The sequence below is a fragment of the Piliocolobus tephrosceles genome, chromosome 19 (genome assembly GCF_002776525.5).
Source record: "Piliocolobus tephrosceles isolate RC106 chromosome 19, ASM277652v3, whole genome shotgun sequence".
NCBI lineage: Eukaryota > Metazoa > Chordata > Mammalia > Primates > Cercopithecidae > Piliocolobus > Piliocolobus tephrosceles.
The window spans coordinates 43105761-43169768 of record NC_045452.1 but is presented as its reverse complement, the minus strand read 5'-3'; the positions used below and the strand labels follow the sequence as shown (position 1 = coordinate 43169768).

General features: G+C 44.4%; 1 long non-coding RNA gene across 1 annotated transcript; it reads right to left on the bottom strand.

The window, feature by feature from the left end:
• Window positions 1–8383: 8383 nt before the first annotated feature.
• LOC111524646 lies at window positions 8384–39888 on the bottom strand. The gene is made up of 4 exons (XR_002725837.2): window positions 39627–39888; window positions 36858–37023; window positions 24173–24265; window positions 8384–8532 (listed from the first exon to the last, which is right to left on the bottom strand). It is a non-coding gene; the product is annotated as an uncharacterized LOC111524646 (long non-coding RNA).
• Between the last annotated feature and the right edge of the window lie 24120 nt (window positions 39889–64008).

Genomic DNA, 64008 nt, shown 5'->3' with positions numbered 1-64008 from the left:
CAGAGGCTAGACAGTGGGCAGAGGCTGGACAGTGGGCAGAGGCTGGATAGTGGGCAGAGACAGGGAGCTCAATGCCCCCAGGCAAGACCAGCAGAACCCCACCCTTGGCATCAGAGGGTCCACATGCTCTGAGCGGAGGCCCGATGTTGTTCATCAGCAGAGCAGCCACTGCAGACCCAGGGTGAGTGGCCTAAACTCCCAACTTCCCACAGAGGAAGGGCCAAGCCACACAGCTCAGCAAACATCCATGTCCTTTCTCCTCCCTCCCACCTGACTTGCTGACTGAGGAGACCCTGAGAGACTCCCCACTCTCCAACTGGGGTCCCCTGCCCATTGAAGCCAAGAAAAGTCCCATCCAGCTCAGCTCCCCTGGCCAGCCCTGCCCAGGCAAGAAAGCCCCTTGCTCTAGCACTCCTATTTCAAACCCCTGCCCTCCTGAGGTTTACAATCATCACCACTGATGCCTATTTTATTAAAACCTGGGACAGGGGTATGTTCCCCTCCACAGGTTCCCTTTCACCTAGATTAACCCTTTGCCTAATTGGCAGAGGTGTAGCAAATGAACACAGTTGAACCTGAGGGTGCTACCCTGAAAAAGCAGAAGTCCTTCCCTGTATATTCTTTTATTATTATCTTTAAACACAGGGTCTCACTGTGTTGCCCAGGCTGGTCTTGAATTCCTAGCCTCAAGAGATGCTCCTGTCTCAGCCTCCCAAGTAGCTGGGATACAGGTGTAAGCCACCACGCCCCGCCTTCCTTGTATACTCTTCTCTTTGTCCTTGACCTCACGTCTTCCCTAGCAAGTAACTATAGGCCTATGTACCCCAAACCTCTGTGCGACTTCTGGTCACTTACCTAGGAACACTCCACTCTGCCCCCTTAAATTTCTTTCCTCTATATGCTCAGTGATTGCCAATCTGGAGCTGGTGCCCTGGAAAGAAAGGATATAAATGAGTATCAGGATGATTTGCACTCTGTAAAATATTGCATTTGTATTCAGCACCAGCTTGAATTAAACCCTCCAGATTTGTAGGAATTACCTTTCTTACTGAGGTTTAATTACTTCTATGATTTTGATCTACCAGGAGAAAAAAGAAAATGTACAAGACATAAATTTTAAAAACAGAAAAGGGAGCACCAGACAGCTGACAATATTTTTCTTAACACAGAGCTTATAGATCCTAATTGCCCTCAAACAGCTATCACCCCGTGGATGAAATAGAGATATCTTTATTTTTAATAAACAACAAGAAAAGAATCTTTTATGCAGTGTTCGCGTGGAAGCACCAAATATCTTGCCATGCCAAGGATCAAATAATTTTATTAATTGACCAATCAAAGCCTTAACCATTTCTACTGTAGTCCAAGAATATTCAGTAACATGGGAGAAATATTTGTACAACAATGTTAAGGGGTAAACGGTAGAATTCAGAATTAAATATTACATAATATATGTATAATCACACACAATGATTCTGTACAGGCACACAAAAAAAATGAAATACTTTAAATAATGGTCATTATAGCTGAGTGATGAGTTCCAGGTGATTCCAGCACGTTTCTGTATTTTCCCAATTTATTAAAATAAGCTTACATTACTTTTTTAATCGGAGAAAAATGTTACGTTATATCTTAACCATTTAACAATTATATATTTACTTTATAAGTATATGAATATCTAATTAATTTTACATACCAGGCTGCTAGCCCATTAGGTAAAATTTTATAACTAACCCCAAAAGTTATTACAAACTGTGTACTGGAACCCATAGAAGCTCAAGATATATAACTGCAAACAAAAATTAAATAAAATATATGAGGTGTTATCACTTCAGCAAGGCTAGTTTTTGGTAACTGATTCTGTTTTAGTGTGCCACTAGAAATATATCCTCTTCGTTTATGCCCTCTCTTGCTTTCTCTGAGCATATAAAATGACAGCTTATGTGGAAATCAAGTCGAGGTCAAATTACCAATATTCTGTAAGTGGCTGGAGGTCAGAATTACCTTCTAAAGAGCCCTGAGCCCCGGAGTGAGTTTCTATTTATTCAGCATTCTACTTCCCAATCTCAGCTAACCAAAAAAAAAAAAAAAAAAAGGAGAAAGGGGGAAAATGGGTCCCAAGCTCAGGGTTCAGCCTGTGTTTTCAAATAACCAAGGAAAAGACAGGCAGGCATATGCAGGCACAACCAGAGAGAGTACAGGGTCAAAGTCCCTTGTATTTGTAAAGGCAAGTGTTTGATTAGTTCCATTCAGCTTGAATAATTCCAGTTGCGTGATATAAGAAAAAGAAAAAAAAATTGTACCCTGGCAAACAGCTAAAAAATCCTTAATGGGCTTTGAGGGCTCCCTATAGTCATCATATTTTTAATGTAATGGGCAGCCACCATGTGCCATGCCTACTGCTAGAAACGTAAGATGCCATGATGGGTGAATGTGGCCCTAGATCCTTGGAAGAGTGGGGCCACTTCTTTCCCAATTGTTGAATCTTTTTATGTCTATTTTTGGTTTTAATACATGTTATGGAAGCATAATCGTCCTTCCAAAAATACTTGGTAAGCAACATTGGTTTAATTGTGTATAAAATTTATTTTAGCTTTAACAAGGCATCTGGATCACAGATTCCGATAAAGGTTGCAAAGTCAGGCCCCGAGTGATACAGTCCATGGGACACTGCCTTTCCCATCCCTATCCATTCCTCCTGCTCCTACTCCCAGCTGCCTTGTGTGAAAAGGTCAGTTGTACTGGTTTACCCAGGATAATGAAATGTCACTTTGAATGAGCTGCTATAATACTATTTTTACTGCTTTTGCATGTTCCTTTCTATTTTTATCTCATCTTTGAAAGATGCTTCACGACATCTTTGCAAGATGAATGGAAAAGGCAACAGGGCATGAGTTGAAATGCGGACTATGCTAAGGCTTTACAACTCAAGACCAAATTCCACACTGATACTTCCTATTCACTTCCATAGTCTGCTTGCTGCTTTCCCTGCCTCCTCCACCCTATCCCACCCCAACCCATTCACATGGACTTCAAAAATTGAAGTCTGGCAGGGCATGGTAGTTTATACCAGTAATCCCAATGCTTTCAGAGGCCAAGTCAAGAGATTACTTGAGGTCAGGAGTTCCAGACCAGCCCAGGCAACACAGTAAGACCCTGTCTCTACAAAAAATATAAATAAATAAAAATTTTAAATTAACTGAGCATGGTGGTGGGTGCCTGCAGTCCCAGCTACTCGGGAGGCTGAGGCAAGAGGATTACTTGAGCCCAGGAATTTGAGGTTATAATGAGCTACGACTGCACCACTGCACTCCAGCCTGGGCAACAGAGTGAGACCCTATCTCTAAAATAAGTGAATAAATGAATGAATGAATGAATGAATGGATTAATTTTAAAAACAGTCAAATCTGATAATGATATTACCCAGCCTAATCCTTTCCAATGGTTCCATGTCACTTACCAAAGACAGTCAGAACTGCTCATGCGTATTCCAGGCCTTTCTGGTCATTCCTGCTGGCTCCTTCCCCACTCCTGCAGCCAATGTGACAGCCCCACACCTGCGCGCATGCATTCCCCAAACCCACTCCACCCTCATCCCACCTCATCACCAGAAGAGCAACTCCTATCTGCACAAGCATCCCATCCTCCGTGAAACATGTTTCTCAGGAAAATGTTTAATTAGGAAAGAAATTCAAATCAATATCTTCTTTGAAGAATATGGGAGGGATGGGCTTGGCCCTGGAGAGAAAGTTACACTCAACCTTAGACAATCTTACCTCTGCTTTTTCTTTTATTCAGTACCCAGTAACTACTGATGAGGTGGACTCTGTACCACACATTGATGTCACTACTAAAGCCCCAGGAGAACAGACAAGTTCTGGAACCAATCCGGGCTGGCAAGATTTCATGGGAAAATGTGCATAGAAGTAAAACATGCAAACACGTATTTTGAGTCCTTGTGAAATACACTTCTGCAGAAGTATATCTTCCACTTTTATCACATCACTGTCCCCAAGAACATTTGGGGAATAAGGTGGCCACTTGGATAGTTAAGCTGCAAAACCATCAGACAATACGTATAAATGGCAGGTTTAAGAGAAAGAATAGCTCCCAGTCCAGCAATCCTCCCATGGGGATGGATTACCATGTCTAAAGATAAAATGTGCTCCTTGTAAACTAGAGTGGCCAGCCATGGAAGCTGCCCAGCCTGTGCGCAAATGTTGGCAGGCCCCATAGAAACACGGTGCAGGGAAGGGGCTGGCCCAAGGCCTCCAGCTGCCTGGCCCAGGGGCAGCTCTATCTAAATGAAAGAGTGTATTAATTTCCTAGAGCCGCCATAACAAACTAGCACGAACTGAGTGGTTAAAAACAACACAACTGTATGGTTTCACGGTTTTGGAGGCCAGAAATCTAAAATCAAATGTCATCAGGGTTGGCTCCTTCTATAGGCTCTGAGGGACAAGGCATTCCATGCCTCTTTCTAGCTTCTGGGGGCTGTCAGGAATCCTTGACACTCCTTGGCTTGTAGCTTCCTAACTCCAACCTCTTCCTCTGTCTTTACATGGCCTTCTTCTCTTCTAAGGGCATAGAATTTGTAAATTGTCATTGGATTTAGGGATCACCTAATCCAGGATGATTTCATCTTAAAATCCGTAACATAATTACATCTGCAAAGACGCTTTTTCCAAATAGGGTCACATTTATAGGGTTCGGGTGGACACACCTTTTGAGTGGCTCACCACTCAACCCACTGCAGAAAGCATCCATTATTCTGATTGAGCCTCACCACTGACACCCCCAGTTCTGAATCCAAGCTGATCACCCTTCTTTCTGATTGTGATTTCATTCCCCAGGTAGTTAGACCTGCCTGGCATTCTTGAGAATCCAGGCTCTCTGCAGTTATATTTCTTATGAAAAATCAATGGATTGGAGATCTGGTTTTACACTTGAGTCTCATGAGAGAAGCGTGTGTCTGTGCTAGAGAGAGAGAGAAAAAAAAAAACCATCTCTTAATGTGATGACCCAATCCTCTCTGAGCCTGCCAGCCTGGGGCCAAACCCAAGCCTGGCAAATTCTCCAAGGTAAGCCATCCTGAGAGGCCCCTGGAGACACCGCCTGTCTGCAAAAGACCCTCTGCTATGCGTGGCCAAGTGAGGACGAAGAATCAGAGCAAACTAGAGCTCCTCAATGAGCCAGTAGTCACCCCAGATCCTTCCACCCTATGTCTGTGCTGACCAGTGGGGTACACAGTAGTGTGCCCTAAGGATGTGATCCCTTGGATTATTCTTCTGGAAGATGAAGAGTGGAGTCGGTCAAAAGGCAGAAGAAGAGATAAAGAAGAACCTTAAAGACCATTCTGACTCCTCATGAACTGTCTCAGATTGAGTGATGCCCACCGTTCAAACACAAGTGTGACCAACCTGTGGCCAGGTAGCTGCTGCCTGAGAAGTAAGGACCGTCTGCCCTGGAATTTCACGTGGAGCCTCTCCTCCCCAAATACACCCTGCCATGTGTCATTGAAGCTGAAATTGTACTTTCCAAGCCTCTCTCAGCTACTGTCAAAAAAGCCAATAGAAATAGATCTACATTAAGACTTTTAATCCATTTTGTGTTGCTAGTTTTGTAATTGCTGTTGGTGTTTTTGCATGATTTCCAAAAGATCTGGCTTCCTGGAGAAGCTAGCAGTTTTCCAGTGATTAAAACTATTCTCTGTAATAAGAAAATGATTGGCCGGGTGTGGTGGCTCACACTTGTAATCCCAGAACTTTGGAAGGCCAAGGCAGATGGATCACTTGAGGTCAGGAGCCTGAGACCAGCCTGGCCAACATGGTGAAACCCCCGTCTCTACTAAAAAACACAAAAACTAGCCAGGTGAGGTGGCACATGCCTGTAATCCCAGCTACTCAGGAAGCTGAGGCAGGAGAATCACTTGAACTCAGGAGGTAGAGGTTGCAGTGAGCCGAGATTATGCTACTGCACTCTAGCCTGGGCAAAAGAACGAGACCCTGTCCAAAAAAAAAGGATTAGGAAGTAAGATTAAAGATCACAATGACACTATATGTGTGTCCTCAGGAAGACATTTTAGCGAAGAAATAAAAGCTTTCAGGTGCTTTCATCTGTGAGCTTCCAATAAACCTGTGAGCCTCCGGCAGTTGTAGAAATTCTCAGACGAGATATGAACTCATTTCCAGACCCAAGGACATTGAAACAGGGAGGAAGGAGCTACAGTGAAAGGACAGAGGTAAGGGACGGTTTGTAGCACTAGAGCCAACAACTGGGAACCTCATAGCTCCAACTGAGTCATCCTGGCTCATGCTTCTGAAGTTAATTTAACTTACAGAAATACTTTTTCTTTATGGATGAAGTGCATGGGTCCGTGCTGCGTGTCCTGCCCAGCTTCCCTTCATTTTCTGTGCCAAAATCAGCCGAAATGCTGTGTCTGCCCATTACTTTTGGCCAATAAAGTAGAAATACAGGGGCTAGAAGCTCCAGGACATTCCTGTCCCATTTCCTCCCTGTCCCCTATGATACCAACATCAGCAGGAGATTGTCCAAAACTGGCAGTGGTTTCTGGAGGGAAGGAAATGGCTTCCTAGCGGGAAGGATCAGGGCAAGGGCTACTCACGCTTCTGCGTTTCATGTCAGACCTAACGCCTCTGTGCCACTGCCTGAAAGAAAAGAAAGATTCTGGAGGATGTAAGTGCTGGAATCATCACATGAACACCTTCAGGGACAATGTTCTAGAGGCCCACCCCTATGGCCCTTTGGATGGGTAATAGCAATATCATTTCAGGAAACATCAATGAATAACTTAACATTTCCTGTAAAGAGAAAACGGAAAGAATGACACGTTCAGCTGGCAAAAACCTTGGTGTTTAACATATGCCAACTCTTCCTTCTCTAAAGGCTTCAAAAGTCAAGGCCCATGTGAATACAAACATCACTGATTGAGATGACCGTGGTTATTCAATATACTTCTGCCACAATGATACTTCCAAATGCTATCTAAGAGTTTTTCTGCAAGGAGTTTGGAATCGCTCATGTAAACCCATTGATATTTTTGTTACATTGCAAGGATTTTCCCCTAAAGTAAGGATCAGACAAGAGCCTTAAATGATAACTTTTTAAAACCTGCCTGCCTTTTTTTTAATGGAAGTTTTCTTTTTCAAAGGTAAAGGATGTTGTTCTTCATGAAAGCTTTGTTGCCACCAACAGAAATTCAAAGAAGAGAGCTAGAGGTGAATCAGGTAGGATTACCTACGTTGCTGTTCTTGGAACGCAGCTCCACTTATGGGATAATTGTCAACTATTTTAATATTCTATTTTCCACGAAAACATAGTCCATGTTCAACAGAAGCCCAGTAAATTCCAAAGCGTACAATCAACAAAGCAGCCTCTGTCACCAGGCAAGATATGACTACATCTGGGTCAACAACATGAAGAAATACGTTATCACTGTGTAAATATGAACAGTTCCAGGAAACAGATCTTTGCATTCCTGCCTTTTGTTTCACTGAAACTGGGACATGGAGCTCATGCTTCCAGACAAACGTCGAGTCTACTTTGACCCTGGCTTTCCCCAAGTACACGAACACTCCAGGGAGGCAGAGAGTTGCCTGGCTGAAACCAAAGAATCTTCTGGCCACCCCCAAACCTGCCCCTGGCAGTGGCCTATACAAAGTAAGTCTGAGAAATGTAATACATCTTAGGAATGCACCTGGAAAACAGCAATATTATATCCACCCAGGGAAAAGTCTTCCTGGGGATTAGAGTGGGCTCTGAAATTTGAGGCTTCTGAAGCTTTCATAATTGTTATCCCAATTAATGTAACTGCAGACACCATTCTTATATTCCCAGGTACAATAATGTCCCATGCCTTTGAAGCTCATCAAGCCATTTGCTTCAACACTTGAGGAGGCAAGCCCCCCAAGGTTAACAGCCCTCCACGTGAGCCTATCATCTGCTTGCTGTACAAACGCATTTTCTTTGCATTTCAGTCATGCCCTGACCTTGGAGAGGATGATGTAAAGGGGAACGCCTGATTAACTTTCCATTTATAAACCAATTATTTTACTATTGGCATCTTCATTCTGCAATCACTGACATAAAATCTTTTACAAAACAAAATGTAATAAATGAGAAATCGATTGGACTTTTTTAAAGTTTGCTTTGAAGTCAGCCATTAATAAGAAATGTCCTTTAATAAGAGAGCTCTATCTGTAGTTCTTCGACATCAGAGCCCAGCTGTGTGGCTGCTGGAAGAGATGAAGCCACATTCAGTCAAGGCTTAGGAACTCTTCCTTGTTCATCTTTAACTGCAAGGACAGAGGCATACTATTTTTCTTTATTATTATTATTATTCTTATTTTTATTATTATTATTATTTTTGGTAGAGAGGGGGTCTACCTAGGTTGCCCAGGCTGGTCTCAAACTCCTGGACTCAAGTGATTCTCCTGTCTTAGCCTCCCAAAGTGCTGAGATTACACGTGTGAGCCACCACACCCAGCCAGTACCAGAAGTACTGCTTTTCTACTTAAAAGAGGGAAAGAATGTTTTCATGTAGATCTTCGCATGCTAAAATCACACCAAAACCTCATGCAAGGTCAATGAAGAACAAAGTTATCTACTCTCACCACAGAATCTTGGCATTGACGATCACTGTCCCGGACACTCTTTCCTAGAGGTCAGCATGGACCCCTCCTTTATCTTCTTCAGTTCGTCATCAAGTGTCACCTTTTGGTGAGACCTTCCCTCACCTCCCTACTGACAATTATGAACCAGCAGCCCCGACCCCCGCATCCCTTCTCCACCCTGCTTTCCTCCATAGCACTCCCAGGCTTGACATTCCTTACATTGTGTCCACTCCTCCCCACCATGAGAATGTAAACTCCATGAGGACAGAAAGATCCCAGCAACACCTAGAACAGAAGCCAACATAGAGCCAGCACTCAATAAATATAAGGAGACATATACATAAAGTATTTACAATGGAAAGTCAAAATACCACTGCCCGTCATGAACAAGTCATTCCCCTTCTCTCCACAAAGATAGACAGTGTGGCGAAGCCACTGCCCAGGTGAGCCAAGAACAAAGAAGAGAGAGAAAAACTGCTCCTGTTCTCCCACATCAGATAAAAAGCACCGTGCCTTCCATGTCACCTGGGAGCCCAGACTCAGGCAACTACCACGATCCCTGCCCACACCTCCACCTGAAACTCCAGAGGGAAGAGGGGTAATGTTCTCTCTGGCTTCTAGCTTGCTTGTGGCTTGCTGGTGAGTTGTATCCAGGGCCAGCTCCACGGGAACTGCTGTAGTCACACCCAGGGTCCCACACTCAGAAGAGTCCCAAGCTTGGTTTCATGCTCTGCTGTGGCCATCTGGAAATTCTTGCCAATTTTACCTTTGAACTTGGGACAGTGGAGCATGCACGTGACCAGAAGAGATTCGTAAAAGAAAAACTTTATATTTTAGTATCTTTAGCAGCATTTTTTCTCTGCTTTTTCAACAAGCAGATCCACATTTTCTTTTTGCACTGAGCCCTAAAAATTATGTAGTTGGTCCTGGATGCATTCATGTTCTTTGTAGAGGGAAAACTTTCTAAGGTGGAGAAAATCTACTCTGTCTAATGGTTCTGTCTTCCCAACTTGAAAGAAGCGCGGTCATCTCTTTTTGGCTAACAACAGCAACAACAAAGCTTAGATTCTACTAAATCCCAAATCAAGGAGAATAATTGAGCTGACGAGTTGCTTTGAAGGCAAGAAATAATAGAGAAAAAACTTTTATAAAAATAATTACTGGAAATGCTAGTAAGAGTAGCTGGGAAACTACTTTTGTTGTTGGGAAGCTATTTTTGTTGTTTGGGAACTTCAGAAGGCTATTTATTGAAGTCATATGACAACTTATACCCATGTGTACCATGTACCAAAAGGGAATTATTTAGTCCACCTCTTCCCAAGGGAAGAGTCAGGATTAGTGGACATAAAACCCAAGGCTTTACAAATACTGAAGAGAACTTGGCTATTCAACAATTATGCATATTAATAAATGGCAAAATGCATCATTAATTCTATAACTTTCTAATTTTGAGAAAACTCCATAGACTCACAGGTTAAATTAAAATAGAAAAAAATTAAATGTATTGCTAAAATTTAAAAGTTAGATGGGTCATTCACATACTGAATGATAACGATACCCCAATTTGATAAATTTCAACAGATCAAAAACTTCAACTTCATCTAACTTGTGATGGTTAATACTGAGTGTCAACTCGATTGGATTGAAGGATACAAAGTATTGACCCTGGGTGTGTCTGTGAGGGTGTTGCCAAAGGAGATTAACATTTGAGTCAGTGGGCTGGGAAAGGCAGACCCACGCTTAATCTGGAGGACATAATCTAATCAGCTGCCAGCAAACATAAAGCAGGCAGAAAAATGTGAAAGGAGAGACTGGCCTAGCCTCTCAGTCTACATCTTTCTCCCATGCCGGATGCTTCCTGCCCTCAAACATCAGACTCCAAGTTCTTCAGTTTTGGGACTCAGACTACACATACACACACACACACACACACACACACACACACACGCATATACATATATATATATATTTTCTATTAGTTCTATTCCTCTAGAGAACCCTGACTAATACACCGAGTCATATTTTCCTAATTTGTCAATCCTTCCCTATTTCTCTATCTCTACTATTCTATGAAAGATAATACAAGACCTAGGAAATAAAATCAAACACCTACCGAAGTCAGACATGTAACGTAAACATGTGAACCAGGCTGACAAGATAGAAGGGGTAAGACAGTGGGACTGCATGTGTACCTTCTAAAACTTGCTTGAGGCAGAATATTCTTTTGTTACCCAAGCTGGAGCACAGTGGCACAATCTCAGCTCACTGCAACCTCCACCTCCTGGATTCAAGCAATTCTGCCTCAGCCTCCCAAGTAGCTGGGATTACAGGTGTGCACCACCACACCCAGCTAAGCTTTGTATTTTTAGTAGAGACATGATTTCACCATGTTGGCCAGGCTGGTCTCAAACTCCTGACCTCAAGTGACCCGCCCGCCTCGGCCTCCCAAAGTGCTGGAATTTTACAGGTGTCAGCCACCATGCCCGGCCACTTTTTAAAATCAAGGGATCTTCTGAATCTTTAATCAAGTCAGGATCTTCTGAAAAGCAGAAACCAGGGCAAGATTCAATGCACAAGTAATTTATTAAGAGAAGTGCCTATGAGTCTCTTATTCAGACTGCTATAACAAAATATCATAGACTAGGTGACTTATAAACAGCTGAACATGATTTCTCACAGTGCCAGAGGCTGCAGGTTGAACATCAGGATGCCAGCAGCAGGGTTAGGTTCTGGGGAGGGCTCTCTTCTGGGTTGCAGGCAGCTGACTTCTTGTTACATCTTCATATGGCAAGATAGGACAAAAGAACTCTCTGAGTATTTTTAAAGGGCACTAATACCATTCATGAGGCTCCACCCTCATGAGCTAATCACCTCCCAAAGGCCATCACATTGAGATTAGAGTTTCAACATATGAATCTGGGGGGCAAAGACATTCAGTCTACAACAGAGAGAACATGAGGAGCAGACTACCAGAGATGTTAGACCATCATGTAGGTCTGACCTCCTTGAAGGAGAGAGGGAAGGAAGCAAGGTGAATTAGATGCTTCCTCAACTACAGTGCATTTCTCCAGGAAGTTCTGCAAGGCCAGTTGGGAGGCCTTAAGCCACAGTCAGAGGCATCTCACCTCTCCCAGAAACAGGCCTGTCTGGGTATCCCACCTTGCTCAGGCATGAAAAGCAAGGTCTCAGGCCAATGAGTGATAGATTTCAGAGCACAGCAGCTGGGGCTGTTAGTCAATGATGCCACCTGCTGTCATAGATCTGAGGCCATTCTCATATCCTCCATAGTGCCCAATAGAATACACCTGAAGGTCAGCAATCTGAGCTCGCCCAGGCCCTTGTTAAACTCTCATGCTTCGTCCTCTCACCAACTGTCATCTCTCCACGCCTATACCTCACTACCAACCAAATGAAAGTTTAGCTATCCATTCCATTCAGAAACATGAAAAGAATTCATTCCTTGAAAAACGGACCTTGCAGGACCTGTGCTAGCAGCAGACACAACTTCAAAACAAGCTGTCCTTACAGACCTGTTGGAAGTCAGTCACTGGAGTTGCCTCCAGGTCAGAAAGCTTGCATCAGGTGTTCAGGTTGCTCTGTTTCCCCACAGAGGTCACAATGCCCTTGACTGGATGTGGCTCCATGGTTGGATAAGTTATGCAGGAATAAACCACAATTTAAAAATCATAATAATAACAAATGTTTATGCCAGCTTTTGAATCATAAAGCAATTTCCCACCCTTTCCTTTCCATATAGAAAAGTGTTCCCCTTAGGAAACTTCCAGTGATTCCACTGCTTCTTCAATGGATGCAAAAAACAGTACTAGTGTTGTGTTTTCAAAGTTGAGAAGGGAAAAAAAACAGCACTACCAAACTGAGGACCTGTGAAAATATCAGTAGCAGTGTTGCCACACAGAGAGACTGAAAATATAATGGCTGCATTCCCCAAGGTAGTTTCAAGTTACCAAAATCATTCTGTGGAAGGCCAAGAGAAAATAAAGAAAAAAGATCCCTGTAAATACGGAAGCAGTGAAGAGAGCAGCAATAGAAGGGCAGTCTTTTAAAAACACAAAGGAATTATGAAACATGAAGGAAGATTAACAGCTAAAGCTTCACAGGAACCAGAAGAAAACAGGCAACTGTCAGAAAGCCCAGGAACCCTCATACTCAACGTGTTCCCCAGAAAACACACTGCCCTAATGTGTGGTTTTTTTTTTTTTTTTCCAGGAAATGGAAACCCCATTTCTTCCACTGTACTCATCAGAAACCTGGCCATGTTTGACAACTTCTCTCCTTCACTCCTATACAACACATCACCCAGTCTTCTTGGTTTCATTTTCTCTTGAATCCATCTACTTCTCTCAACCCTAACGTCCACCCTGGTCCAAGTGAAGGTCACATTTTGCCTACTTTTTAACGATGGACCATCCAACTGGTCTCCTTCAGTCAACTCTTGCTACATGCCCCCATCATTCTCTAAAGAGTCCTCAGTGGTCCTCTTAAAACATAAATGTAATCCCAGCACTTTGGGAGGCCGAGGTGGGTGGATCACCTGAGATCAGGAGTTTGAGACCAGCCTGCCCAATATGGTGAAACCCGTCTCTAATAAAAATACAAAAAATTAGCTGGGTGTGGTGGTGTGTGCCTGTAATCCCAGCTACTCTGGAGGCTGAGGCAGGAGAAGCGCTTGAACCCAGGAGGCAGAGGTTTGCGGTGAGCCAAGATTATGCCACTGCACACCAGCCTGGGCAACACAGTGAGATGCCTCTCAAATAAATAAATAATTGGGATCATATTGTTCCACTGTAGTCTAAACCTCTCCAGTGGGTTCCAATCCAGTTGTCATCACAAAAACCCTCATGCTTGACAAGATCCTGCATGTTTGTAACCCCTCCCTTTCTAATATATCCGCCCCATCTCCTCAGTCCCTACACAGCAACTGCACAGGCCTTCTTTGGGTTCGTCAAATATCGCGCTCCATCTTACCTCAGAGCCTTTGCAAATACTGTTCCCTCCACCTTTCCTCCCTCTCTTTGCCTATTACTTCCTGCATTTCCTGAAGCGCAGACGCCAGTTCCTCAGGAAAACCTTTCCTAACATGCCCTGCCTACCCCATCCCAGAACAATTGATTGTATATATATAATATATATATACACACACACACACACATATATATATACAACTCATATACATATATATATATATATATATATATATATATATAACACTTTTTGCAGCATGGTTGACATTTTTAGCATATTTGTAGGGTGGTTTGATTAATCTCTGTTTTTCTATCTAGACTTAATGCAGAAACTATGCCTGCCTTTAATTTTCTCAATCATTCCACCTGTGGCTAGCCCAGCATCTGGCGTATGAATGAATAATTGGATGGATGGATGGATGGATGGATGGATGGATGGATGGATGGATGGTCAATCAATCCATTGATTGACTGATTGCTAAGTACCGGAATATTGTAAAGCCATAAGCCAGAAATATTATAAATCCATAAGCCATCTTTCCAGAGGCAGAAATAAATATCAAATGTAGATAGAGGCTAATGGGTAAATATACCATTTTTTTAATGTTTTAATTGCTGAATAGGTACCATATTCACATACTTCAAATCTAAAAGGTGTCCACTGAGAAGATTTGCTCCTGTTCTGTGTCCTTCTACTCCATTTTTCACTGCGTTTATAAGTAACTCATTCAATAAGTATCTTATATTCGTTGTGTTTCTTTGCACAGATACAAGTAAATGTTATTTTCACTTTCTTACACAAAACAGAGCACAGTATACACAGTGTTTTGACACACTGGATGTTGTCGTTGCTTTTGTTTAAACTAACAACATAATCCAAAGCTCTCTGATTCATTCCCTAAGAGATTTCTTACTCTTTGTACAGCTCCGTGGCAGTCCATTGTATGGATGCACCATCCTTTATTTAACACTTCCCATCCTGCTGCTTAGTCTTTTGCTATTTGAAACAAGGCGGCAATGGGTAACATTGGGCATATGTCATTTTGTACCTGTCTGGGTCAGACCATAGGTCACTTCCTACAGAAGTGGGATAGCTGGGTCAGCTTGTAAATGCACTGGTGGTTTTGATAAATTGCTATCCACAGAATCTTTTTTTAAGACAAGTTCTCACTCTGTCATCCAGGCTGGAATGCAGTGGCATGATCTCGATTCACTGCATCCTCCACCTCCTGGATTCAAGCAATTCTCCTGCCTCAGTTTCCCAAGTAGCTGGGATTACAGGCACATGCCACTGTGCCCGGCTAATTTTTGTGTTTTCAGTAGAGATGGGGTTTCACCATGTTGGCTAGGCTGGTCTTGACCTCCTAACCTCAAGTAATCCACCCACCTCAGCCTCCCAAAGTGCTGGGACTACAGGCATGAGTCACTGCGACCCATAGCATTTTAAAGTAAAGGTTCATAAAAGTTGAATAAAGGTAAGTTAGGAGGTGGTGGAGTAAGCCTTAAAGGCAGAAATGTCTGGGTTTGAATATGAGTTCTATCCATTATCAGCTTTGTCTACTTGAGTTAGATAAACTCTCTGAGCCTCAGTTTCCTCATCTATAAAATGGAGACAATATTCCTCTCCACACGGCTGAGGATGAAACAGAATAACACACATGAAGCATTTAGCTTCTTCTCTTGCATGCTCTCATGCAATCCATCACTTCAAACATCACCCATCAGAGGAAGGTTCCCGAGTCTCCTTCTTCAGCTGAAACCTACCCTGTTTTTCCAGGTACCCGCTGGATTCTTCCTCTTGTATGTTTTGTATGCCCCCAATCTTTGTTTTGTTTTGTTTGAGACAGAGTCTCACTCTGTCACCCAGGCTGGAGTATAATGGTACAATCTGGGCTCACTGCAACCTCCGCCTCCTGGGTTCAAGTGATTCTCCTGCCTCAGCCTCCCGAGTAGCTGGGCTTACAGGCGCACACCATCACGCCCAGCCAAGTTTTTGTATTTTTAATAGAGACGGGGCTTCACCATGTTGGCCAGACTGGTGGCCTCAAGTGATCCGCCCACCTCAGCCTCCAAAAGTGCTGAGATTACAGGTGTGAGCCACTGTGCCCGGCCCCAAATCTTTAAATTACAAAATATCCAGAACAAAACCTTCTCAAAAATGCCATTTAAAACTGTATTATTTTCCTGCATTCCCCATTTACCCAAAGACCAAGATAATGACAGTTTTCTTCTTCCCCCCTTCTCCCTTCACCCACACTCTCAGTTCAGTCACCAATTCCTGATAATTTTTTCTCTCCAAATCTTCTGGAATCTGTTTCTTCCATTTATTTCCATTCTGACCCAGAACAGGTGTCCAAGGTTTCCCAACCAGACTATTGCGAAAAAAGGGGGCCAGACTAGTCTGACTGAGTCTGGTCTCATAACCTTTCAGGACAACCTCTCTAACCAGTCCTAAAGTGATCTTTCTAGAATACAAACCAGGCCTTGTTTCTCACTTGTTTGCCCTCCACCTTCTGTGGGCGGTGTCTAAAGGAATAGCATGTAAACCGTATAAACCACAGCCTTCTCCCAGGCCGCACCTCCAGGCCCTCTCCTGGCCTCTGGCCATAGTAAACTTCTGCCTTCTTCTGGGAAACTCTCTCCCTCTCTCAAGCCTCCTTCTCTTTGCACAGGGGACTTTTCTATAAGCTGTTCATTTGCTCATTCATTCAGCAAATATTTTTAAGAGCCTGTTATATGCCAATTATCCTTTAACTTTAAAAAGGATGGTCTGGCATGCCCCAGACTACTGAACTCCTAGAAACTTCACTGATGTAACAGACCCCTGAATTTCCATAGAGTTGACCTCCCACCACAGGTGTCTTCTAGGACAATGTTTCCCAACCTTGACACTATCGGCATTTGGGGAGAGATAATTCTTTGTTGGGGTTGGGGGCTATCCTTTGTGTTGTAGGGTGTGCAGAAGCATCCCTGAACTCTATCCACTAGATGCCAGTTGCTCACATCAACCAATTATAACAACCAAAATATCTGCAGATGCTCCCAAATATCCCCTGGGGCTTAAAATCATCCCAGGTTGATGCTCTGTATTAGGGCATCTATGATACTTGCAACTCCCACATCAGTAAGTCCAATTAGCATGATGTCACTAATAGGTGAGCCAGAGCAATGTTCAGCAGAATGTCAGTATGATCAAGATCCCTGCAGACATGCAGATAGTGAATGTATACTGCTGTCCTTGCCACAGAAAGGCCAACCACTGCAGAGTCCCCCTAGTGATGGAGGTTGAGAAGAAATCATTTGCCAGATCAATAGTCACATATGAAGTCTGAGAATGTGTGTTGCTCTTCATCAGTAAATATAGCAAACCCAGCACCACAGCTTCAAGGGGGCTATCAACTAATAGCATGTGCCATAATTTATCTGGTTTCTACAGGGACACAGTGGGTAAACTGAATGGAGATATTATGGGGACCACCACCTTGCAGCTTTGATGTTCATGATGACAGCAATCATATCTGCACTCCCTCCTAGAATGCCTTGTTATTCCTGATTACCGTCTTGAATAATGGGGAAAGAACAGTTGCAGATATTTCACTTGGCCCTTCCACCATGTTCCTTACTTCACAAGTGGGAGTTCTGCCAACCACTAAATATATCTATCCCAATTATATATTTGGGGACCTGATAAATAACCACAGGGTAGTTTTTGGATCCAGTGGTCCAAATGGACCCATTGTGAAAAAGACTTGGGGTACAACTCTATTTATCACCTGACTTCCTAAAACTGCCAGTCTCACAGGGGACAGGGCAGGTGGGGAGGGACAGCATAAGGCATTTAAGATCTCTTGGTATTGAAGCGGCTACATTGTCTGGGGTCAATACCTGGGGTTCGTCATCTCACACGGTGAAAGTTTAGGACATGGACACACATGAGGCATTTAGGAGCAGAAGTTTAATAGGCAAAAGAAAGAGAAAGGAAAACAACTCTTTCTCTAGTGAGAGACAGGGAACTTCTGAGAGGAAAAGGCCTGCTGGGGGCGGATGTGCCAGATTTTATAGCCAGGCTAGAGGAGGCGGTGTCTGATTTACATAGTGCCCACAGATTGGTTCGAGGCGGTGCCTGATTTACACAGGGCTCACAGATTGGTTCAATCAGGTATGATGTTATATACCACTGGGGAAGGCTGGCCACCCCACCCTAGTCTTATTATGCAAATGAACTTTCCCCTTGGCTGGGTCATCTTGTCTGCTCCTTACCTAGACCCATCCTGAATATGATTGGTACAGCTACTAGCATCTACGTCTGCAGTTTGATTTTTTTTTTGAGATGGAGTCTTGCTCTATCACCCAAGCAGGAGTGCAGTGGCGCCATCTTGGTTTACTGCAAGCTCCGCCTCCCAGGTTCAGGCCATTCTCCTGCCTCAGCCTCCTGAGTAGCTGGGACTACAGGCGCCGGCCACCACGCCCGGCTGATTTTTTGTATTTTTTTTTTAGTAGAGACGGGGTTTCACTGTGTGCAGCTTGATTTTACAGGCTTCTCTTTGTTAGAAAATGATTTGGGGCTGCTTTTCATTAAAGGAAAAACCTTACTGAGGGCATCCGTATCCTCACTATCTGCCTAAGTAATTTCTTCTTAACTCCTGTGTCAGTATCAGCTCAAACCTTGTGTATTACTAATCCTCAAAAAGTCTGAATTGTCCCCATTCTCCGGCACTAGTGACTTGGGGAAATGGCTACAAATTCCTTAAATGGGAAGATTAGAAGAACAAATTTTCATGTATATTGTGGAAAATAGCAGGGTCCTTCTTCAAGGAGGCCTAAGTCTTCCCCTCAATCCACACATCAGTCATTGCAATAAAAAATTGGGGACTCTCGGCCGGGCGCAGTGGCTCAAGCCTGTAATCCCAGCACTTTGGGAGGCCAAGACGGACGGATCACGAGGTCAGGAGATCGAGACCATCCTGGCTAACACGGTGAAACCCCGTCTCTACTAAAAATACAAAAAAAAAAAAAAACTAGCCGGGTGAGGTGGCGGGCACCTGTAGTCCCAGCTACTCCGGAGGCTGAGGCAGGAGAATGGCGTGAACCCGGGAGGCGGAGCTTGCAGTGAGCTGAGATCCGGCCACTGCACTCCAGCCCAGACGACAGAGCAAGACTCCATCTCAAAAAAAAAAAAAAAATTGGGGACTCTCATTCAGTTTTCAGATGTATTTGGTTGGTGCAAAAATAATTGCGATTCTGCTATTAAAAGTCATGACCAAAACCACGGTTACCTTTGCATCAACCTAGTAAGTCAGTTTGAAAACTTTACTTTAAGCTAGTTTTCAAGCTGGCTTACATTTGAAAACTGAGACTGGTGTCAACCTTCTATTCTCCAGCTTTCTTTCTTACTATACAATCTTAATAACACCCTAGTTAGCTGTCCTTCTGTCTCATGTCTAGGAACACCATGATCTCTTAACCAATGCTACAAATCTCTGAAGGCTGAGGCATCCTAAGTACTATTCTGCAGTGCTTCCAATTATCATCATTATGGCCAGCTTGCCTCTGGTGGTTATGAGCTGTCATCCAGTTTTATAATTCTGGAATCTCATCATCCCCATTGACATAAAGAAGTTCAGTTCCAGCCGGGTGCAGTGGCTCACGCCTGTAATCCCAGCACTTAGGGAGGCTGAGGCAGGAGGACTGCTTGAGGTCAGTAGGTCAAGACCAGCCTGGCCAACATGATGAAACCCCATCTGTACTAAAAATACATAAATTAGGTGGCCATGGTGGTGGGTGCCTGTAATCTCAGCTAAGGCAGGAGAATTGCTTGAACCCGGGAGGTGCAGGTTGCAGTAAGCCCGGATTGCACCAATGCACTCCAGCCTGGGCGACAGAGTGAGATTCCTATTTAAAAAAAGAAGAAGTTCAGTTCCATGGAAGTGTCTGTACCCATTACGCCTGCCTACAGAAGACAGACACTAAGCTTCTCAAAGATATTAGTGAGCCCTTCACTTGCGTACTCCTGCTGCATTCATAGCAAAAGTGTCTCCCAGTCTTTTTCAGGAAACACAGTGATGTGGCAGGTTCTCAGGATTTACATAGTAAATTCATTCTAACATTCCCAACTCCTTGAGTCTTAGCCCCTTTCTCGAAATAATGCCAGATATGCTCCAGCATCTCCACCTTATCAATTGCAGCCATCATCCTATCTAAATGTCATGGAGCTGTCTCAAAAGATTATTAGGACCAGCTCCAGGTAATCATAATGATCTAACACCCTCAAGATACGCTACTACAAGGTGTTTGCTAATTCATGCTTGCCAGCTACTGTAAGCCTTCGACACATAGACTGTTTTCTCCTGGAGCAGGGATTGTACTTCCTCATTGAAGCTGTGCTCAGGCCTGACTCTGGTTGTTATCCAGGAAATAATGAGAGATAGTGGGGACAGATCTGGAGAAAAACAATGGTCAACGTGTAGAGCACCTCCAGGTGAGGTCATAGTCTAATGCCCTGGGAAGAGGAGGCTATTCTCTCCTCAAGTTGTTGGGAACAGCTTCTGCCAGCCAGGAAGCTTCAGGGAATTGAGGACTACAATATTCTCAGCCTTGGCCATGCAAACATCACCATCCAAGGTCTTGGTGGTCTACTCTCCCATCAGGTCTTTACTTTGACACTGAGGAGCTGTTAAGGCTGTGCATCTTGCTTCTTTTGCATTTCTGCCACCCTTATAATCAGACCCTGGGTTTAAGAACCTTCTGTCCTGCGGGTTTTAGAGATGAGAACCTCCACTAAAGTGACTTCAGAAATACTCTGGCTTTCAGACAGGGCCTCAAGGTGGCAATTAGCTGCCCTACACTTGTTATTTTCTTTTTGCAAGTCTTCCAATGCCTTCAAAAGTTACTGCCCACATCCAAGTCCTTAGGGTTATTATTGCTCCAAAATGCATCAGGTGTCTCAGTGTCTTGTAAAGTCAGTACTTTGGCTTCCTCCTCTACCTCATCCTAATTAGCTTCAGATAAAAACTTTTGTAATTGTGATGCTGCAGAATGTCAAAGATTGTCACCATCCACTTGCTACTACCAAAACCCATCAGAAGCTCTGCTTTCTAGGGCCACGTTTCCCTGGACAGTAGAGCCTGGGGCACACGTTTATGTACTAAGACTTCACTGACAAGTGCAATCCTGGGGAAGCAGGAGTATGAGGGAGACCAGTGAGGCAAGGAAGAGGAAGACCAAACACAAGGGCGTGGGTTACTGAGCTGCTATGTTTTTTTTTTTTTCTTTTTCTTTTTTTTTTTTGAGACGGAGTTTTGCTCTTGTTGCCCAGGTTGGAGTGCAGTGGCGTAACCTCAGCTCACTGCAACCTCCACCTCCCAGGTTCAAGTGGTTCTCCTGCTTCAGCCTCCCAAGTAGCTGGGATTCCAGGCACGGACCACCACACCCAGCTAATTTTTGTATTTTTGGTAGAGACAGGGTTTCACCATGTTGGCCAGGATGGTCTCGAACTCCTGACCTCGGTGATCTACCTGCCTCGGCCTCCCAAAGTGCCGGAATTACAGGCGTGAGCTACCATGCCCAGCCTACTGAGCTGCTTTATAATAGCCTGGATGATGGCTTGATCTCATATAATGTCCTCAGGAAGGTCACATGGATGCTTGCATCTCAGAACTGTATGTGGGGCAGGGCATGAGGTGGAGAAAGGAAAATAACTAATTAGCCAGTCCCTTCCTATCCACCACCTACTGCTAGGCAAAGTTGGCAACAGGGGGGTTTAGTTTCTCCATGCTTTCTAGATGCATGCCCCAGCCTCTTCAGGTGAATCTTCTTCTAGCCAATTTAGTACTGCATAGACAGCAACTTGGCCTATACTACAGGCAGCAACAATGGCAGCAATGAACTGACTTTGTGACTGCAGGAGCAGCATAAGACACGGCTGGGGCCAAGTCAGCCAGTGGGCAAGAGAGGTAGGCAGCTCTTTGGTGGTACAGAAACTGAGTCAGAGACAAGCCCTAAACTCAGGCCTCACACTTGAATATAAATAAGCTCATTTCAGCACAGGCACAAAATGCAGAGACTGGCAAAGTCATGTGAAGTCCTATCTGATCCTTTGCAAACTCATGCCCTTAGTTTTTGGGGTTTGGGTGGGTTGTTTTTTTGTTGTTGTTTGTTTGTTTTTGTATTTTGCTATGTTTGTTTTTGTTGTTAGAGACAAGGTCTCTGTCACCCAGGCTGGAGTGCAGTGGCACAATCACAGCTCACTGCAGCCTCGAGCTCCTGGGTTCCAGTGATCCTCCCACCTCAGCCTCCAAGTAGTTGAGACTATAGGCACGTGTCGCCACACCCAGCTTATTTTATTCTCTTTTTTTTTTTTTTTTTTTGTAGAGACAGTATTTTGCTATGTTGCCCAGCTGATCTCAAACTTCTAGCCTCAAGCAATCCTCCTGCCTTGGCCTTCCAAAGCACTGGGAGATTTTGTTTTTTAGGCTGGGTGTGGTGGCTCACACCTGTAATCCCAGCACTTTGGGAGGCTGAGGTGGGCTAATCATGTAAGGTCAGGAGTTTGAGACCAGCTTGGCCAACATGGTGAAATCCCATCTCTACTAAAAAAAAAAAAAAAAAAGCAGTGGTGGCTCACACTTGTAATCCCAGCACTTTGGGAGGCCAAGGCCGGTGCATAACTTGAGGTCAGGAAATCAAGACCAGCCAGGCCAACATGATGAAACCCCGTCTCTACTAAAAATAACAAAAATTAGCCAGGTGTGGTGGCATGCACCTGTAATCCCAGCTACTCAGTTGGCTGAAGCAGGAGAATCACTTGAACCTGGGAGGTGCAGGTTGCAGTAAGCTCAGATCATGCCACTGCTCTCCAGCCTGGGTGACAAAGTGAGTGAGGCTCCATCTCAAAACAATAAAAATAAAAATAAGAAACAAAGCTACATAACAGCTAAAATGTTGACATTTCCTTACTGCATTAATTGAACCTGAGACATTAACCACAGATTTTCATGGAATTATGCCTGTTCAACCAGTAAAGCTGATGTAGGAAACCAGAATTGGTTTAAATGATGAATTGTATCCCATTGGGCACATTCTTTCAGCTCACTATTGCTATTCTGTCTTGTGGATTTTTGCTTAATTAGCTAGACAAATTGCATAAATTCTGCAATTCTGTTTTTACTTTAAGTATGGCCAGAGCTCCTTTTCAGTTTCTCATAGCTTTCTACCCTTTGGCTGCTAGAGATCCCCCATTATAAGGCAACTCAAAGTGTGTGCAAGGGACAGAAGTTTGTATATCTTAAACTACAATTTGGTAAAACACAAGACAAAGGGAGGGAAGGATGGGGTGAAAGAGAAAGAGAGAGAGAGAGGAATAAAAGTCCTATTTGTACTTACCTTGAATTTGGGGGACTTGAAATATTTTAATTGTAAAATGTACTATATCGGGCTTCATCACAGATTTTGCTCTTAAAGGTACATTGACATTGACCATATTATATTTTATCTAAATTAGGAAAATTCTCTTTAAAGACCCTGCATTGAATCTTTTTCATGCTAAGTATCATTTTGTGATATGAATAATTGCAGCTGATTTTTATCTGTTGTGTATATTCACATTTATCCAGAAATCTTTCAGGAGGCTAGCCCTGTATTTTACATGTTTGGTTTAGGACTTAGTATCCAGAACGTGCTTTGCTCTTATATTAAATGAATAATACAGTGCAATACAAGCCAATACAGACCAAAAACAGGAGCAACAACAGAAACGCATTCAATGGTATGACAGTAACTTTGTCATACCAACAAGGTCCTCCTTGTACCTCCTGTGTACTCATTTGTCTTGGGTACAAAGTACACAAGACAGTGCACAGGCATTATATTTTTCTGGTTTTGCATTCAGTAAACCAATATTCATGTGGCATTTGAATACCAAGACAGGGCAAAGTTTAGACAGTCACCTTCCATTTTCATCTTTCATTATAATGAGACTTGACATAACCAGCTGCCTTTGAAGTGCACGGCATGAACATGCCCATTTAACTCCCTGCTCTGCCAAAGGCCTATGGAGGAACAAGACTGGTTGTCTTGATGGACAGAGAGCCAGCACAGTGTTCATCTATAATACGACTATGGAGAGGGGAGAACTTTTCATAAAAATATCCTGTATTTCAACATGAATCTTTCAGACTGGAGGAGAAAGGATTTCTTAGACACCCAAGCTATTAACACTTGGTGGCCAGTCACGGAGCACACTGCCAGGCACACAAAAGCCTCCCTCAAAACCATGCATTTGCTTTAGGTCCTTAACTATTTCCAATTTATTCATTTTCTGCAATACGGTAGGAAAGAAACTTGCACAGATGAGAATCACATAGGAAAACACGCTAGGGATATGACTTTATTTTTTAATTTTTTAACTTAAATCTTATTTAAGTTTTTTTTAATTATTAAATTACTGATTTTTTAAATTTTACAAATAACAGCCAATTCCATAAAAATAATTTATTCAATAATTCATTTTTTCTCCACTGATTTAAAATGCCTCCTTTGGCTGGGCACAATGGCACATACCTGTAATCCCAGCACTTTGGGAGGCCGAGATAAGTGGATCGCTTGAGTCTAGGAGTTCAAGACCAGCCTGGGCAACAAGGTGAAACCCCATCTCTACAAAAAAAATACAAAAATTAGTGGAGCATGGTGGCACATGCTGATGGTCCCAACTATTCAGGAGGCTGAGGTGGGAGGATGGCTTGGCCCTGGAGGTCGAGGGTGTAGGCAGCCATGATTGTGCCACTGCATTCCAGCCTGGGTGACAGAGTGAGACTCTGTCTCAAAATAAAATAAAATGCCTCCTTTATCGCATGCCAATTTCCCATGTATAATCCTCATACAGTTGAACATCTTAAGAGCAAAGACTGAGATTTCCCAAAGATGCAGCAATTCTGCCTCAAGACTGCAATACAGAAACTCTGCCCGACTTTCCAGCCTGCCTGGCCCAGCCTACAGAATTCAGAATCAAGACTGCAATGTCAACTCTTTATTTTATTCTATCTGTCTCTCGGTCTATTCCTACACCAGCATCTCTCTCTTTTAATTACTGAATCTCCATAGTTCATCTTCACCTCGAGGAATGTGAAAATCTCTCCATTATTCTTTTTCAAAAGTGTCTTGCCTTTTCTACTGCCTTTGCTTTTTAACTTTAGCATAACATCTGCAACAGTATCATCATCTCCATTCAGCCTCAAAGGAAGTTCCTTCCCTTCTTCCTATATCCAAGGTATACTAATTAAGCATCTACTGTGTGAGGGCCACTGTGCCCAGGGGCTGCTCTCACAATGATCCCAAGTGTCACAGAGCCACAGTCTAATAGACTACAGACTAGTTAATAGTGACTTTCCGGCCAGGCTTGCTGGTTCATGCCTGTAATCCCAGCACTTTGGGAGGCCAAGGTGGGTGGATCACTTGAAGTCAGGGGTTCAAGACCAGCCTGGTCAACATGTTGAAACCCTGTCTTTACCAAAAATACAAAAATTAGCCAGGCGTGGTGGCATGCACCTGTAGTCCCAGCTACTTGGAAGGCTGAGGCAGGAGAATCACTTGAACCCAGGAGGTGGAGGTTGTAGTGAGCTGAGATTGTACCACTGCACTCCAGCCTGGATGATGAAACAAGACCTGTCTCAAAAAAAGAAAAGAAATGAAAAGAAATAGTGAATTTCCACAGTGCAATGTAACGGGAGAAATAAAGGATGCCTGGATACTCAAAGGAAGGACTCAGTCCAGATTTAGAGGTTTAGGAAAGGTTTCCTTAAGAAGTGATAGCTAAGCCTCCACATAAGCAAAGGAGTTGGCCAGAAAAGCAGAAAGGGGAGAATATTTCAGGCAGGCAGAAGAACAAGGTAGAAGGTAAGAGAAGGTAAGCTCAGCCAAGAGACTCAATGGAAACTGTTCAATGCAACTGGAAGGTGGAGGCCAAGGCCAGGGGCCTACAAGTTGTATTAGGGAGTCTGCATTCTTTCCAAGAGCAATGAGCTGCCTTAGGAAGGGTGTTGAGCGGAAGAGAGTAAGGAAAATGTGTCAGGACATCTGATAGTCATTGACTACCCAAATGTTCCCCCACCCTTCCCAGCACAGTTTTGCTCCGTGGTGAGGCAGTGCTGTGTGAGGAGCTCTGGCCAAGGCACAGTGAGTGGAAGTGACCTATGACATTTCCATGCTGAAGCTTGTAAAAACTGGTACTTAACCAGGCACAGTGGCTCATGCCTGTAATCCCAACACTGTTGAAGGACTAGGTGGGAGAATCACTTGAGGTCAGGAGTTCGAGACTGCAGTGAACTATCATTGTGCCACTGCACTCCACCCTGGGTGACAGAGACCTTGTCCCCCCAAAATAAAAAATAAATAAATTTAAAGCTGGTTCGTGACCTTCCACACTGGCTGCCACAGCAATCTGGAAGCCATGTGCTGAGATGGTGGCCTCCATGCATGGAAGCAGCCTTGATCCCCATGTCACCACAAGGACAGCTGCCCTGGAGGCTTACCCAACCGACACTGGAGTTTTCAAGAGCCAGAAAGAAATCTTTGTCATGTAAGCCATTGAGGTATCAAGGTTTATTTACTGCAACAGGTGCAAACTGACTTATAAAGTTTGCAAACATGATCCAATGATTGGGATCCAAGTTTTCAAAGCTCTACAACGACATTAAAAATCCTTGTCATCTCTAGCAAAAAAACATGTCTTCCTGCTTTTGAAAGAAGGGACTAAGATAAACTCATGTCACTGCTTTGCCTTTTCAGGGGTTACAGCTACTTCATTGATGAGCACATTAGTCTGCTAAGCAGACGTGAGATTCGTCCTGTTTAGAGAACTGTAAGTAATCTGTGATATTCCTCTCCCTCTTTTTCCTTCTTCACGGTTCCACCTTCCTTGATGATGTATGTGCCTCTTTGTTCTTTCAGGCCTGGCCCTTCTCCCATCTGTCTTCAGCAGTGAGATGGTCCTGGCTAGTAACTCAAAGGTGGCCATGCAGCAGCTACAGCCACAAACCGTGTTTTCACACCCAGCCTTGCGGCCCCCTCCCACGGCAGGACAGTCTCCTAACACTGCTGCTCCCGCGGAGGAACCTGAGGTCAAGCCTTGCCTGGTCTTTTATGCTTTGCATGAACTTGGATACATTCCCTGACTTCTCTGAGACTTAGTTTCTTCTTCTGCAAAATGAGGATGATAATGCTTACTTGAGGGTCTTATGGAGATTTATAGGGCATAACAAATGTAAAGTTCTTAGATCAGTGCCTGGCATAGGATAGGAATTTCCTAAGTCTGTTTTCCCTTTTCTCTTGCCCTTTCTTCTGAGGAAGAAACTGAACCTTCTCGGATCTTCATGGTTTAATTCCACATCTATCTATCTAGGCCTTTAGATGGGTAAAACTCCATGCTTGAGTGTAGAGGATGCAAAAGATGGAACAATCGAGCTGGGGAGGCAATATGTACTCATTGGGAAAGGTTAACAGGCTTATTAATTAAATGTGTAAATGCCCAAGTGTTTAATATAGATCACAGTGCTCAAGAAGTTCAAAGAAAGAAGAGACACACCTGGGTTCCTGGGATTCGGGCTAATGATTCAGCACAAGGAAATGAGAAAAGAGAGGCCCTTCCTACCTTCCTTCCCAAGGCCAAGCCTCCCCACTGCTGAGTTGGCTACTCTTTCTAATCCGAGATGGTCATCAAATTAATAATGAGGGAGATAGAGATTTTCTGACCAGCTCAGTCCACTCAAACCAGATACGTCCACAGGTACTATCTAATGATTCAGAAAAGTATAACAAGTATACTTTTGAATGAATTTGCCCACCCAGCACATGCTCTTGGAAGGCCTGCTCAAGGGTAGATATACTGGTTGTACTTCACACTGAAGATTGGGACTTTGCCTGGAACAATTTGCTCAGGTAGACCCTAACACCCACCCCAGGCACACAAAGAGGATTCCCAGAATATCATAAGAGATTCCCATCGCTCTGTAAACATTGCACACAAATGTCCTCAAACTCCTTATTCTGGCCGCATTAGTTCCTTATTGATAACACCTTCAGCTGGTGGAACTGTTTATGTGGCTATGACCAGCACATATAATTTTTGTCAAAAATCTAACAAAGCTCCAGCCACCATTCCCAAAGGAGAACGTGGATTTTTGTGTGATCCTATCATATTAAAAATGCAAAACTATGTAAAGTATGCAATATATCCACTTACCTAAGATTCTAACATCAAATACCACAAAGGCCTGGATCGAAGCAAAACAGGTCAATAGTGACAGGTCAGAAATTTTGTTTCTGCTTCTTTCCAACTCCTCAGGTACATGGAAATTTGAGGGAATAGAAGGCTTAAATTCAGATTTTAAGGTAGGCAGGATCCAATAGCTGCTAAAAAAACCCAGCAGCTGGTTAATAGAGATATAGTGTTGAAAACAAAGGTGGACAACAATCCCGCAGTTCTTTCTCCATATATGAACAACATATGGACCCCACATGTTCAGACCGGGAAGGTGGCCGACTAGTGATGACTGTTCTTCTTCAGCATCAGAAAGCAGTGAGGAGGGTCAGAAGACAACAAGACAGAGAAAACACTAGTGTCATCCTTAAATGTTGCAAGAACCGTAGTGTGAAGGCAGCTGGGTTTTCCCTATAGTTCCGAAGAGCAGCCCTAAGACCAACAGATAAAAGTTACCAGGAGGCAAATTTCACCTACGTGTGAGGGAGACCTTTCAAGTAATGAAAGCCATTCAAAAACTGGAAGAGCCACAGGAGGTGATGAGCGTCCTGTCACTGACAATTCCTACAAAGGCTGCCTTTCACTTTCTTGGCTGCATGGAATTTCAGGGGATCATGAGATTCTTCAGGCTTTGAAGTCAGGTTTTGTAGAGAATTTCCACATGGACAGAGAGGTTAGGATGGGTGTCCTCAAATGACTGCCCATAAGCTAACCGAAAATTCTTACTTCCTTTGATAATATTTTCTTCCATTACAAAGGTTAAGAATTTCCTGCATGCAGGGCTTAATACCTAGGTGATGGGTTGATAGGTGCAGCAAATCACTGTGGCACACATTTACCTATGCAACAAACCTGCATGTCCTGCGCATGTATCCTGGAACTTAAAATGAAATGATATTTTTTTAAAAAAATGTCCTGCTTCAGATTCTCAGTGAGCAACCTAATCGCATCATTCATGTTTCTGGTCTTTTTCCCACCTGACAGACCACACGTAGGTGAAATTTGTCTCCTGGTAACTTTTATCTGTTGGTCTTAGAGCTGCTCTTCGGAACTATAGGGAAAAGCTAGCTGCCTTCACACTGCGGTTCTTGCAACATTTGAGGATGACACTAGTGTTTCCTCTGTCTTGTTGTCTCCTGACCATCCTCACTGCTTTCTGATGCTAAAGAAGAAATTCTCTACAAAACCTGTCTTCGAAGCCTGAAGAATGGTGCTCGATGGCATTTGTGTGATTCTCTCCCCGCCCCATCCCAAAGTCACACCAGCACTCATGCTAAAAGCTGTCCACTATAAACCTCATCATTTATAATGCAAAAAGGGAATCATTGATTTTGAGCTGATTAGTCATCATAATGCTTTTCTCTTATATGTACTTAATCACTGTGGTTTCTTCGAGGATGGAAAGCTTTCCTTTCTGTGGGAGGATCTAAATAGCTCTCTAAACAGACACCAGCTGGGCAAACAGTGCAGAGAATTTCAGCACAATGTGATAAGGGCAGCCACACCCACAACCCAGGTCGCTTCTCAGGACAGCAGCCAAATTAGAAATAGCTACTGAGCAGATCCTTTTGATCTAACCGTAGGATACATCCATTTCTTTCTTTCTTTCTTTCTTTCTTTTTTTCAGACAGAGTCTCACGCTGTGACCCAGGCTGGAGTGCAGTGGCGCAATCTCGGCTCACTGCAACCTCTGCCTCCCAGGTTCAAGCGATTCTCCTGCCTCAGCCTCCCAAGTAGCTGGAATGACAGGCACCCGCGACCACACCTGGCTAATTTTTTGTATTTGTAGCAGGGACGGGGTTTCACCATGTTGGCCAGGCTGGGCTTGAACTCCTGACCTCAGGTGATCCACCCACCTCAGTCTCCCAAAGTGGTGGGATTACAGGCATGAGCCACTGCACCCAGCCAGGATGCATCCATCTCTTAAGAGAATGCTATATCCAGTTTCACGGTTAGTCGCCAAACCTGAAAATGATCAATGTATCATGGAATCGGAATGTGACTCTCCCAGGATGGGAAACGGACAGAGCTGGTGCAGCACCCAAGCAAGGAGGAAATGTGAAAATGTCAGCCATGGGATGGGGTAATGAGATGCTTCCCTTTAGTCCTCATTTCGACAGCATCCTTTCCGATCCTGCCTGGCATCTCCATACTGTGCTAATATTTGTACAGGGGTAAGACCTTCCGTGTTTACTTCTTCCTTTTGTCCCGAAGGAAGCCATGGTAGTTTGCAATCTTAAACACAGGAAACACAGAACTCAGAACCCAAGAAAGCATACTTTGCCTCTCTCTCTTAAGGAGAAGTCTCAGCAACTATTGAACAAGCTGTGCCCATCCAACATCATATACTTGCTTGAGGCAGAATGAGATAGAATGAAGACAATGAACGAATGAATGAATGAATGACTCCTGTAAGATTTCAGACTGTTGATAACCATCTAGAAATCATCCCTTTAGGAATGTTCTAGCGTGTGCATGGGTGTAGATGTGAGAAGAATCACAGTCTCCGCATGTTTAGGGAAACAAGAGCTGGCCAGGGGTCTTTGCTAGAGAGATTCCTCAGGGCTGGAGTTAGGACAAGCATTTCCAGCTCAATGCACCATGGGACATTGAAGCTAAAGGAAGAGACAGAGCAAATAAGGTCTTTAATGCCAAGGACACCTAGCATGTGACTGTAAGGACAGTCACCCTCCAAGGCAGGTCACGTGAACTTAGACCCCACCTTTTTAAGGGCAAGACTGTTTGGCTTCTTGCTCTGCTAGAGGAATGAAGCCAAATCCTTAATTTGCATTTCCCAGTTGAGCGGAATCAATCTCTTTTGGATCCTGAGATACTGTGGTTGCCTTGACTGGGTAGTATCTTTACATGCTGAATTCCACACTGCCAGTTACAAACACACTTTCTTTATTTGCACCTTGTCTTTATATAGCCTGGGACACACTCAGAGGAGGGTGAGCCACGTTCCCAAAGGGGTACACAGCTTACCTGGTTATGCCCACATTAGTGAAGCAAATGGGTCTACCCAGTTGGGTCCACCCAGTCCAAATCTCAATGTTGAGCCTTGACCAGAGGTTAAATACAGGATGTGGTGAACACAGCTAAACCATTAAACCCCCTAGGAACTGAAAACTACTCTATATATAGTGTATTTGTTCTCCTAGGAGCTGACGTGGGCATCCAAATCTAAGACATATGTTTAGCAAGATACTGATATCAACAAGGGGATGAGGCCCAGGGCATTATTGGGGTGACAAAAAGCTCCCCTTCCTTCTTTCTAGAAAAGAGGAAAGGAGTCAGGCTGGGTTCAGGGTTCTGGGGAGGAAAGGAGGGAGGCAGGTAGGGATTTGTTCTTGGAGCAGAAAAGCACAAGCAAGCTGAGTGGGCATCCACCTCAACGCACGGCACCGACCATCCTGCAGACACAAGTGCTGAAGGAGCCTGAGAACATAGCTGGCATCATAGGCAGCACTCACAGGCCCACGCAGACTCCCCAAGCCTGCTGCCCCATGTCCCTTCATGCCCTGCCCACTTTCCTAACCTTCTCCCCCAGGAGTTTCCACCAAGAGGAGGAGCAGCTGAGCTCACGGTACCTGGAGTTCTGTTGCACACAGAGCTGTGCAGGTTCTGCATCGCCCTCAGGCCAAGACAACAGTGGGGCTACATTCACCCAGCTCCGCCACCTCCAGTTGCCCCATCCTGAGAAATGGCTTAAGGAGCAGCCCCGTCCTTTGGCCTGGATTTCTCTATGTGGGCTCAACTCACCCTGTTCCGTGTGTCCTGCTCTTGTTTCTGCAGAGACTATGCTGAGATGTCACTTTCTATTTTTCGGGGACCTTAGTCTTGGCCTCTCCTTTTGAACTGCTCAAGGTCCCCTGCTATGTGTTCTTCATTGAGGTTTTTTTTTTTTTTTTTTGCAGAGGTTTGCTTCCCTGGAGATTAATAAATCCCCACAGCACACTTTGCTGAGGAAGCTGGGTGACACTCAGAGAGCTCTCTGTGTCTCTCTACCCTGCATGCTCTCTAGCAACCACATTCTCCACCGCAGTCTGTGCTCTGAAAGTTACAGGAGAGGACTTGCTGGGAAAAACCATTTTTCCAACTGGACTCCAAGTTGGAAACTGTCAAGTGGAAACATAAATACAATGAAAGGCTTAGGAAGAAAACTCAACAATAAATCTCAAGAAGCAGAGAATAGAATGTTGGGTGTCAGGGGCTGTGGAGGGGGAAAAGGGGGAGCTTTTCAGTGGGTATAAAGTTTCAGTTATGCAAGACGATATGGTTTGGCTGTGTCCCCATCCAAATCTCATTTTGAATTGTACTCCCATAATTCCCATGTGTTGTGGGAGGGACCTGGTCGAGATAACTGAATCACGGAGGCAGTTTCTCCCATACTGTTCTCATGGTAGTGAATAAGTCTCACGAGATCTGATAGTTTGATAAGGGGAAACTCCTTTCGCTTGGCTCTCATTCTCTCTCTTGCCGCCACCACGTAAGAAGTGCCTTTCGCCTTCCACCATGATCTTGAGGCCTCCCTAGCCATATGGAACTGTGAGTTCATTAAACCTCTTTCTTTCGTAAATTACCCAGTCTCGGGAATGTCTTTTTCAGTAACGTGAAAATGAACCAATATACAAGATGAATGAGTTCTAGAGATCTGCTGCACAACATCATGCCTATCATTCACACAGTATAGTACGCTTAAGAATGTGTTAAGAGGGCAGACCTCATGTTAAACATTTTTACCAAAACAAATAAACATATGATAAAATTAAGAACACAAGGAAACCTTTGGATAGCGATGTTCACTACCTTGATTGTTGGGATAGTATCATGTGTATATGCCTATGTCCAAATTCACCAAATCGTATACATCAAACGTGCAGTTTTGGTTTTGGTTTTGTTTTGACACAGGGTCTTGTTCTGTTGACCAGGCTGGATAGAGTACAGTAGTACAATCATAGCTCACTGCAGCTTCAAACTCCTGAGCTCGAGCAATCATCCCACGTCAGCCTCTCATGTAGCTGGGACCACAGGCACGTGCCACCACACTAGTCTAATTTTTTGTTGTTGTTGTTGAGACAGAGTCTCACTTTGTTACCCAGGCTGGTCTTAAACTCCTGGGCTCAAGGGATCCTTCTGCCTCAGCCTCCAAAGTGCTAGGATTACAGGTGTGAGCCCCTGGGGCCTACCTAGTTTTTCAAATGCATCAATTATACTGCAATCAAGCTGTTTTCTGGCCGGGCGCGGTGGCTCACGCCTGTAATCCCAGCACTTTAGGAGGCTGAGGCAGGCAGATCACGAGGTCAGGAGATCGAGACCATCCTGGCTAACCCAGTGAAACCCTCGCTACTAATAAAAATACAAAACAAAAAATGAGCCGGGCGAGGTGGCGACGCCTGTAGTCCCAGCTACTCGGGAGGCTGAGGCAGGAGAATGGCGTGAACCCGGGAGGCGGAGCTTGCAGTGAGCCAAGATCGTGCCATTGCACTCTAGCCTGGGTGACAGAGTGAGACTCTGTCTCAAAAAAAACAAAAAAGAAAAAAGAAAAAAGCTGTTTTCCAAAAACAAAAGGAAACTCAACCATAGCCGGTGATGGGCTGTGAAGTGGGAGGAAGGATTCCTACATGGCTCCCTAACTTTGAACTTGGATGCCCAGGTAAACGGCAAACCAGGGAAGACACAACAGACGCAGGTATTGGTGGATTTCCACCCACAACTGCCCCACACAGGCAACCACTATATGAAATGTTATCACCTCTTTGTTCGTGATATATATGCAGTGATGTGATGGTAAATGTTTAGCAACCGCATCTCCAAGAAATTGAATGTATGCATGTGGGTATGAATGCCTATTCCTTTATAAGTTTACTACAAATTTTTAAATTTTTTTCCAGCTTAATTAAGGTATAATTGACAAATCAAAATTATACACATTTATAATGTATAATGTGATGTTTTGATCTACGTACACATTGTAAAAGATTAAATCAAGCTAACATATCCATCACCTCACCTCACATACTTAGCTTATGTTTATGGTAAGAACACTTAAGACCTACTCTCTTAAGCAATTTTCAAGTATACAATATTATTATGATCTGAATGTGTGTGTCCCTCCAAAATGCACATGTTGAAGCCTAATCCCCAATGCAATAGTCTTAAGGGACCTTTAAGAGGTGAGGAGGCCATTGGGGTTGAGCCCTCGCAGATGGGATGAGTGCCCTTATAAAGGAGGACTGAGGAAACTTGTTCTTCCCTTCCGCCATGTGAGGACCCAGCTAGAAGGCACCGTCTATAAAGCAGAGAGCAAGCCCTCGTCAGACACTGAATCTTCCAGCACCTTGATCTTGGACTTCCTCAGCCTGCAGAACTGTGAGCAATAAATTTCTGTTGTTTATAAGCCACTCAGTTTATGATATTTTGTTATAGCAACCCGAACAGACTAAGACAAATACATTAACTATAGTCATCATGCTGTGTCTTATAAATGTTTTGACATAAAGGATGTATAGCACCCAATTTACAAATAATAAGATCGACTTTTATGTAAATCAGTAAAGTCAATTGATTCTTACAGAATGGTTTTGTTGATATTTGCCAAACCATTGTAACTGCAGCCAACATACAGTTGCAACTGATGAACAAGTGTAGTTCCAATATGAACGCTGGTTAATATTTTTGTTTCATTAACAAGTAAGAAGAAAGCAAACTAAATGACAAAGACATATGGTGAAAAACATTTTCATCATTCATAAGGGCAACTCTTTGTCGAATCAGGTTGTAGTTGTCAAATACTAGAAGACTGTTTCCTCAATTTTTGTGCCATTTACAATGTGGCAGCTGAAGACATGGCGAACTTTTAAGTCAAATCTGCATGACTAACATTCCCCCTACCCTGCCACTTCCTTGTGTCTAGATAATCAACAAAACAAGCAAGCTCTGATTGGCAGCATTTGTCAACTTTTTGGTGTAAATACTCCTATTGTGGCCTATTCCAGGCTACCAAGGTGATATTACTGAACACAGAGCTGCAGAGAGATGTACAGTAGCAAACCAGAGTAGTGTATTTTCACCACGCAGATGCAATAGCTGCCAGGCGCGGTGGCTCAGGCCTGGAATCCCAGCACTTTGGGAGGCTGAGGCAGGCAGGTCACTTGAGGTCAGGAGTTCAAGACCAGTCTGGCCCACGGGGTGAAACCATATATCTACTAAAAATACAAAAATTAGCTAGGCTTAGTGTCACATGCCTGTAATCCCAGCTACTTGAGAGGGTGAGGCAAGAGAATAGCTTGAACCTGGGAGGTAGAAGTTGCAGTGAGCCAATGGTGCCATTGCATTCCAGCCTGGGCAACAACAGTGAAACTCCATCTCAAAAAAATAAAAAATAAACAGATGCAATAGCTATAAATAACCTCAAAAGCACAGCTAATAGTAAAAGGCAGTAAAATGATTAAGAAATGATGAGTTTAGGCCGGGCGCGGTGGCTCAAGCCTGTAATCCCAGCACTTTGGGAGGCCGAGACGGGCGGATCACGAGGTCAGGAGATCGAGACCATCCTGGCTAACACAGTGAAACCCCGTCTCTACTAAAAAATACAAAAAACTAGCCGGGTGAGGTGGCGGGCGCCTGTAGTCCCAGCTACTCGGGAGGCTGAGGCAGGAGAATGGCGCAAACCCGGGAGGCGGAGCTTGCAGTGAGCTGAGATCCGGCCACTGCACTCCAGCCGGGGCGACAGAGCGAGACTCCGTCCAAAAAAAAAAAAAAAAAAAAAAAAGAAATGATGAGTTTAGAATATTATTAAATTCAATATAATTTATTTAACTGTAAGTGTAATTAATTTTTAATAATGGCTGTGTTTAACAACTGGCTTGCAAAATTCCTGAAAAGTTGGCTCTTGCATGCCCGTTCAACCCAGTCCCAACACACCATGACAAAAATGCCAAAAAAAATGTTATTTTGTTTTTGTACTTTAAGAAATGGTAATATGCTGCAGGCACTGAGAGTTGCTTTTTTTTTTGTCTTTTTTTTTTTTTTTTTTCCTTTTTGTGGAGAACGGGGTCTCGCTGTATTACCCAGGCAGGTCTCGAACTCCTGGGCTCAAGCTATCCTCCCGCCTCTGCCTCCCTGAGAGCTGGGATTACAGGCTTGAGCCACCGCGCCCGGCCGAGAGTTGCTTTTTTATACCACATCATGTCACCTTGTCTTTTGACCCTCAACATGATCCTTGCCCCTTCTTTGCTCTCAGCTGATGAATCACAGGATGGGGCAGCCTGGGAGCAGCGCTCACGGTCTCTGTTCTGAGATCACCAGCGAGAAGTGCATAGTGGGGCAAACATGGATTTCACTCTTCATGGAGCAGTGACAGCAGCAGATAACCGGGCTTCTGCAGTAGCAACAGAGGCCTCCTGATACCTCCTGACTTCTGAGGAGCACCACCTCCCTAGGATTTTGCTCCCTGACCATCCCTTGCAACCATTTTTTTCTTTCTTTTTTTTTTTTTTTTTTTTTGAGATGGAATCTCACTCTGTCGCCCAGGCTGGAGTGCAATGGCGTGATCTCTGCTCACTGCAATCTTTGCCTCCCGGGTTCAAACAATTCTCCTGCCTCAGGCACCCGCCACCACGCTCGGCTAATTTTTGTATTTTTAGTACAGACGGGGTTTCACCACGTTGACCGGGATGGCCTTGCAACCATTTTCCAGGCACCTGATTTCCTGAATTAAAACTTTCCTGCTGGAAATAAAGAAAATGCTTTCTGGTTCTCAGATTAAAAGGATAGAATGTATTTATGCTAAGGCCTGTTACTTACTCTCATCATTTTCGCTGTGGTATAATGTCCCATTTTGTGACCATATCCCACAGGATTCTCCCTAACTTGGCTCCATTTTACAACCTGCCTGCCCAACCTCTGATGCTTTTCATAGCCAGTGTTCTCAGATTAGACTAACAGAGACCGTGCTGTGGTGTTTACCCAAATGGTTCTCATGCTTACCCATTAGCGTCCTCAATCCTTGATCTCATTCCCCCTCCTTTTCCCATAGATGTCCCAATGGATCCTGCTTTCCAGCCTGTCACCCTTGGTGTACAGGCTACCATAAGTTGAAGAAGGGTCTATTGCTGGAGAAGACTGGTTCATAGGAGTCAGTTCAGGCTCGCAGCTGCCAACATGAAAAAAATCATCTCAGAAAAATGTAGCTCAGCTGCTTACAGTAAGGCCTTGTTACACCTGCGTTTATCTTGGTGGGACACAGATGCAACCGCTTCTCTGTGCTAACAAGCTGACTAAGCTCGGCCAGGACTCTTCCGGAGGGTCCTCCCTCTCCCCACATAATCTACGTTGAGACGCTCAGCACAGAAGTTAATGCATTACTGGGACAAAAAAGCAGTCTCTCTTTAGAGGGTTCCCAGCATCACCAGAACTCCCAATTCTCCTCCACCTCTTTGTATCCCTTCGTATCGTTCATTCCTCATTCCATGTTTGGTGTCACTGACCCTTTCAAAGAGGGCAGATAAAGCTCTCTGTATTTCACAGAGAGATCCAGAATTGCAATTACATCCATGACACAGATTTTCATGCCCCTCAATTCTGGGGCACTCATAGACCACAGTAAGAGATGCGCCTGCTCCTTCTGAGGAACCCCAACAGGCGAGATGCACCCCCTGACTGTCCCACCAAGAGTAGACCATCCGCCCTCTCTGACCGCATGCTTCCCTCTGTCAACATGAAATGGAATGTTGTTCCTGATCATCCCATGACGGTCTGTGCTTCTGTGCCTTTTGCCTATCCTATTTCTACTTCTGGGCACACCTTTTCTCTCTTTGCCTTTGGGTTGAAGCCCTACTCACCCTTTTAACACCCAGTTCATTCTGAGTTGGACTTCTGGAAGGATCAGAAAGTATCCTCTGTGCAGACACTACACATCACTTCACCCTTTTTTTCCCCAAGGCAAACAACACTAACCTAGTCCAGGTCATGTTCCTGTTAGGCCCGGATATGCCTCAAAAATTCTAGCAGAACAGTGCTCCAGGCAGCACTTCCCAATCACATGAGCAAGCAAGATCCATGGTTCTCCGTGTCCCTGTCTAGCTTTCTTCCTTTTCTGGAGACAGGCTGGGGGCTGGCAGCTGAGGCTGTGTATTGCTAAGTGCAATGCCAGGAGTCTGCAGAATGGAAGCCACATCTTTCTTTTTTTTTTTTTTAATACAGAGTTTTGCTCCATCACCCAGGCTGCAATGCAGTGGCGTGACCTCGGCTCATTGCAACCTTGGCCTTCCAGGTTCAAGCAATTATTGTGCCTCAGCCTCCCGAGTAGCTGAGATTACAGGCATGCACCACCACGCCCAGCTAATTTTTGAATTTTAGTAGAGACGGAGTTTCACCATGTTGGCCCAGGCTGGTCTCAAACTCCTGACCTCAAGTGATCCTCCCACCTCGGCCTCCCAAAGTGCCAGGATTACAGGTGTGAGCCACTGTGACTGGCCAGGAGCCAAATCCTTGATGCCTCCAGGACCAGAGGCCAAGCGGGCCTCTCTTTACCTGTGCTTTCTGATCTGTGCTAAAATCAGGTGCTCCGTCTGTTCCCCAATCCTAAGCCACTTGCATGCACATGTGATTTTGGTACAGTTTCCTTTAATTTCATGTTAATGATTTTTCTTACTACAACTCTTTTTGTCAGAGCTGTATTTCTATGCTTTTTACCTTCATTGGCAAAGCTTCTAGAAACAGAGTATGTTATTGAAATTTTAAAAATAAAAAAAATTACATAAAACCAAGTTCAGGTATCTCCACTTCCATGAAGCCTTCTCAAATACCACCAATCTAAAATACCCTATTCTATGTCCTCTGCACCTTGTATAGGATTCTTTATGCCCTTGAGGGACGAGGTAAAGTCTTCCCCCTTAATTTCTGTCGCTTTAAGAGCAAACGTAGTAACAGACAAGGAGTAGACTTACTGTTTACTATAAGAGCTGTAAATTTCCCAAGTTCAGAGTTCATCAGCTAAAATGTAAACTCACTACATGCTTAGCATTCACCTTGGCACATCCAGGTCCTCTGTGGGACTTGAGGGGCAAGGGGAACCAACGCCAACGTGACGCTCATTCAGCTTGCTGTGCCATGAATAATAAAGTCCTTTGTCTCTGACACAGAGATCTGGTGTCTTCTGCTAGCTTCCACAAAACAGTAACAAGCTAAGTTATTAACTTGTAAGTAGAGTAAAATCTGAGACCCTTTGCAGGTCCTGGTCTGAGTTCATGTCTTTTCTTCTTTGGGACTGGCCCAGAGTCAAGCACAGGTCCTGATTAGTATATATGTAGAAAGTAATGAAGTTCAATGGACTAGACTGAAGACAGGCAACTTTCCCTCTACTGAATACCACTTAGCCCAGTGTTTCTTTCTTTTTTTTTTTTTTTTTTCTGCCCAGTATTTCTTAACCTCGGCACTATTGACATTTGGAACCAGGTAATTCTCTGTTGTATGGGGGCTGTTCTGTGCATGATAGGATATTTAGCAGCATCCCTGGCCTCTACCCAGTAGATGTCAGTAACACCCACCCCCAATCAAAAATGTCTCCAGACATTGCCAAAAGTTCCCTGGGAGAGCAGTATCATCCCCTACCGTCACCACTGAAAACCACTTATTTTACCTATCCAGAAGTGGGGGTGGGGTGGGGAGGAAGAAGCAAGGGGTTATAACTAAATTATCATTTAGTGGAGTTTGAGATGCTAATGTACTGGAGAAGTATAAAAATATTGCACTCACCTCCCTCTTCACTCAAGGATCACACATGGTAAGTCATGACATTGCAGCCAACAGTAAACACAATCTTCGTGAGCACCCATGGGTGCCGGGCCGGAGCATCCACTGCATCGTCTCATCCACACCCACAGCCATTCTGCGAAGTGGGCATTTCCACTCTGCAAGAACCTGAGGCACAGGGAGGTCACGTACCTTGCCGAGGAGAAGAGTTTGGACTTGAACACAGAGCTGTTGATCTCTGTCACACATGTTCTTAATCATTAACCTATTGTTAATGATCCCACAAAGAGAGTGGGGACGACATGGAAGAGAGGGGACTGGAAGTTATGAAATGGGAAACCAAAGTTTACTTTGAGGGGGAAAAAAATCAAACTTACATGTCAACAGCATCCTCTTAAAGGTTGAAAATATGTAACCCTTTAGATATTTTAAGAGCACATAGAGTACCAGAATCTGTAACAACATGTACTTTAATTCCTATGTAAAATGTTAAAATACAGGCCCAAGTAAATGGCTCTCTTTCCTGCACCCAGAAAAATGCGAACCATCCAGTCTAGGAAGTGGCAAAGTGACAAAACCTGTTTGAACAAACCCAATGATACACTACACTTCAATGGAGTACTTTTCCCATCTGGTGGTAGATTAAAGAATTGTCCCTAAAACACTTTTAAATCCTGTTGTGACTTTGCAAAGTAGCATCAGTGCCGGCCTGAGTCCCAGCAGTTAGACACATACTGATCCCCCAAATTGATTACTAATTGACACCAGATTCTGGTAATTGCAAGGGCAGGTCAATTACTGACTGCCTACAGAATTATTAGTACAAAGATGAGTAACCCCTAAGGAAAAACACTATTTCGACTTCATTTAAACTTTTCCCTGAGAAGCTAACATTCCCCTACATCAATTCTCAGAAATATTTTTAATGCACTATAATATTTTATCTTGGAGGCAGAGCAAAATAGCAAGAAATAAGAAAGGGGAAGAGAGGGAATGGAAGAGAGGGGCAGTCGCAGTCGTTGCCATAATGGGTGGAGAGCCAAAAATAAGAATACATAATTAGATTGAAAATATATGAGGCCGGGCACAGTGGCTCATGCCTGTAATCCCAGCACGTTAGGAGGCTGAGATGGGTCGATTACTTGAAGTCAGGAGTTTGAGACTAGCCTGTCCAACATGGTGAAATCCCATCTCCACTAAAAACACAAAATTAGCCGAGTGTGGTGGCAGGCACCTGAAATCCCAGCTACTCAGGAGGCTGAGACAGGAGAAATGCATGAACCCGGGAGCCAGAGGTTGCAGTGAGCTGAGATCGTGCCACTGCACTCCAGCCTGGGCAACAGAGTGAAACTCTGTCTCCAAAAAAAAAAAAGAAAAAAAAAATACACACACACACGTGTTTACATATATACATGGTATACATATACACATAGTATATATATATATACACACAGTACTTGTAACGATACGTATCGATACACATATATATGTATATCAATTAAAGATTTTAAAAGGGGTAAGTCAATTTCTCTCAGGAATCTCAAAAAACATCATCCAGAAAAATGAATGACTCCATAACTAAAAGATTAACTATACTTAAAAGTAGAATTGATGACCAATACTGATATATCCAGATAACTCATACTGATGCAAATATCTCTCTCCAATAATTTTATTTTTTTCCAATATAATTGTCTCATGTCTTAAGTCTCCCAATCTTTATGCTGTTCTCTTTCTTCTTACAGTAATATCATAGAAAAATCGGTAATACATTTTTATTCATTGAACTGACAAATAGTTATTGAGCACCTGCTCTGTGCCAGGCATTGCAATACAGCAGTGAATAAGACAAATCCTTGTCCACATGGGGCTTACACTCTAATTGGGGACACGGGCAATCTACAATAAGCATACCTCAGGTTCCATAGAAAGCACTGAATATCATCTCATCTAATTTTTCCAACTCTATGTGGTGGGTCCTATTATTTTTCATTTTACATGTGAAAAAAAGAAAAGGCTCAGAGAGGTTAACTGGTTTGCCCAAGGACTCAGATGAGCGAGTGGCAGAACCAGGATTCAAAATCAGATATGCCTTCTCCAAAGTCCACCATCATCCAGCTGCAAGTTTTCAACAGCAAATGCAGCCAGCGTCCACTGATGACAGCTTGTGTGCCAGGTCCTGGGGAATACAGAGGTGACTGGTGCCTGCCTCCAAGAGTTAGTGCAGCATCTGGCTGCCTAGGGGACACCAGGCTTCCAGTGTCTAAGAGCACACCCACCTGCTCACCAGCATTCACTGAAAATAATAAATACTCCCAATCTCAGCTCCAACATTCTGAAAAAAATACCAAAAATTATTATTTACAAATTATAGCAAAAGTTGGCCAGGTACGGTGGCTCACGCCTGTAGTCCCAGCACTTTGGGAGGCTCAGGTGGGTGGATCACCCGAGGTCAGGAGTTCGAGACCAGCCTGGTCAACATGGTAAAAACCTGTCTCTACTGAAAATACAAAAATTAGCCGGGTATGCTGACGCATGCCTGTAATTCCAGCTATTCGGGAGGCTGAGGCAGGACAATCACCTGAGCCCAAGAGGCAGAGGTTGCAATGAGCCGAGATCAAGCCACTGAACTCCAGCCTGGGTGACAGAGCAAGACTCTGTCTCATAAAAAGGAAATTACTGTAAAAGTGAAATTCAACAAAAGGATTAACATCAAGAGATTAACATCAGTGATCTCCCTACGAGGGGAGGAAAAGCTAGGTTTGAGGCTCTTTGGATTTTTGTGGGCTTTCTTTCCCCATTTTATTTAGAATAAGGCAATGGAAGCGGAGCTCTTGCTTCTATATTAAATGCATTTTGAAGGGCTCAGTGACACCAAACATCAAAGAGGAATGAAACATTACAAAGATGTTCCCCTTTAAACAAATGTGAGGTCAGCGCTTTTAAATATTATGTGCTTCTTGGACACGTATCCTAATTCAAGACAGCATCTCACACAAACTGGAGCTGGCAAGCAGTCAAATAACCTGGCTGGGCACATCACTGATAAGGCCAATGACTCCCAGCACCTTCTGACAAACCTTTGTTTCCTGCTTCTTGTCTGAACTACACTGTTTGTTTGGCAAAAGCCAGGAGACGTGAGAACCTCCCACAGCAAATGTTGATATAAAGAAAATGTCCTAAGTGACCAGTGATATTTATCCAGGTATTATTTCCACCACCTGTGCAGAGTTTACCAAGTAGGTGGGTAGGGTCGCTATCTTGGGTGCGTTCAGCTTGAGTTGCCCGGATACCACATTTTGAGTTCAACAGGGAACATAAATCTAATTGTTCCTCTCTTCACTTAAACCCTAAGGATTCCAAATTAGATCACATTGCTGAACCACATGAGTGAACCTTGTGCATCTGAACTCTCAGTGTGGTTTGCAAAGCTACACTCTGGAACTAAAGGCAAGAAGCTTTGCTATCGACAAGATGTTAGCATCTCATCAAACACAGCCAACGTTCAAGAATCTCGCCCCTTGGCAGGAGCGTGTTTTAATTGCTGGCGATATTGCAGAACAGATTTCTGAAGTCTAATTTTCTTTCTGCAGCCAAATTTTTGACGTGTATTAATAACATCCTTGTAAACTTCCATCTGTGGGCACAGTCATCACTGCCATTAATTCAAAAACATAGCTGGCTTCCACAGATCTGAAAAAGAAAAAGAAGAAAATTTGGAAAAATGATTCCCAAAAAGGACACGATTATAAAGTTTATAGTAGGAGCAAACTTCAAAGCGACAAATCCTATAGAATGTTTAGAAAATTTTAATATGGCCGGACGTGGTGGCTCACGTCTGTGATCCCAGCACTGTGGGAGGCCGAGGCGGGTGGATCACGAGGTCAGGAGATAGAGAGACCATCCTGGCTAACACGATGAAATCCCGCCTCTACGAAACATACAAAAAATTAGCCAGGCGTGGCAGCAGGCGCCTGTAGTCCCAGCTACTCTGGAGGCTGAGGCAGGAGAATGGTGTGAACCCAGGAGGCAGAGCTTGCAGTGAGCCAAGATCGTGCCACTGTACTCCAGCCTGGGTGACAGAGCGAGACTCCACCTCAAAAAAAAAAAAAAAGAAAATTTTACTATGATTAAACTTCATGGAAATGTTTAAGGTCTCTTTTCATAAAAGCATTTTTTTCTTTTGACTATATTTCCATTTTATAGCACTTATCACAACAGTAATTAATGAATTAGCTGCATAATGATCTATTTAATGTCAGTCTCCCTGCTCGTTCCTCCCCTGAGGGAGGAACCGGGACTGATCTGTTTACCTTCCCAATGCTCGGTATATTGACAAATAGCAGGGGCTCAAAAAAATTCTTTTGTTGCTGCTATCTCCGCAATAGGATTATGATTGCATTGTCAGAAGTGTCAATTAGCTATCTCAAAAGCACTCGGCTTCATTTAATGACTTCCTCTATACTACAGTTAGGCAAGATGTGACGGAAGTAAAGGAAACATGGAATCTCCTTGTATATTTTTTTGCAACAACCTGTGAATCTACAATTATTTCAAAACAAAGAGCTTTTCTTCAAAAAAAAAAAAAAAAAGATTTTGCTCCCTGCCACCAGCTTCTTGGATTTCACCTAGATCTTAGGAACTTCCATCTCAATCGTCTCATACTCACAATATACTTGGCTTCCTGATTTCAACAACGTTTTCCAGGAGGTTGGCTTTCAACAACCCAATATGAGCTGGAAGCTCAGCGTTCCTTCCCACCCACCCTTGACAAAGCAGATTACTTTATACAACAACAGCCACTTTGCTGAGACGGCCGGCCAAAATGCCAAGTGCGGTGCCAATTTTTTACAATTGATTCCTTTCTGTCTCCTCCACACAGAGACCACCAAAAAGCTGTCACATGGTAGTAATTTTCAAGAATTCGCTGGCACATCAAGGGTCAGGAAGAAATGTTATGTTGACGAGCTGGTCATTTGCTCAAGATTTCTGGTTGGCAAGAAAATACAGAGCATGTGCACCCAGGTTCCCAGGCAACAAACCACACACCCAAGTATTATTGAGCCTCATCCGTGGCAGTCTCATGTTACACAAAGAAATCAGCCACCACCGAGCTGCCAAGAGCCTTGGAAAACTATGCAAAGTGCATTAAAATCAACAGAAAAGCTTCTCATGTCACAATATTTAGATAACTTCTCACTTCTCCAAGCTTCTCCCAAAAACCACCCCCTCCCCGGCCAAAGTTTGACACTACTGCCTTGAATCACACAGTCAGATTTGGACTTTTCAACAAAACACAGAACAGATATTAACTTTCCCGCGAACCTGGGAATACGGTCGGCAGTTCTGGGCATGAAGAGAGGTTCATTGTCCAGGGGTACAGCTGAGCCAGGGTTGCAGGGAGCCAGCAGAAGGTGGTTCCCAGCTGCCCTCGCCACTCCTGAGCTGAGCCCACTCTCTGGGCCTCTGTCTTCCCAAATGATGCCCTTCTGTCAAAAAAAAAAAAAGAAAGAAAGAAACTCACTTAAACTCTCAGCCATCCTGAGCTATTGTACCCAATTTACAGAAGAGGAAACTGAGACTTGGAGAGTAAGGGGCAGAACCAGGAGAACAGTGCGATGAGTCAGGCCTGCTGTTCTGTAGGGAGATGAAAGAAGCAAGTAAGAATTGCCGCGCTAGTCTTTGGGAAAAATGAGATAAAGCATAGATTCCCTGGTCGGGTAGGGGGAGATTCTTCTTCTCCTTTGGAGTAGGCCTAGGACTACAGAAACAGGATTTCAGAGAGTTAGGCTTGTTCTTATTCTGACAATCCAAAGAGAATAGTCCCTAAGCAGATAAATGTTCATTTCAAAGGTGATTCTCGAACATTGTCTCCAAAAAGAAATCCACCCAGAAATGTGAGATGAGAGGGCTGTACACAAGGGCCTCAGCTGCTGCTTCCATCAGTGGCTCCAATGGGATACTGGTTTAAGTTAAAATATCGAAGGATTTGACAGTGAGCAGCTCCTTGAAGGGCCTCTGGAATACGCTCTGGACCCCCGATGGAGAAGTAGGAGCTCAAAGACCAGGCCCACCGAGGAGGCAGGAGGCTGAGTCTCCCACCAGAACCCAGGCGCTGGCCTGGCCAGACTCCTGACTGCAGCCATGAGGAGAGAGAAGCCCCTGTTGTCCAGCCTTCTGTTCACACATCTGCATTTTCCCAGTGCACACAGAGGTGACCTTGAGGGCTCAGAGAGGAGAGTGAGGAGGGAGAGGAGCATCACTGTCCCTCACTGATGCCGCCGTTTCCTTTTCACCACTGGGGATAAAAATGCTTGGCTCCAGGCCAGGCACCATGGTTCACACCTGTAATCCCAGCACTTTGGGAGGCCGAGACGGGCAGATCATCTGAGGTCAGGAGTTCAAGACCAGCCTGGTCAACACGGTGAAACCCCGTCTCTACCAAAAATACAAAAATTAGCTGGGCGTGGTGGTGCGCAGCTGTAGTCCCAGCTACTCAGGAGGCTGAGGCATGAGAATCGCTTAACTCTGGGGAGGCGGAGGTTGCAGTGAGCTGAGATCACGCCACTGCACACCAGCCTGGGCTACAGAGTGAGACTCTGCCAAAAAAGAGGAAAAAAAATAAAGCTTGGCCCCACCACCTCACAGAGCCACGTGGGCCAGCGCCTATTGCATCTAGGAAGGTGAAGTCTAATAACCTGGGAAAAATAACTGTTTTCCAACTCAGCCTATGATTCCATTTTGTTTTATTTAGCCTGGTTCCGGGCGTGCAGTTCGTAGCCACTTGGGAGGCCTGTGTACTGCATCGTTTCCAGTGTGCCGAACCGGACTGATGCTTCCCAGATGCTGGGCCAGTGTGACCTCATTTCTCCTCCTGTTAGAGATTTTGGGGGCACGCCTCCCTGGGCAGAGGCTAAGGGGAGCAAAGAGTGCGCTCCCAAGTGCTAGCAGCCAAAATAAACCATCAGGCTTAGTAGTAGGGACTGGAACCGCCCCCTGCAATGGCTAAAATACACGTCAGGTAAAATTTACCATCTTCACCATTTTTAAGTCTACAGTTCGGCAGTGCTAAGTACATTCACACGCGTGTGAAGCCACCTTCGCCACCATCTCCAGAACTCCCTTCATCTTACAAAACTGCAACTCTGCCCCATTAAATACCCCATTCCCCGTCGCCCCAGCCCCCGGCAACCACCGTTCTACCTCCATCTCTGTGAATTTGAGACCTCGTATAAGCGGAATCATACAGCAGTTGTCCTTCTTTAACTGACTTTTTTCACTTAGTGTAATGTCCCCGACGTTCATCTGTGTGTCCAAATTCCCTTGCTTTCCAGGCTGGGTGCTGCGCTGGTCTATCTACGGCCATGCAGCATTTAGTCCCCACTCGACGGACACCCGGGCTGCTTCCGCCTCTCCGCTATGGTGAATAATGCTGCTGTTAGGACAAGCGGACACATATTTGTTGGAGTTTGCAGCCCTTTCTCACAGCTTCCCAAACAGATAAACAGAAGTGAAGGGCGCATCCCAGAAGACTATTGTTTCCCTATTGCAGGGTTACTGCCCAAGTCCACCTGAAGGTGATGGGCCGGGCCCTTCCAGTTCAAGCTGGGGATCAGGGGTCTGTCTCAGAGGCTGCTAAGGCCCCCTTACTGTTCAGTGCCTCACACACACAACACCCACCACAATGCCCAAGCTTCGCACAACATGCACCCCACCTCTCTCATATACCCCAACTCTCACAACACACACCCCAAATATCAGATGACCCAGCTCTCACACCTCAACTCTCACACACCCCAACTCAAATACACCCCAACTCACACACACCCCAACTCTCACACATCTCAACTCACACACACTGCAACTCACACCTCAACTCTCACACACACCCAAACTCTCATAACACACACCCCAACTATCAGATGACCCAACTTGTACACACCTCAACCCTCACACACATCCCAACTCACACACACACCAGCTCTCACATGCATCCCAATTCACACACACCCTAGCTCTCACAACACACACAACTCTGACACACCTCAGCTCTTACATCCCAACTCACATGCACCCCAGCTGTCACAACACACACCCCAACTCTCATACACACCTCAACTCTCACATCCCAACCCACATGCAGCTCTCACACACACAACTCACACCTCAACTCTCACACACACCCCAGCTTTCAAACTGCAACTCACACACCCTAACTCTCACAGCATACACCCCAACAATCAGACGACCCAACTCACACACACCCCAACTCTCACACATGCCCCAACTTACATACAACTCTCACACACCCCAATTCACACACACCCCAACTCACACACACCCCAGCTCACACCCCAGTTCTCACACACCCCAACTCACACCTCAACTCACACACATCCGAACTCACACACACCGCAGCTCTCACCACAACTCTCATACACACCCCAACTCTCACAGCATACACCCCATCAGACGACCCAACTCTCACACACCCCAACTCACACCTCAATTCACACACCCCAACTCACACACACCTCAACAGACGACCCAACTCTCACACACCCCAACTCACACCTCAACTCACACACCCCAATTCACACACACTTCAACTCTCACACACTCCAATTCACAAATGTCCCAACTCACACACACCCCAGCTCTCACACACCCCAATACATACCTCAACTCTCACACATCACAACTCTCAAATCTGAGCCCCACCAATCAGAAACTCTGCCATGTCCAGGGACTTCACGAAGACGGCCTCCAGGCAAACTCAAGCTAGAGTCAAGTTCAGTGTCTGTTTGCTCCTGGCTCTCCATAAGAGTTTGCTTGGACTGAGGTGAGCATTCGTCAGCAGAGGACTCTGTGCAAAGGGCTTGTTCCACGCATGCCAGCACCTACTTGACTCACTGACCTGACCCAGCACTTCCCTAAGCAGTAGCCACATGGACTAAGTAAGTGGTGCAATAAGCAAGGATGAGTGCAATGAGAACTGCACAGATGCCGCTTAATCAGGAGGGCATCAGGGTCTTCCCAGACTCTCCTGATAAGGGTACCTATGGTGACAAAAGCAGAAAGTGGCCCCAGACTTCAACCTTTCTGCTTTCCTGCTTCTGGGCCCCAGCCCTCCTTGGGAGGTTGACTTAACCACTCACCACACCAATAAATAAACCTCCCTTCAATCTCAGGCAGTTCAGGCATCGGATGGCCAAAGTACAGAGAAGGATGCTTTCCCTCCCCTTTTCAGGAAGATTGGAGAAGCCCTGTGGATAACATCCACAGATTGACTGGCTTTGCCAGGCCTGTGGATAGTTACAGTCACAGATGTCACAAGGTGCACAAAACAAAATGATCCAGCCATTAGAGACCAGGCTGCTTCTCAGCAGGGTGCAAGGCAGGAAATCGAACAACCACTCAAGTCTCTAATGAAGGAACCCAATCAGAAACAACAGAAGGGACACCTTCTCAACTATCTCAATCAAATGTGTTCTCATCTTCTGCAACAGGCCTTACTGTCTTTGAACCAATGCATTCAGTCATATCTCAAAAGACTCCCAGCTCTGGATCCACTTGGCTTGAACTTAAACCCATTTTACCAGGAACCAGGAGGACAGGCTACCTAGGCAGAGCATGAGGCTTTCAACTCACCTCTTGTGGAAAGGGTTGCTCTGAGTTTATTTTTTAAATGAAGAGGGCAACTGCAGGAAAAATTATGTGTAGTAAATATACTACTCCCCACCTCAAGTAACCTCTTCACAGTAACCTAGACCCAAGAAAGTCTGTCATTAAGGTCCATAAAGGAAAAAAAGTGCACATCAACATTGAGGTTTTTGTGGTGAGCCATGATGAGTTCTCCCTAGAGTGTGCTGGTACTATCTCACCAGGCTCTTTTATCCCAACATGGCTGTGGTTTAGTCTTCAAACAAGTTGAAAGATAAGCAAATACCCTTCCTTCCAGGTTACATTTGACTGCCCTCAGTGTCAGGTGTATTTTGTGAATGCCAGCATTATCATAAAAAGCCACAGTTCACCCACACACAACCACAGAACCCCATCTAAAATAAACCAGAACTGGGGCAGAGTTTCTTATCCAGAGAACAAAATCAAATGTACTTAAAAGGTGATACAGCTGGCTTCATGATCGTGGATCTTCTTGAAGTGGGAAATAACAGAATTAGAGAAATCAGATGAGTAAATCAAACCCCTGTAAAACCCGGCCAAAAATCACAAATGAAGTCTTTATTTTTTTTTTATTTCAATAGGTTTTTGGGGAACAGGTGGTGTTTGGTTACATGAATAAGTTCTTAAGTGGTGATTTCTGGGATTTTGATGCACCCATCAGCTAAGCAGTGTACACTGTACCCAATGTGTAGTCTTTTATCACTCACCCCTCTTTCCCCTACCCAAAGTCCAATGTATCATTCTTATGCCTTTGCATCCTTATAGCTTAGCTCCCACAAATGAAGTCTTAACAACACCAACAACAAAAATTAGGGTGTACTGACTAAATGTGCACTGTCTAACTCAGTAGTCATTAGCCACATGTAGCTATTTCAATTTAAATTTTAGTTCATTAAACTGAAACAACATTTAAAATTCAGTTCTGCAGTCATGTTAACCATACATATCAAGTGCTGAAAAGCTACATGCGGTTAGTGACTACCATATTGGACAGCACAGATACAGAACATTTGTATCATCATAGAAAGTTATATTTTCCAGTATAAGACTACTAAAAAAGAGAAAGGGAATAGAAAAAAAAAAAGTCTAAAAAAAAAAGGTCCGAAACCTGAGCATCCACTGTATACCTCTCTTGCAGCTTCCTGGAGCCTCATTCAAACACAATATTCAGTTGACTTGTTATGAGACTCTAGGACTAAATAACCAATGTTGTTCCATTAAAAGATAGCAGCAGTACATGAGCCATGCCTTATTATTTTTGTAATTATTATAAATTTTTAAATAAACTGAGAACAGCCCTTTTAGCAAAATATTGGTTGATGGCCTCCTGTTTATTTTGGGAATCTGTTCTCCTGATTTCTGGTGGGATGATTTTAGATCTTCCTGGAAAGGAACAGGAAAACATCATACTTCCCACTTCAAGCACTTTTAGGATATACTTATTTATGATCCTTATTCTTTCCATAAATATTCAACATAGATTGAATGATTTTTCTTATTTTAGGAATTTTCTTAGCATAAGCATTTGCTAAGGACCTCCCCAACTTTGGATGCTAGTATGGAACAGCAGAGAGTATCTTAGTCAAGGCTCTTTGCAAATCAAGTAATGAAAACCAACCTGGGCTCCTCGATCAGAAAAATGAAATTTGTGAGAAGGATATTGGGGTGCTTCATGGAACCCGAGGATAAGGAGACTTCATGAGTGACTGGGGGACTTGGAAATCCATGAGCTCTCTGCCACTTAGCTCCATGTCTCTTTGTACAACTACTTTCTCCAGAACTTCATTGTTCACTTCATAGGGTAGAAGACGACCATCTTATAGCTCTAAGGAATACCTATGGCCACTCCATGACTTCTGGATTTTTGTGTGCTCCTTGGTACTCAGGATTTCTGATACCCAGTTGTAAGTGCTCAGGAAAGCTGATTTACTCAGCTTGCCCCAGTGGTCCAAACAACCATGGAAGGAGGGGGGAACCATCTTAATGCAAACATGGCAGCCGCAGACACTGAGGTTTCAGAAATCCTGAGTACCAAGGAGCACACCCTCAGCACTGTGGGACCTGAGTCGATGGTTCAAAATCCAGCCACGGGCCACTAAATTTCCACTTAAAACCATTGTCATGGACTCATTAATGATTTATAGTTGGGAGAGTTGTGTAAACTAAACTCCATTTTGCCAATGACAAAATTGTGGAAAGAAGGACCTTCCTGACTTGTCTAAAGTCATAGTTACTCAATGGCAGAGACAAAATAATTATATGTGTACCTTAATTCTTGCCTCCTCCTATTTCTACCACATCCCATTGAAACTTTCACCAATTAAATATAATTGAAATTGTTGAACTTGCACCTACTAATGATCCCTTGATTATTAACTATTACCATATTTGAATGTTGTGTACATTCTTTTGCACAGTTCTAATGACATGTGCAACAGGAATCTTGTCTAGGCTGTAGATGAAGCTCGTGGAGGTGAAAGACCCACCCACAGGCATGGCATCCACTAATTATCATGGGGTCCAGGAACCTCCCCCCAAATTACCGGAATCTCTGTTGGGCCGAGGAGCAGGTATAACAGTGCCAAGTAGGGTGGCCACAGAAGGTGGGAACAGAGGAGACTATGACAGTCCCTGGGACAGAGTCTACTGTGCTGGATAAAGATTGAATCTGATGTGTCAGATTCACCGGCAGGACCTGTGGGATAGAGGGAAATGGTATTTCTAGATACGACTCTGCCTGGATGCTGCTGGCGGGCTCAAGCACATTGACAGTGTGTACATGATTTGGGGAAGAAAAAGGATGTACAATACAAACAATTAAGAGGCTCCCAGCATCTCTGAAGAGGGAGAGCCTCCAGAAAAGCAGAGATTGGAAGGTGTTTCTCTAGCGGCAAGGGAGGGGTAAGCCCCAGCACACCTAAAGTCCAGGAAGCAGAAGAGGCTGCCTTCCCTCTTCACTTTCACTGCCACCCCCACCTCCCCACCGCCCCAAGCAAGTATCAGCAGCCCAAAGGAGTCTTAGAGCTCTAGCGGACTTGGAGCTCCAGAAACAAAAGCAAGTTCTACCAGCAAGTCCAATGTAGAAAACTACGGGGAACGACGCTGACTGGCCCTTTTTGCATTACCAGACAACTCCAGGACCAATCACCATGGTGGGAAGGAAGTGGTACCACAGGCGGCACACCCTGCGTCAGGTGCCTGTTGAGTTAGCCAACCCCCCACAACCACACACATTAGGGGAGGATCAGCAGGACCTCAAAGGTGAAGAGAGGTGCTGTTACTGGAGGAAGAAGTGCTGAACACACCAAAACAGCAGATATCTACTGGGGACTCCCCACCTGAGGGATTTCTAGACAGTTAACCTAACAAGGTCAAGAATAAAAGGTATGAATAAGTCGAAATCATTTTAGAGAGGAGTTTCTGAAAAATAAGGTGCTAAGATAAAACCTTAAGGTTCTCCAAGAGGATAATATGGAAAAAAGACAAGGAGCTAAGACAACCAAGAAACAGAAGTACAGGAATGAAAAAGACAAAAGAAACTAAAGAGCAATAAAAGTTGTCACATAGGCTGGGCGCGGTGGCTCACGCCTGTAATCCCAGCACTTTGGAAGGCCGAGGCCAGTGGATCACCTGAGATCAGGATTTCGAGACAAGCCTGGCCAACTTGGTGAAACTCCATCTCTATTAAAAAGACAAAAAATTAGCAGGATGAGGTGGCAAGTGCCTGTAATCCCAGCTACTCAGGAGACTTAGGCAGGAGACTCACTTGAACCTGGGAGGCGGAGGTTGCAGTGAGCCAAGATCACGCCACGGCACTCCAGCCTGAGCAACAGAGGGAGACTCCATCCCTTCCTCAAAAAAAAAAAAATTTGTCACGTAGTAGCACCTCCTAACTCTACCTACATTCTTTCATTTAATCCTCCTAAACAGCCCTGAAACAACTCTGCATGATAGATTATCACCCCCACTTAGAGAAATCTGAGTTTCACAAAGTGAAATCACTCACCCAAGGTCATTCAGCTAGTTATACGGCTGGATTGGAAATGTAACCTAGGTCTGACTGACCTCCAAGCCCCTCCCACCCCCTTTCATGTCTGTCTGCCGCCTCCCCACTATACTACCCCCACACCTGCAGTCTGAAAGTCAATCCTGAGGACTTTGGAGCTTGTGTGAATATTTCTGAAAATGCAGTAATATCCGTATCAGAAGTTTGCATGTAAGAATTCAATAACTACTTTAACTGGAATGGAGGGAATTGGAAAGCCAGCAAGGTGTGAGGTAGGGCTTCCCACATGTTCATGCTGTAAGCATCTCTGTGTGCTTGTTAAAATTTCATCATCCAGGTCCTCATCCCCAGAGATTCCAATTCTTTGGGTCTGGGGTGAGGCCCAAGAAGTGCCACTGCAGCAAGCATCAGCTGATTCTGAGGTCATCCTTCAGAAACCCCGGGGAGAGACCAGAGAGGAATTCATGATAAGAGGCTGTGATTAAAGAAGAAAAGGAGAAAGGTGTTACATTCTAAGATTGTGAGAACTGGAAAAGAAGAAAAAGAAATGTGTCAAAGGCAACCACTAAATCTACTTATCTGCCTTTGACAATGAATGTTGATGTTGTCTTTATCCCAAGAGGAGAATATTCTGGAAGAGCTGGGCAACTGGTAAAAGGAAGGGGAGAGGGGGGTGATGCCTCCTGCATCACTAAGTGGCAAGGTACCAAACCTAAGCTAAGGCTTAAAATAATTATTAATACTTGATTTAAGGTTATAAAAGAATAAGGAACGAAAATAAGAGGAAAGAATGCACTAAGTCAATGTTATTGATTTACACTGTGAAAGAAATGCCAGAACTATTATTTGGATGTCAAAATAACTCCAAGAAGAGTACAAGGCTGTTTTGATAATTTGAAACCAAATACCTGCCTTCTTTGAGATGAAGCTTTCAGACATAGAGCCTCCTTCAATCCCACTGCGATGTTCTACGCAGGTCATATTTCCTCTTCAAAGGTTATTCCCTGTTAAATTATCTACAATTTCAAAAAGAACAAGTCGCTGCCCCACTTTGAGTCCCCTTCTCTTAAAAGCATGTTTTGACTAAGATTAATTTATAGCCCAAGGAGATCTGGAGAAAGGAAAAAGCCTTGAAATTGCAAGTAAAAATAACTCAGAATTCCGGTCACTTCTTAAATATCAAGTAATGTTGTTTTGGGAATAGGACCACATTTGCAGAGCTACAGGTAAATGGACGGACTGTGGGATTTGCAGCGTCCAGAAGACACTTCGGTGGGGGTGGGGAATCTAGCTCGATGCTGCAGGGGGTGGAGGAGTCTCATTGGGAGCCCAACACTGAACAATTTGCTGAGCCTCTCAGCAGTTCACCAGACAAGAAGCGGTAAAGTAGGAAAAATGAGGACAAAGACACTCAGCGCCTTCTTGGGAGTGTCGGGAGGCTAATGAGCGAATGCTCATGAACACTTGTGAGGGGCTGGTCAGCAGGATGGCCTGGTGCATTTGACTTCAGGCTTCCGGGAAGCACGCTTGTCTCCATCTGTGTCTTGACCACTCCTATCACAACAGGTGCGCTCACTGAGGATAGCAGTATAGACTAAAGAAGACCCTTTATGGATTTTCTCTGATTTTTCCATAATGATTTCTCATTTGTGCTTTTTCTATGCTTGCCTTTATGTATGTCTGGAATCTCTGCGTCAGTCATGTGTGTAGCATTTGCTGACCAAACCAGTAACTAGTTATTTGAGGACAACTGAAGGGGACCCCGCAGAGCCTGCCAGCCCGTGCTAACAGCTCTAGGTTTCACTCACCCACCTTAGAAGACGCTTCCTTCTACCTCTCGGCTTTTACATATACTCACTTTGATCATTCCAATTCCAGTGGGGTTTTTTTATTATTCAAATGACTGGAAGGAAAAGGTGTTTTCAACAGGGTAAGGTATGAAGTGCACAGTGGCTTTGATCTGTTGGCATTTCCTGAGTCCTTGGATTTTCAACTCTGGCCCAATTCTTACTTCCTTAGAAAGAGGATTTGTTAGTTTGCTGAGGCTGCCAGAACAACATACTATAGACTAGGAGGCTTCAACAACAGACATTTATTTTCTCACAGTTCTGGAGACTGGAAGTCCAAGATCAAGGTGTCCACGGGTCTGTTTTCTCCTGGGGACTCCATCCTTGGCTTACCGATAGCCACCTTCTTGCTGCATCTTCACAAGGTCACCCCTTTGTGCACGTACACCCTGGTGTTACTCCTTTTTTTTTTTGTTTTTTTTTTTTTTTGAGACAGAGTCTCACTCTGTCACCCAGGCTGGAGTACGATGGCGTGATCTCAGCTCACTGCAATCTTCACCTCCCAGGTTCAAATGATTCTCCTGCCTCAGCCTCCTGAGTAGCTAGGATTACAGGCACGCACCGCCACGCCTGGCTAATTTTTGTATTTTTAGTAGACAGGGTTTTAGCATGTTGGTCAGCCTGGTCTTGAACTCCTGACCTCATGATCCACCCGCCTCGGCCTCCCAAAGTGCTGGGATCACAGCATGAGCCACCACCCCTGGCCCACGGCCTTCTTATGAGGACACCGCCCTTATAACCACATTTAACCTTATTTATCTTCTTAAATGCTCTTTTCCCAAATGCAGTCACATTGGGGGTTAGGACTTCAACATGAATTCTGTGGGAACATAATTCACTTCATGATAGAGGATATCCCAAAAATACTAACAGAGTCAATTATTAAGACTCTGAAGAGGCTTGTGTGGTGGCTCACGCCTGTAATCCCACCACTTTGGGAGGTCCAGGCAGGAAGATTGCTTGAGCCCAGGAGTTCAAGACCAGCCTAGGCAACAGAGTGAGACCTCATCTCTACTAACAACCTCAAAAAAATTGGCCAGGCATGGTGGCATGCACCTGTGGGCCCAGCTACTCAAGAGGCTGAGGTGGGAGGATTTCTTGAGCTGGGGAGGAAGAGGCTGTAGTGAGCCATGATCACACCACTGCACTCCAGTCTGGGTGACAGCGCAAGACTCCGTCTCAGAAATAAAATAAAATCTGAGGCAGGAGAACAGTGTGAACCCGGGAGGCGGAGCTTGCAGTGAGCCAAGATTGGGCCACTGGATTCCAGCCTGGGTGACAGAGCGAGACTCCATCTCAAAAAAAAAAAACAAATAAATAAAACTCTGTAAAATGGTGGAGAGGTTTAAGGTATTACTCTGTCACAACTTGATCCATAACATATCAACATACAAATACCATGGGTTAAACCATACCTCTAAAATAAATCAACTATACGTATAAGAAAACCCCATATGCATGGGAGAAGATGATACTATTTCTAGTCTTTACTTTTTTATATAATTGAAAGGGACTTCCATTCAATCAGAAACGCTTGGACATTCATTTTATATCCAAATGATAAAGTATGTCAAAATACGTATCTTAGAAACCACTTGTATTTAGCTTCTGATGGGAGAAAAAAATGTGGACACAGCATTTAATAAATAAGGTATGGGAGCTTTTCACTCAATATTCTTATGATCCAAAAATCTGCTGCTGCTAAACTTAAAAGCAATTACTGTTTTATAAACAGTGAGACATAATCCAGAAGGCACTTAATCCAACATGTGTGAAATCTGTGTAAATCATCAAAAGTGACTAGCTGATGGAGATTCCTGGTTTCTGACACTAAATCGCCATTGGCCCATGGTTCTTAATATTTTTCTTCATCAAGGTACATGACTACAAAACTCCATAAGGATTAACTAACACCTGTTTTGCAAATGGGCTAACGTAGCCAAGAGGCAGTCTATAACATGTGATCATTTAAGGGAGAGGTAAGGTCCTGGAACTAAATTGTCCTAACTTGTGTTAAACTATATGCCTACGACAGATTTAACTCCTCCCTACTGATAGATTTTTCTGAAGGGCATAGCGCACAGTCTTTCCAGCAGCTCACAACATTTCTACCAGGCACTTCACAATTGACACCATCAAGGTGAAAATATGCAGATGCCTTCTGAGCCTAACTAATACCATTAGCTCAGATTTCCCATTTATCTTTTTATCCTTTATTATTTTCTCCTTGCTTCCAGCATTGGATTACTTTAAGTCATATTTCTTTATATAACTACACTTTCATCTAATGCGTGCCACCTCCCATGGAAGTTTTCTTTTTTGTTTTTTGTTTGTTTGTTTGTTTTCTGAGACAGTCTCACTCTTGTTGCCCAGGCTGGAGTGCAATGGCAAGATCTCGGCTCACTGCAACCTCCATCTCCTGGGTTCAAGCGATTCTCCTGCCTCAGCCTCCCGAGTAGCTGGGATTACAGGCATGCGCCATCACAGCCGGCTAATTCTGTATTTTTAGTAGAGACAAGGTTTCTCCGTGTTGGTCAGGCTGGTCTCGAACTGCCAACCTCAGGTGATCCGCCTTCCTCGGCCTCCCAAAGTGCTGGGATTACAGACATGAGCCAGGAAGTTTTCTCTTTAAGCTTCTCCAATGCTGGGGAGTTATGGTGACTAATATCTACTAACAATCATTAGCCAAGTGCAATGACAGAAAAGAAGACAGGCCGGGCGCGGTGGCTCAAGCCTGTAATCCCAGCACTTTGGGAGGCCGAGACGGGCAGATCACGAGGTCAGGAGATCAAGACCATCCTGGCTAACATGGTGAAACCCCGTCTCTACTAAAAAATACAAAAAAATAGCCGGGCAAGGTGGCAGGCGCCTGTAGTTCCAGCTACTCGGGAGGCTGAGGCAGGAGAATGGCGTGAACCTGGGAGGCGGAGCTTGCAGTGACCTGAGATCCGGCCACTGCACTCCAGCCTGGGCGACAGAGCGAGACTCCGTCTCAAAAAAAAAAAAAAAGAAAGAAAAGAAGACATAGTTGTAAGTGAAACACAAAGAGAAATAGCGCATAGCACAGACTTTTTAGGAAAAATATTTGTATACTCATGACATATTTTCCCATAGGGCACCTGATTCAACACAAACATGGCCGGTGATGGCATCGAATTGGGAAAGCATTCATTGTTAACATAGCCTCTAAAGTGCGAAAAACCCAGGCCATTTTCTCTTGACAATGGCACTGAGGTTCTGAAGAACTTCTACAGACAGGCCCTGTACTCTCCAATTTCTTTTCTAATTGCTGTTACCAAATGCTTGACCCAAAAAAGCAAAATATAGGAACATTAACTACATCCTCATATTGGTAATCTGATGGCATTTTACGTTAGTAAGGAATATTTACAGTGAGCAGTATAAAATATTCACGTCCAATTTCCAAGTGAAAACGACTTGTTCACTGGGTTCACCATACGCTTATTTATAGGCAACTCTGGTATGAATCATCATTATTCATTCATGAATTCATTCAACAAATATTCCTTGAGTTTTTAGCAGAAACTACGCCTGGTCCTGGGAACACATTGCGAAATATGCAGACCGGATCCCAGCCTGCAGGAAGCTTCAGTCCAGCATCAGCACTAGACGGCCAGCAGTTTAGAGAGTGAAAGACTTTACACCTGGGGCTTGGAAGCTGGTGCCAGTAGGGGGAGCGGGGAGGGGGCAGGGGGGGGGGGGGGGGGGGAGAGGGGGGGGGGGGGGGGGGGGGGGGGGGGGGGGGGGGGGGGGGGGGGGAGGGGGGGGCTCAGGGGGCGCTGGGAGGCCGGAGTAGGAAGGTGAATAACTCCTCCTCCCTTCTGAGGCCGGGTCCCAAGGCGCAAGCCTGAGTCAGCAAGATAGCAGAAGCAGGAAGAGAGCTGGCCAGAAGGCATGCACCCCTTGAAGGAAGAAAGAGAGGCCGTCCTCCGTCTACTGCGAAGCAGTTACATCAGACTGAGCCACTTCCTGTTTACAAGAGACCATAAAATTCCTGCCTCGTCCTTATTTGGGCCTGACGCCATTTTAGGCCTCAGCGCATCTGCACCCAGGCGCTCATTGAAACAGTGTGTTGCTCCACACCGCCTTGTTTTGTTTGTTGGTGCACTCTCAGGGTTCCAACCGATCCAAGAGCCTTGCAGCAAGCATTAACGCGCTTTTCTCTTTGGCAGAGTTTCTCTTTGCTCTGATCTTGGAGACATCCCTCTGCCTAGTGGAAAGATAAGGAATACAGAAAGAATGCAAGGAGATAGGCCAACGTGAGATTCTCCTTCATGCATTCAAGTGGACGATGTTGCGGTCAGAGCTAGTCTTTCAGGCCGGACCGTTGACCTGAGAGAGAATGTCCAGCTTTTCTCCTCCCCTTGGCATATCAAGAGCCAGAGGTGGAAGACTAGAACAGGAAATGTTATAAAAACTGTTCAGGCCGCACGCGATGGCTCACGCCTGTAATCCCAGCACTTTGGGAGGCCAAAGCAGGCAGATCACGAGGTCAAGAGATCAAGACCATCCTGGCTAACATGGTGAAACCCTGTCTTTACTAAAAATATGAAAAATTAGCTGGGCGTGGTAACGGCGCCTGTAGTCCCAGCTACTCTGGAGGCTGAGGCAGGAGAATGGCGTGAACCCAGGAGGCAGAACTTGTAGTGAGCCGAGATGGCGCAACTGCACTCCACCCTGGGCAACCGAGGGAGACTCCATCTCAAAAAAAAAAAAAAAAAAAACTGTTCAGTGGTTGACCAACAAGAAGTGGTAAAGTAGGAAATATGGGGACAGAGATGCCAGGAGGAAAGATGCCAGGGGTAAAGTGGGAAAAATGGGAACCGGAAGCCAGGAGGTCAAGCCAAGCCAACAGTTGTCCTGTTTTTCAATGAGTATATCCTGTCTTTCCCCACGTGTCAGGTTATAGAAAGAGCAACCTAACAGCCTGCCCCATATACCAATCCAGAGCTTGGAGATGTCCTAGCAAATTCAACAGCTCAAAAAGCAGTCTGGGCTAGGATCGTGTGAGGCAAGGACTTTGAGACCAGTCTGGGCAACATAGCGAGATGCTATCACTACAAAGAAATTAAAAATTAACCAGGAGTGCGGGTGCACACTTGTAGTCCCAACTACTCAGGAGGCAGAGGTGGGAGGATGGCTTGAGCCCAGGAGTTCAAGGTTACAGTGAGCTATGATCACACCACTGCACTCCAGCTTAGGCAATAGAGCAAGACCTTGTCTCTAAAACTCTTTAAAAACAAAAAGCAGGGCCGGGCGTGGTGGCTCATGCCTGTAATCCCAGCACTTTCGGAGGCCGAGGTGGGTGGATCACAAGGTCAGGGGTTCGAGACCAGCCTGACCAACATGGTGAAACCCCGTCTCTACTAGAAATACAAAAATTAGCTGGGCGTGGTGGTGGGCGCCTGTCATCCCAGCTACTCAGGAGGCTGAGGCAGGAGAATTGCTTGAACCCAGGAGGCAGAGGTCGCAGTGAGCCGAGATTGCACCACCGCACTCCAGCCTGGGCTGAGACAGAGCGAGACTCGGTCTCAAAAAAAACAAAAAAAAGAAAAAACGTTTCAAAGGAAACCTTGAAGATCGGCTGTCCCAGGCCACTTCTTTCTCACACGGCAGAGACCCTGAGCGGAGAGGCAGTAAGCCAAGTACCTCCCTGGCCTTGTGGATCCCAGCCTGGGGCCAGGTAGAGAATAAAGCTCAGGGGTCTGCAGGTAGAAAAAGCCAGTCAGGGATAGATAGCAGATGGGTCCCCCAGATAGTGCCTGAGCCCAAAGAACAGACCACAAGTTCACCGGTTACAGACAGGAGAATCAGCATAGTGGGGAAGCTGTGTAAACACGCAACCCCACCACACACCCTGCGACATTTTAGGGACAACACAAGGGGCAGCGCTTTGAGCATGTTTCTCTTTGGGCTGTTACCAAAAGAAGCTATGTAAATTCAATGGGGACTTTTTCAATTAAATTGGATGAGACAAAGATTTAAACTGGATGGCATTAGAAGTCATATTTTACCCAATAACCTGTGGAGTGGGTTCAGGAAAAGACCAGATCAAAGTAAAGGCAGGGTGGCTAGGACCTGTAATCCCAGCACTTTGGGAGGCGGGTGGATCACCTGAGGTCAGGAGTCAAGCCAGCTTGGCCAACATGGTGAAACCCCATCTCTACTAAAAATACAAAAAAGATAGCCAGGTGTGGTGGCTCATGCCTGTAATCCCAGCTTTTCAGGGGACTGAGCCAGGAGAATCGCTTGAACCTGAGAGGTAGAGGTTGCAGTGAGCTGAGACTGCTCCATTGTACTCCAGCCTGGGCAACAGAGCAAGACTCCGTCTCAAAAAGAAAAGAAAAGGGGAGGGGAGGGGAGATGAGGGGTTACATTTTGTCTGTAGCATGAGTTAAAGAGATTACCTGGCTGGATGCAGTAGCTCATGCCTGTAGACTCAGCTACTCTGGAGGCTGAGGCAAGAGGAAGCCTTGAGCTCAGGAGTTCGAGGTTGCAGTGAGCTATGATCTCACTGCTGTGCACTAGCCTGAGTGACAGAGCGACACCATCTCTAGTTAATTAATTGGCTAATTAAGTAATTGGTGCTCCTCTTGTTCCCATTTTACAGATGAGGAGGAGGGGCACAGGATGGATGAAAACTTTCCACAGTCACAGAACTAACAAGTGGTGCTGAGGACTCAAACCCAGGGAAGCCCACTGTGGAGCCCATGCTGGTCATCCATATCCCCAAGGCCCTGGTCAGAACACAGCTAAGCAGATGACTTGGGTCATCAGGGCGTCATTACATCCAAAGGAAGACAGCCTGTGATGTTTCAAAAGCAAAAGTCCCCTACCAGCCAGTAAAGTTACCTGACTTCTCAGCATCTTATGCCCAGTGACACAATCTGCCCTCAAAACTTTAAAAAAAAAAAAAAAAAAAAAAGGTAAACACAAACGCATAACAGCAGCAGCAATAATTAAAGATGAAATGAGAACAATTAAGACAAAAGGAAAGTTAGGTCTCCTGTGAGTGTTGTATTTTTAGGGAAAGAAAGAGAGGAAGAAGAATGATTTTTCTTTTGATGACTCTATATCAAACTCTGAGGTTTGATTAAAGAAATGACCTTGAACCACAGTAAAGAAAAATAAAAGACAATTTCCAGTAAGTATGCCAGTTTGAATTAATGATTTACTTTGTATTTTTAAACTGAATTCAGCAGAGATTTACATGCATTAGGTTACGATGATTAACATCTGAAATTTGACCTTGAAATAATCTTTACATTGTAAATTCTTAATGATCAAAACAAGGTTCTCAGTGATTAAAACATATTAGTAATTAATTATTAAAGGAGAATAATTGCAAATACAACATTCCTAAAATCTCAAGGCTTTTAAAGCATTTGTACAAATGACTGGACATTTTTTAAATTTGAAAAAAAAAAAAAAAAAGCCCTCCATCTGATTCTCATTTTTCACTGTCAATGCAACAACAAAAAAGGTATGCAATTCTCTTCTCATTTTCCATTGTCTTGCAAGCTAGAAATTCTCACCACTACCTTTGATCCCGTCAAAGCCAAAGAAAGAAAAGAAAATTGTCCTGTACAGATCTATGACATTAAAAAGTAATCCCCAAAACGTCTTCTCTAAGGTTAATAAAAAGTCAGCAGTTTTGATCATTTTTTAAAATCAATTTATAAATAATTTAGTCACTTATAGATGGGACATGATCTTCCTGCTATCCCTAACTACTCTCATGCCAAAACTGGTCATAGCACAAGTGGAGCTACCTAGCAAGCTGATCTGCCCAAATCATTTCTACTGGGTTACGAGATTTTAAGAAATAACCATGTCTCACACCATAGAGAACAATAATTCAACCAGATATCTGTCCCATGTATTGTAGGTACTCTCTCTCAAAGCTGTGACTCTTTTTAACTTGCATGGTCTCACCTAGAGTAGATCTCTTGTTGACAGAAGGAACCCCAGAATGCGTACAGGCCAGGGCTGATTGTGACTTCCACTGGCCAAGGTTGTCCCAGGACCAGGACGAGGGTCACACAGGTGCAGTAGCCTCCCAAGGGCTGAGCATGTGTGGTCAACCATCTGGAGGAAGATATGAGTACATCCTCTAAATTCTCCCCAATCCAGTCCCTTGTCCATGGAGTTTCATTAGAAGTGACAAAGTTGAATAAAGAAACACAAAAGCATTTGATCTCTGTCATTTTCTGCATTATCAAACTTCACTTTTTGCAATTTGCTCCTTGTTGATATTTATCTTTTTTTCCCCAATATAAAGGTGCAATATTTGAAATGGTACCTGTTTTGATTTTGTGTCACTGCATAACAAATGACCATAGACCTAGTTATCTTAGAGCAATACAAATTTATAATCTCCCGGTTTCTGAGGCCAGGAGCCCAGCACATGTTAAGTGGGTTCTCTGCTCAGGGTCTCACAAGGCTGAAATCAACTTGCTAGCCAGATTCATCTTCATGTGGAGGCTCAACCAGGAAAAGTGCCATCTTCAAGTTCCATCAGGTCGATGACAGAATTCATTTTTCTGTAGCTCTATGACTGAGGTCTCCATTTTCTTTGCTAGCCATCATCTAGGAAGCATTCTCAGTGACTAGAGGCTGCTTTCAAGCCCTTGACACATGGTCCCCTCAATAGGCCCTCTCCAGATCTAGCTCTTCAGGAAGGATCTAAAGATCTAGTTAAGGACTCACCTGATTAGGCCAGGCCCACCCAGGATAGTCTTCTTTTAATTGCCTTGTAAGCAGCTGATTTGGGACCTTGATTATACCTACAAAACCCTTTCACATTTGTCTTACGGTATTCACTGTC